The sequence below is a fragment of the Mus musculus genome, chromosome 4, assembly GCF_000001635.26.
Source record: "Mus musculus strain C57BL/6J chromosome 4, GRCm38.p6 C57BL/6J".
NCBI classification, from domain to species: Eukaryota; Metazoa; Chordata; class Mammalia; order Rodentia; family Muridae; genus Mus; species Mus musculus.
In genome coordinates this window covers 30,254,098-30,326,186 of record NC_000070.6, presented here as the reverse complement: position 1 = coordinate 30,326,186, position 72,089 = coordinate 30,254,098, and positions in this window count along the sequence as shown.

The following is a 72,089-nucleotide window of genomic DNA, read 5'->3' as shown; positions in this document are numbered from 1 at the left end:
CAGCAAAATCTTGCTGGCATATGCAATAGTGTCTGGGTTTGGTGGAACAACAATATGAACTAAACAGTACCCGCAGAGCTTGTGTCTCTAGCTGCATATGTAGCAGAAGATAGCCTAGTTGGCCATCATTAGGAAGAGGCTCCTAGGTCTTGCAAACTTTATATACCCCAGTACAGGTGAACGCCAGGGCCAAGAAGTCAGAGTGGGTGGGCAGGGGAGCAGGGTGTGAGAGGGTATAGGGAACTTTCAGGAAAGCATTTGAACTGTAAATAAAAACAATATCTAATAGAATAAAATAATAATAATAATAATGTTCAGGACCCCCAGCCCATGGATAGCACCATGCACAATGGGCATAGCTAGCTTCCTGTCAGTCATTAATTTAGAAAATATCCTAGAGCTAAGCTTTATCGAGACATTTTCTCAATTAGGCTCCCTCTTTTCAGATAACTCTAGTTTGTGTCAAGGTGTCATAAAACATACAAACACAATCAGAATGATTTTTCTTTTAAAGTTTCTTCATTCTTCTCCTATGCAATCTATCTTTTTTAATAATTGGTAATTGCATCACATTATTTTAAATTCAGTCAGTTGTTGAGGAATATCTAGGTTGCTTCCAATTTCTGGCCATTATAGAGAAGCAATAAACATGGTTAAAATTTTTTTTCTGCGTTAGAGTGGAGCATCTTTGGGGTAATTACTCAAAAATGATACAGGTGGATCTTGAGGTAGATAGATTCTCATCTTTCCCAGGAACTGCCACAAGGATTTCTATAGTGGCTGTACAAGGTTGTGCGCCCAACAGCTATGGGTGGCTTTTCCCCTTAGCTAGCTTGATCTGACACTTGTTCTGATCAACAGATCTTAGCCATTCTTACAGGTCTAAAATGAAATTTTGCTCTTCATTTCCCTGAAGACCAAGGGTATTGAACCTTTGTATAATTCTCAGACATTTGGGTTTCTTACTTTTAGAATTAGGTTTAGGTCTGTTCCATTTTTAAATTTGGTTGTTTGTTTTATTGGTATCTACAGTTTTGATTCCATGATACATTTTGAATATTGTATATCCTCTATTGGATGTGGACTTGGTAAAAGTCTTTTCCCATTCTTTATCCTGTCACGTTGTCTGAATGACGGTGTCCTTCACTGTGTAGAGATTCGTGAGGTATTATTTATTAATTGTTGATCTGTGTGCCTGTGCTAATGGTGTTGTGACAATATCATGCCTTTATTTAATTTAATTTAATTTAATTTTATTTTATTTCTATAGCTCTTTAGTACAATTCCAAATTGAGGAGAGTGATACTTCCAGTAATTCATTTAACTATTCAAAATTATTTTAGAAATTCTGGGTTTCTTTTGTCTTTCCACATGAAATTGAAATTGGTCTTTTCAAGATTTGTCAAGAATTGCTTTGGAATTTTGATAGAGATTACATTCAATCTCTAGGTTCATTTTGGAACTGCTCCAACCATGTAAGAAAAGTCTAGGAGCAGTTATCATTGACACCTAGGCCAGGAGTTGATGGGAGAATGTATCAGCATACATCTTTGATGGTATGCACAGGCAGTGCACCAGGATTCTAGGTAGGTTTCACAGAGGAACCAGCCTGAATATAAGGATTTTTATGATATTGCCTGGGGTAAAAAGTTATTGTGCTAGACTGGAGAAGCAATAGCAGCCAAAGAACAAGTGCAGTATTGCTTTCTCACAGAACAGTTTGTTTTCAGACCACATACTGTTTCAATGCCTCTGGCCTCCCTCACGCACACATATCCACCTACAGATATATGCATATGCATAATTAAAAGTAAAACAAAATCCTTTTTAAATGCTGTTTGGCATGTCTAGCCTCTTCCTTTTCCCTTTAGCAGAAGGAGATGGGAATCGTGTCCTAAAAGTAGCACAGGGTAAAGATGAAGAGTCACTCTGCCTCTTTCCTGCCCTGCCAAGCACAATGGACTGGGAAGAGGTGAGGTGTGAAACAAACTGAGCACAGTGATTGAAGACGCGTTTTAAATTGAACTTGTATACTCAAAAGAACATGAACTTTAAGAAAACATATTTTGCAAGTTTCTATTGTTCAGTGTATTACTTGTTTGCAGCAATTTGCCATCATGATTTCCAATATGTGTAGAAAGATAGTGTGTTATGATGTAAGATTTTTATTATACTTCTGGGAAGGAAAAAAAGATTTTTAAATTTATTCATTTTTTTTTTACTTATTCCCTTTACATCCTACTCATTGTCTTCCTCTAGGTCACCCTTCCTACAACCCTTCCCCCATTCCTCATCACATATCCCCTTCTCCTCTGAGCAAGTAGGGGCCCTCCTCGAGTATCTCACCACCCTGGCATTTCAAGTCTCTGTGAGGCTAGATACATTCCCACTGAGTCTATACAAGGCAGCCTAGATAGAAGAAAGCATCACACATACAGGCAACAGCTTTTAGGATAGTCTCTGCTCTGGTTGTTCAAGTTGTACATGGAAACCAAACTGCATTTCTGCTATATATGTGCAGGGGTCTTATGTCCAGCCTGTGTATGTTCTTTGGTGGGTTGTTTCATCTCTGAGAGCACCACGGGTCCAGATTAGTTGATTCAGTTGGTCTTCCTGTGGAATTCCTATCAGATTAGGGTTTTTAATCCTACAACCTATTTTCCATAAGAGTCCCCAAGCTCCATCACTATTTGGCTGTGGGTGTCTGCATCTGTCTGAGTCAGTTGGTGGATGGAGCCTTTCAGAGGACAGTCATGCTAGAATCCTGTCTGCAAGAGAGTATCATTAATAGTGTCAGGGATTGGTGCTTGTTCATATGGGTCTCAAATTGGGCAAGTTATTGGTAAGCCATTTCTCCAGTCTCTGTTCCATCCCTAATCCCTGCATTTCTTCGGGGCAGGATACTTTTTGGGTCAAAAGTTTTGTGACTATATTGGTGTCCCTATCATTCCACTAGAGTTCTTGCCTGTCCACAAAAGACAGCCTCCCCAAGGTCGATATCCCCAATGCTTTGGGTCACAACTGAAGACAAAACATTGATTCTTGGGTACCTCCCCTACCCTATCTCTTCCTGCATATGCCCTCTACTTCCCCACCTTCTGTCAGTTTCAGATTTCCATCCATTCTCCTGGCCATCCAGCTATCACCCTGTCCTTCCCCAAACCTGACCGGAATCCACCCACCCTTCCAGATGATCCCCTCTCCCACCCAATACCCTCCCTCCATCTGCCTTCAATGACCATTCTATTCCAGATTCCAAGTGAGACTCAAGCATCCTTGCTTGTGTCTTCCTTTATGTCTAGCCTCCTTGTGTGTATGAATTGCAGCATGAACATCCTATATTTTATGGCTAAGATCACTTATAAGTGAATACATACCATGCATGTTTTTTTTTTTTTTTGAAACTGTGTTACCTCACTGAGGATGATATTCTCAAGACCCAACCATTTGCCTGCAAAATTCCTGATTTCTTTGTTTTCACAGGTGAATAAAATTCCATTGTGTAGATACACCACATTTTCATTATCATTCTTCAGTTGAAAGACATTGAGATGGTTTCCAGTTTCTGGGAATAAATCTGCTATGAGCATAGTTGAGAAAGTGTCTTTGTAGGATGGTGAAACATGGGCTTTTATGATTTTCTCTTCCTCAGATTATATAGAGTTTAGTTATTGAATAAAATCAGATCAAAGGAACATTTCTGGTCAGATCATTTTATATAATCTTTTATCTCATCAAATAATCTAACTCCATATTAATGGACATGACATAATGTGATATCTGCATGTAAACTCAGACATGTAGATTATTGGTTCATTAATTCATATCTTTAAAGGACTTTTATAAGATGCACTTGCTCTTTATAACTTTGCTTACACAAAGTGGTCAATATTTAAATATCTTGAGGCAAACATTCTATATGTATATGGTCCTGCTCTTAGCTCATGTGTTCCATAAAGTGATACAAGATGGTGGATCTGTGATTTTAGTACCCTGGATTACTTATCCAACCCCCCACCCAGATTACTGATTTACAACCTTAAAAATTTGAAGAAATCCATAGATACCTGCTTTTGAATTTTTGTATAATTAGTGAATCACTTTTCTTTTCTGAAAAAGTACAGAGAAATGTGTTGAAGATTAAAGGTAGTTATGTTTTCTGAATAGGACCAAAGAACAACAACAAAAAAAAAATCTGACAGTCATTTGTTATGAATTCTTTAATCAAGTTTCTAAAGGCACTGAAATTATTGGGAAGAAAACAAACATACCAACAAACCAAAGAAACCTTCTTTCTAATACCAGATATAGGTCAGTACTGGAAATTACCTGTGATTTGACTAAGCTTCATTTTCTTTTTTTCTCCTTGAGTCTCATGGTCGTTTGAAAATTATAAACTGACTATTTGTGGAATTATGTCAACATGCCCAAACTATCCCCAAATTATCACTTTGGTCTGTTTTGCTACCTAATCTGAGCACAACAACTTTGATTGACCTGACCAATATTTGAATCTCCTTTTAGTGAAGGAATTTTCTATTTTATATCAAATATAACTCCTAAAATATCTTGGTATAACTAGTAAATAGTAAACACCAAACATAATTACCTCAAATATTGTTGAGGTATAATAAAACATGGAATAAAGTCATGCTAATTTTGTTTCAGGGTGATAAAGAGTGAAATCTAACTATAATCAAAACATTTAATTTCTGAGGGCATCCTTTGACTGGAAAACTTATACAATAAGTGAAATAAAACCTATTGTTTTTAAAGTAATATTTTTATTGTTAATTATGCATTAAGATTGTTTAAAAATCTTGAAAATCATACGTAAAAATACTATTTTACAATAATTTTGATATTTAGATATATTAAAATTTTTCTCTAAGACATTTCAGTGGAGAATCTATTTTAACATTTCACTTGGCTTTTCTCTGCTCTTTCTAAATGTCCCAGCTCCACCACTTTCATCTACTGTGCAGCTTCGTCCTTAGAACTTAATATTTGGAGCCACAATGATCAGTTTACTTCTAATACATTATTCCCTGCAAGGTAATTTACCTTGAGAATTAAATCTGGCTTCTCAGAAACACAGGTTCTACTGAGCGAGAGAGAACAAAGGAAGAAAGTTAAATTAGAGATGAATACAGTTTTATCAGTTAGCAAAAGACAGACATATGTCCCTGAAAAGTATCTAACTCCTGGTTCTTCTGAGAGTGCCTTGGCAGCTGACCATGGGAGGAGACTTAAGGACAATTGGAGGAGGGGATAGAATGTTAGAGACAGGGACTCCAAATGTAAGAGAAAGGCTTTCTGCTGATTAAAGAGAATGGTTCTTATTTTTCCCTTTTAAGACACATACTTTTTAAAATGAAAAAGACAACAACAACAACAGCAAAACAGAAAGGTAAATAATGCCCAGCTCCTATTACTCACTTATAATCATATTGTGTTTTGATTAATGGCTATAATTTTGCTGCCAGTTTCTGAGAACAAAATTTTGATTATATCAGAAAATAATACATCTTCATTTGTAAGGCATTTCCTGTAGAAAGAAATTAAGTTTCCCTTGATCTGTATCTAGGCATATTTTTCCTCTCTGTGCATAGATAAGGCTCTCTGAGGCACTCATGAATATTTCGGTGGCTCCCATGGGGGTCTGACATTTCACTATTTCCTGCTGTGCTTGAGAAGGAAGCATTTCAAAAAATTAAAAGCACTGATAAGCAAACCCTTCATTAATAAAACAGACTATTAAGTTTGCAGGTCCTGTACTTAAAATTCCCCTATTTTATCTAAAATTAATTTGCAGGTACCATGAACCCTTTTGAAGTCTGAAAAAAAAAAAAAAGGAAGAAAGATGAAGTTAAGGGCAAGATTAAAAATAAGACTTCATCTAGAGTACATCTCTGCTCTACAGATCATTTTTCCTTTATTTAATAATTAATGCCAGCTACACCAGCATGTTTAAATCCTCAACAGATAAGAAATAATTAAGTTAACACCACTCAAAATGATATGTAACATCTCAATCAGTGAGAATTTTTAAGTGGTAACAAGGAGAATGAAGCTATTGGAAGCTGCACTGTAGGACTTTTTTCTTTCCTTGAAAGTCAAAGGCACAATTCCATAGATTCAGGGAAAGGAGCATTTCAATGAAAGCAGTGCATCTGCCAAAGCAAGCCCTGCTGTTGCTGCCACACAGGGTTTTGGTGTTTTAAATTAAACACACACACACACACACACACACACACACACACACACACTCGCAAGGATGTGTATCTAGATGTATCTAGATGTTGAACCTTCCTTCATTCCAACAGCAAACTGACACTAAATTATTTGGATACACTAATTGCTTTTAATAGTTTCTATACCACCTACAAGTTTAAGGAGAACTAGGACACTTGTATAGAGAAGCCAATCAGATCTCATATTCTCACTAGCTCTGGTACTACTCCTCCTTTCTTCCCCTCTCCCTTTTACCCTCCTTTCTCCTCCCTCTTTTTTTCCTGCTCCTTTCATCTGCATCCACAGATTCCCTGCTTCTCTGTCAATTTGCTGTACAGCTGTGTCCACTTTGAAACTCTGGTGAAACATGTCTGCACATTTTATGTAAGCAGACACATACAAACACATACACAGACAGACACACACACAGACAGACACACACAAACACACACTCATACACACACACATACACATACACACACACACACACACACACACACACACACACACACACAGACATATACACACAGGAGTAAAGAATGTACCACACAACCAATCAACCAACCAAAGTCTTCTTGCATTTACAAACCAGAAAATACATTCCTAGTGCTGTTTTAGACTGTGATCTAAGAGTTGGTGTAGACAGCTTTTGTCCTTAAATTGACAACCCCTTTTTAAGAACCATAAACATGACAGGAAAACCATATGTCCACTGCATGTAACACGGGGGAGCGATTGTTGTCTCTTCAGCATGCAAACTGTTATCACTAGCACTCATCACATGGCCTTGATTGAATACTGAATACTTATCAATCCTTATCCCATGCCACATGGATTATTATAAAAGAAAATTAGGTAACCACTCTTTTTATATTTCCAAGAAAGAAGACCTAGGAATTCTGGCCTGGTGGTTGAACTTCTAAGATGATGTGTTTTTTGGTTACACTTTTTGAGGAAGATTTTAATAGCTCCGGTACACCATTTGAGTCCAAGGTGATCTAGGACACGTACATACATAAACCAGTGTCTAAATTTGGGCCCTAGAGAAGTTGGTAAAAGTGCACATCAACCTAAAGTTACCAAACTACATCATAATAATTGTCTGGAGATGTTCAACTATTCTCAATTGAAATTTCCAATCCAGCTTGAGTGACCCTAACAAAACCTTGGACAGTTTCACAGAGTGGGCTGATATGTGAGTGGAAGTCACTGTCATTTATCTATGTTCAAAAGGTAGGACTGAAATGAAGGGATTCAGGCCTTCCCAAGTAGCTAAGAGTCATGTGGTGCTTTATGAAGTCTCCATGGTTGTATCCCAAGCAGTTGGATAGTGGAGGGAAAGAGAATTTAAGAGTTCTGCTGTCTCCCTCACTGTGTCTGCTGGGACCTCAGCTTTAGACTTCCATGATTCAGTCACACCTTCCATAGCAAGTCATAGTGTATACAGATCTAAGGACTCATTTGCCCACTATAATCATAGGACTATGAAGCACACTTTTTACTGTTCTGTTTAAAATCAGCCCAGAGACAGGCAGTAATCTGAATTACCTGTGTTTCTACTTATGCAAAATGCTGACTGTGTACTTGGCCTGACATTGGTGGTATACTTTAGTCCCAGTGCAGAGGCAGAGGCAGAGGCAGAGGCAGAGGCAGAGGCAGAGGCAGAGGCAGAGGCAGAGGCAGAGGCAGAGGCAGAGGCAGAGGCAGAGGCAGAGGCAGAGGCAGAGGCAGAGGCAGAGGCAGAGGCAGAGGCAGAGGCACACACAGAGACACACACAGGCAAGAAAGATGGAGTAGGATTGACAAAATTGACAGAGAGACAGCAAGAGAGAGAGTCACACAGAGAGAGACATAGAGGACAGAGACAGAGAGAGAGAAACAGACTGACACACATACAGAGAGAGAGAGAGAGAGAGAGAGAGAGAGAGAGAGAGAGAGAGAGAGACAGAGACAGAGACAAAGACAGAGAGAGAGAGAATTTTAAGGAACAGGATCACCTGATTTTCTATAGGGTCAAAAACTCCTGAGTGAGGCTGGCATTTCTTTTCAAAGGCCATCTGGAAGCAGGGCTTTTTCTTTCTTGAAAGACTTCTGATTGTTTTCTTGTAAAACCTCAACTGGTTGCATAAAGCCACTTGCATTGAGAAAGAACACATCAGGTTCCCTGTTTCTCTCACCACAACTGTAACAACATCTAAGTTAGTATATTACTAAATATCTGGCACATAGTCTCAGTAAAATGTTCCACAAAATTATTTTGCACATAAAATATTGCAATAAGCCTGTTGTCATGTTTTTTTTTAAATGTTATCTTTAGAAATAAAGTTAATTTTAAGATGTGGTGAGCTGAAGAGAAGGTTCAGTTATTAAAAGGCTAGGTTCACAACTATAAATGCAGAGAATCAAGACAGTAAAAATTAAACCTTCGAGTTCATACTATTTGAGGTAACCTGTACTTAATCTTTTATATACACTCATCACAGAATTTAGTTAGTAAGTTCTGCATAATTAGGATACACCTACTTTAAAAGCACACAGCACACTTGTCTAATTGTTATTAATTCTTTGCACACACCTTAAACTCCTAAGAATTAATGATCCACATGAAGTTATAAATGCCATGTCTCTTTTGCAGTGCCAAAGCTTGGCCTGTCTACTTAAATTCCAATTTAGAGTCTGCTCAATCGCTACTTCTTGGAAATCTTCCATAAATTTTCATGCATAATATGAAGCTTCCTGTCATCATCTATGTTTCCAACATATGGCACATGTCCTTAATGAAACAGGCTAGAGTTATTTAAATTATATATAGTTGTCTGTCTTCTTCACACAGTTGTGAGCTCCTTCTAAGAACGTGCAAAGTACTTGTTTCCTGGTTTAAGTGGACGCCTGCAATTAAGTGTGCCAACATCATTGGGAAACTGAAAGAAATGGAGACTCTCAGGTTTGTGTTGCGCCTTCTAAAATGGTACACTTATTATAAAAAGTTCTTGTATGTGATGTCATAATGTTTATAGTTTAAAAAGCAATAGTTTAGATGGTAGTACTAACAGAATACTAGATGAAGACTTCTGTGTCAATAAAACGATCATTTTTATCTTTGAGAACATCCATTCTCTTTCAGTTTTGAAAAATCTAATCCTCTCCCAGATCTATTCAAATTCCCTTTGTTCCTTCGATTGACCTCCTAAAGTCTTCATATTTTTGGTCACCAATTGGATGTCAATCCTTCATATTGCCAATTTAGACATATGATAAGTCATAACATAAATGTAAGGAAATTAAGTAAACCTCTTCTCCTCTCCCACATATGTGCTACCTAACCTAATATTACCAATCAGACCAAACTATTTGTATGTTGCTGTCTGTGCTTTGCTTACTTTTCCAGGGTCACAGACTAATGCCAGTCACAAGGTGAGACTTCATCTTGCAAACCTTCAATCTCTCAAACATAAGAGTTGTTGAAAAAACTTACTATTTTTGCACTTTTCCATAAAATTCAATTCTTCTCTTGCTTTTCTAGTTGATCTGTGATCATCATATAAGTAGAAATTGGTTCCTGCTGCACAATCTTATCATCACTGTCTAATTGAGAACCTGGTCCCTGACAGTCCCTCAATAAATACTTAGGAAAACAGAACTAATCTTTGTATTTTTGTACAACATCTGATAATCAAAGAATTTACCAGTTTCAAAAGTTTTGCCCCCTCACTCTCAATTAGAAAATGATAAGAGAGAGTTTAATTCTTCAATGTAAGGAACACATATTAAACTTGATACTTTGAAACTGAATTCATTGTGTCCATCACCAGCAAAGATTGTAATTATCAGGAGGAAGGTGCTCAGCAACGGTTAGGATAATTATTTGATGCCAGTGAAATTAGTGGAATGCGATCCTGGCATCAGGGTGATATTTCAGAAACTCCTATATTCAACTAAAATCAAGACCTCTAATCTTCAGTTTCATGCCTAAATCATTTGCCTATTTTTTATTGAAAGGGATCCTTGGCCAGGGTTAAAAAGTGTCTCCTTGAATATGGTCAAAAATGTTCATTTTAATGGTATGAAATATTGGCAGATTTTTATATTTTTCTCAGGTACTTGCAGGGGGCTTAGTTTTAATATAATTTTTCTTACTGTGTTAGGTATTATTTTTGCATAAATAGTTTAGCAGCAGGCTATATATTAAATTCTGAAGGACCTTGTATTTTTAGTATTTCTGAAAATAAACAAAAGCACAGAAAAGAAACAGTGATAAAAAATGACACACTTTCTTAAATGCACAGCTGAAAAAACAGAAGTTTATTAAAGAAAACAAGAGATGCTTTTTAGTGCAGAAAGATAATGGCCCAAATAAACATGAATAGGATTAGCTATTTGCAAAAGCACTCTGGATCTTGTTACTGTTGGTTTCAGCTGTTCTGTGGACATGTTTAATGATAGATTTACTACGGTTCAGCCCATATTTGTAAAATACTTCTAAAGTTAGCACCCAGTACATAGTTTTACTGAGCAGACATTCATGTTGCAATTTGCATTGGGAAATGAATGAGGAATGGCCACAAATGTTCAGGCTGTAAGGAATGAGTAGTCTCACTAAACCACTGGAGTCAGCTCTATCAAATGTCTATCTCTAGGCACTATGAAATGCCCATCACTACTGCTCCTTTGTGCTTAGAGAAATATTTTTAAAAGGCTACCAAATTATCTTGACCTAATTAACTGGTATTCAAACTGCAACAGTATTTTATATGCTCAAAATTATTGTGCACTTGGGTCTGGCTCTTTTCTGCACAGAGTGATCAGTTATTATTTTGCATATACTTAGCACTCATATTTACTAATTTTTGAAACCTACTTGAGCTCACCTTTTCTATTAGAGTTTAAGAGCTTAAAATGTTCCCATAGTATAAATGAAGAAACTGAGGCACAAAGGAAGTTTTGGCACCTACTCATATATTTCTCTACATCCAGCCTGACGTCCTCATGGCAATGATTCACTATTCAGCTAGCCCTGAAAGAACGATATTCATAAATTATAACATTGCTAAATGCATTACATTTCATTTCCATGTGAGTAAAATGACATTTTACAGATATCATCACTGTGTTCATAATCAAGCAAACAATAGTCATTTTGTTTCATTAGCAATTCAGGTTTAAGGTCACAGGATCATTATTTCTTGCTGCAGATTAAGACATAATTTATAAATTTTTTACCTATGAGATATTACAAGGCCTTTGTAACTTTTCTATTGTGATTGGCATCTTTTGCTTCTTAAGTCACAGCTGTTCTTCAGTTGTCAAGGGAAAGCATGGAAATGTGCTAAGATTCAGAGGGATGGGCTCTTCTGAGTTGCCATTCATTTTGATTTGCCATTTGAGCACATTACAGAGGCTCCTGATTACAGTAGTGTTGCCGTAAGTGTCTCACAAAGTCCTATGGAGGTTATGCATATAACAGATCAGAAAGCCAAGGGTTCCTGGGAACTGATGATAAACACTCGATTTCAAGAGAAAGGCAGAGGAGGGTTCCAATGACCTCCTTTGTCCTCTAGCATTTTCATGCTGAAAAGCACTCAGAATTCCTGGCTGCCCTGAAGAGAGGGCTCTAGGATTCATTTGTAAATTTTCCCACTAGGATTGAGATATTCTTCCTTAGAAAAAGTTATAAATCTGTTCTAAATCTGCTATGTGGGTATTTTAGGCCTATAGAACCACATCAATATGTATTTTCTAGGAGATTTTATAATTTGATTCTGATAACTTCTGAAACTTGTTAATTCTCAAGGTCATACTCTATTTTAATTTTGTCCTTCAGGGTGCTAAATAACCCTTCTGGTAGGATGTTATTAACTAAGTAAATGAGCATGTTTTGTGATGATTGATGGAATTGTTAAACAGCACTCATCCCAGGACCAGCCCCATTTGTCATCTTCCCAACTCTCAGGCTCAGCTATTTGGGGTATTATTAGGACAACAAATTCCCAACATATTTAACCAGATTCTCAGGTTTCTTAAATCTCCTTGGAAGTATGAGACTACAAACCAATTTCAAAATCCATTGACATTTTAAATCGTTTTATTTATTGATGATATTTTCAGAATAGCTAAATTCTTCAGCGTATTACAATCTTAATTATACTGGTGATTGATTTTAAATTCTATATAATTTTAACATGTGTAAGGATAAATCATCTGACAAATTTTTTCAAAAAAAAAAAGTTATTTTCAATATTTGACAATTCTTTATTTGGTCGTAGATAATTATACTTTGAAAGAAAGTGTAACATAAAGTCCTCAAGTGTTTGTTTATTTTTCCTGATTTTTCAAATGAGTCAGGTATCTATAATTGGACATCCTTTTCCTGGACTCTCTTGCTTAAATTTCAAAGTAGAAATTCAATAAAAGTTAAGTCTCAATATGTGAATCCATAAACATCTCATATTTACAGAAAACACTCCCATACTTTAAATAGAAAATTAATGAGATTTCAACTCCAGTGATGAAATAATTCCTTTTCGCAAAACAACTTTTAATTTTTTATGAACAAATACTCTTGCAGTGCATAATTCTCGAGAGAATCACCAACCATCATTTTCCTTGTATATATGCTATTGGTGCCATTTGTTTGTTTAGTTTGTTTTGGTTCACCTGATTTATTTTTAATAAGCTTGAATTTGTTGTATTCTTCTGTTGACAGCTGCTCCTCTGCTGTAGTCTGAGCGCTGCGTGGCTCTGTGTGCACCTTAACTTTTAACTGATGCTGTGGTTTGGATTTGCCTAAAACAGTACTGTCCGACTCACCACATGTGTTCGGCAAATCTGATCTGAATTTCATCTTGTTCCATACCACTGCAATTAATTTAAACTTCTAAGGGTTCTGGGGCAACAACGTTTTGTTCGCTAGATGGGTTAGAACAAAGGTTGGGTGGAAGCTATCCACTACAAGCGATATAGAATTTAATTAACCACCAAGTTAAAAGAGAGGGCAGTGCCCAGCAAGCTGACAGAGGAAGTTGTGGATGCTCTGAAGCTGATAAGAAAGAAACTGGTAGTTCTAAATTGAGATCAACGCCAGCATCGCCGTAGGTTTCAGCAGTGACAAACTGTAGTTACAGATTCCAACAGCCCCTGATGAAAAGCTCTTCTCATTCCCTAATACTTTATGGGAGAGCTGCAGCTACTTGGAATATTTTTCAAGCAGAAAGCCATCATCATGACAACAGAGGAGTAAAAGAGGGCAAAAAAAAAAAAAAAATCTTTCTGGTAGGGAAATAAAGACATCTTAAGCTTGACTTCAAAAGCTCTCTACAGCAAACAGTAGCTGTGGAAATAGTGTTTCATCTTTGCCTCTGGGATATTATTAAGCTTTTTTAGTAGCTCTGACTGCGGGAGAAGGGATTACAGAAGATGCTGCTGTGTGGCTGCCTGCCATACAAATATCTGGAAAAGCTGGGATCATGGATTTGTATTCGGGGCTGTGATTAGCAACCCCAAGAAGCTGACCTAGTGATGAATACCACAACACATTCCATCTCGTGCCATACAAACAAAACTATGCAAGAGACTTCCATTTCTTGCTGAAATGTCAATGTATCCTTGGTCCAAGTTTGCAAATCCCACTGAGAGCAGTTCTACCCACACCTGCTAATGGCATGTATAATCCTGCAAGGCCATTAATACTGCTTTAGTTACAGTCATGAAAACATTTCCACGACGAAACCCCACTTCCAAAGGTTAAAGTGCTATTGTATAAAAACCCACAAGCAAATGCAGGATTCTATGTTGTCTTGGTGTGGGAGGGATGCTGTTTCATTAGAGAACAGAGACCTAGAAATCAATAGGAATTAATGCTCAATGTTGCTTTGTCAATTCCATTTACTTCATTTGGCTGCTTGGTATGTTTTATCAATATGGTTGTTCATCTGAATATAAATAATATCTGTTTGGTATGAATAATTTTTGATTTTGCAAAAGAAAAATTCTACTGAGTTCATTTTAAAAATGAGTAACATATGTAGAATGCCTTCAAACACATCTTAAAAGATTTGCAACTGAGACTGAGTGAAATTTTGTTTTTAGAATAAATAATGTCTAAATTACCAACGAAAATAAAATTAATGGTGGCTAATTAATAATTATTATTTACAATTTACAGTTGGACTTTTGTTCTTTTTTTATTTTGTTTTGTTTTGTTTGGTTTGGTTTGGTTTTGTGGTTTGTTTGTTTGTTTGTTTGTTTGGTTTGGTTTTTCGAGACAGGGTTTCTCTGTATAGCCCTGGCTGTCCTGGAACTCACTTTGTAGACCAGTCTGGCCTCGAACTCAGAAATCCACCTGCCTCTGCCTCCCGAGTGCTGGGATTAAAGGCGTGCGCCACCATGCCCGGCTCCAAACTTTTGTTCTTATAAATTAGAATGTGAAGATGAAGCTAAAGAGTAAGATATGTGCATATGCATATTATTAGCAATAGATAAAGCAATGCATTTAGCAGATAAATCTTTCTTCTCAAAGCTGCAAGAACACAGAATGGTGTCCGACAATAGAGACAGAACCACATGGTGTTTCTTAGAAGAGTGGAGTCCTTGAAACAGCATTGATGTTAACTTCATTGGTCTTGAGAAAATCTGGTTCATTACATCATCAATTTGTAGATGCAAATCATTACATTTTTATTAAATACTTTTAACAATTAAATCTCAACTGCACAAGTGTATGTGACCAATTTTTCCCATTCTTTTGAGGACCTATTTGTTGTTTATACCAACTGATGCTATGGCAGTGTGGTTACAGTTTCCCTCAATATTAATTTTCTTCTGTTTGTAAATTTGTAAATTGCAACAAATTTATAATCTCTACAATAACTATGAAGGAATAGTGATTTATAGTAAATTGGAGAATCTATTGAAAGTCTTTAATGTACACTGAAACTGTATGTTTTTAAACAAAACATTACACATATAAAACCTTTTATTTCTCTGTCTTGTGGACTGTACTTAGTCAAAAACACCAATATCTGATGTTATATTTACATGATATTAAATAAAAATTTCAAGATAAAAGTAAAAGTATACTTAATCTATTAATTGAATAGTATGGTATACCTTTTACTAAAATATTGGTTCTACACTATGTAAATTTACTGAAATTGTTATAAAACTTTTAGATTTTAAATTACTTTAGTTTGTCATACAATTTTTGAAAGCATAAAGTTTATTTTTATCAATAAGCTGATTTAGAAGCAAGTTCAATGATGTTTTTAGGATCACTAAAGTAAGTTAAATGCTGCTGCAAAATACATCAATGCATATTAGCTCAAAAAGATAATTAAATGATATTTAATAACGCTAAAACTGTACGAGTATTTTTTAAAAAGTTTAAAGTTGAGGCTTTCTTTTTGACAAGGAACTGTATGAATTCCATCTCTTGATATGAAGCTTTAAATACCAAAGGGTTTTGATGAATAATAAATATATATATAATGAATAAACAGTCTGATGTCTGGAAAGATGCACATAAATATTCAAAGGCGGGAACTCAATGTTGTGTTTATTTTATATTTTGCAGTGGCCTAGTCAACAAAGAGATGAAAACAGAAAAAAAAATATTGCTACACAGATGAGCCTTTCTTAGTTTAACGTACCAATGGAGTGTGTGGACCTGGGCTACTGTATCCCTGAAGGATGTTGTATCTGTCTTGGCATTTTACTCGATACTGTAGGGTTAGAAATGGAGCGGGAAGAACTGTGGGTGTTTCAAAGTGTTATGAAATGGTTCTTTGTGTCAGAAAAACAAAATCGCACACTATTTTTGATTCCACTGTGGTTGATTTGCTCAACGACATTTATGCTCTGCCCAAGCCCTGGCCGGACAGTGCCCGTGCTGCTTGGTCTCCCAGATTCAGAGCGCTCGCCATAGGCAGCCTGGTTCAAGGGATTTCATGTCTGGGATCAAGGCATGGTGCAAGTATTTTATGGCTCTGAACTATAAAACTTCAGAGCAAGGTGCTTATTTGTATGATACACTAGGAAATCCAAGATATATAATCAGAAGTACAGACTCCATCGCGGTTCCCTGTTTGGCTGGGAAGGTCAGAAGTCAGGCTGATGAAATGTAAAAGGCAGAGAGTTAAAGTTTTCCTCCAGCTGTGATCAGATGTTCACAGGATTCCAGCTGAGGTAATCTTTAAAGGAAACATGGCAGAGCTTTGGAAAGCTTTGTGATCACGACCTACCAGTAGCCCATAGGCTCATTGGAGGGGCCAGTACACGCTAGCCTGTGGTCAATTTTTATCCTTCTATTCTTAGATAGTCTAAAATTACAGACCTTAATCTCTGAGGTAGGACTTTAACTCTCACCATGCAGAGGTGCCAAAGCTACAGCACAAGTGATTTTATCTTAAAGTAAGGAAAAATGATTTTCTTTGCTACGTCTTCTGTAATGTTTCAAACTCAATAAGAAACTTCATTTCTTTGATATTATAATCATATTTCCCTTTTCCCTTTTCTCCAGTGCCTGCTGTGTGTCCTCCATCACTGCTTTCTTTCAGATTTATGGCTTCCTTTTCGTTAATTGTTTTGGTGGTGGTGGTAATGGTGGTGGTGGAATGTATATGTGTCTGTGTGTAATTTGTGGAAATAATTGGCATTTTCAGGCAAGTGAACAGAAGATACCTATAAGATAGTTTTCCTGGTTTTATATCATTGGCAGATGTGAATAATCAAACTGTTGTTGATCCTCTATAAACCCAGACAGTTCACATCAGCCTTATCTGCGGCATTCTTTAGGGCATTCCTAAGTAACGGATGTGTTCACACAAAATCAAAAATGTATTTACAACCCTGCTCCACAGACTGTTGAAAGACAAACCTCAATGCACAGGATGTCTGCTACCAAATTCTAATGTTGCTGTTGGAATTTATGCAATATTGTGTGAGTTTGTTTGGGTATGCAGTACCCCAGTGTACAGTAATAGGTTTTCCGCTGAATAAATAAAACAATTAAATATGAAAAATTTAAAAATGAGTAGAAATAAAAACAAATAATCAAAAAAAAAAAAAAAAACTTTACTGGGTCTCAGATGAATAACACCAGCCCATAGAAAGAGGACAAACAGGAAAAAAAACAAAACAAAACAAGGAAAGATAGATGAAATCAGCGCATGCAACTTTTGAATACAGTTTTAAGTGCACACTGACTCTAAGGAGACAACAGCTGCCATGAGCCTTTCTTTTAGGATGAGCTTTCATATCATGTGTTTAAATATTCTGTGGTTGTTTTTGCGTGTGTGTATGTGTGTGTGTGTGTGTGTGTGTGTGTGTGTGTGTCTGTGTCTCTGTGTGTGTCTGTGTGTTGTCAGATGAGCAAATGTGTGTTCACAGTCTAATCGAGCTGGAGCTCTTATGGAAGAGAAGGGAGGCATCCACATACAGCCAGATAAAGGCTGGCAAAATCAAAGTTTAAGCGGCAAATAACACTGTATATGTTAAGCACACATATAACAAATATTTACTCACATATTCATAGGAATATTCATTATTTGAGAACAAAAGTCATTCTAATAAAAATAAAGTCAGATATTGATTTGTAAATGTGATCCCCATCAAAGAAAGATTTTTCTAGAGTTTGGGATGATTTTTCACAGGGTTAGAAATGGAGCAGGAAAAAATTCTTTTAGGATGAAAAACGTTCTTGATAATAACGGTGAAAAAAATAAAATATCCAAGAGTACGGGTAGGACTATGCTCTAGATTTGAGGTAATCTTGAACAGTATAAAAAGGAAAGTAAGATAACACTTGGAATGAAATATTAAGTTATACTTTCACATTAATACAGAAAATGCAAGAAGGATATGATTACAGATGAATATATGCTGACAGAATGAGGTAGATAAATACACATAGAAATAAGTAAAAGGGGAAATGGTAGTTTCTAGTCAAGTATCAACTAATCAATGCAGAAGAAACAGTACAGATACAGAGAATTACATTTTTTATAAGAGTAAAAAAAAACATGTTTCTGGTAAAAATTACCAAAGAGTGTTATTTGTATCCATAAAGACTCGGGATTTAAAACTGTGCAAGGATTAACTGCTATTTTGCAAATTTAAAAATTAACAAAATAACATTACTTCAAATTCAACCCCACCTCTTTCATAACTGACAAAATTGACACATTACCATTACTTCTATTAACATAAGTAATTCCCCTTTCATTTCATGACTTCTTGATGTTGACTAGGTTTAATTTTAATAAATGTCTTCCAAGTAGCAAATTCACTTGAGTTTTATTCACGGAAAAGGGCTGTCTTCAAAAATATCAAGTTAGTTCCTTCCTTGGCAAACATTATTTAAATAGATTATAGGTCAGCCGAGGAGATTTGCACATAGGGCAGCCTAGGAGAGTGCCATGATACAAGCATCCACCCAGGTTGAAAATAAAACCTCTGTGTCTCACAACTTAGGGGATTTCCTTTAAGTCTTCACCAAGTGATAGTATTTTGAGGTAAATGTATTAAAAAATGAACACACAAGTTGCTTTGTTTACCTCCAAAACAGCATGGTAATACATGGACTACAGCTCCTTTTAATGATGGCTACAATTTCATCTGCCCTTGTTGAAATGGCAGGTTTTGATAATTGGGAGCTAAAAATCTATTGCATTGAAGACTAGGGAATCTGGACTGAGAGAAATGATTTAAGCAGAGGCCTTGATGATATTAGGAATGTTTCTCAATACTCCACCTTACCTTTCTTAGCAGAGTTAAAAATCTGGACAGAAATAAAAGTGCCATTTTTTTCTTTTTCTTTTTTTTTCCTAGTCTGCTTTTGAAAGGACCAAATTACAAGAAAGTAAATGTTCAGTTTTCTATGAAATATGAAGTAATATTCACTTGCTGGTATGGTTGGATGATCATTCAATAATAATCTTTCCTATGACAGTAGTTTCCTTTTACTAAATATCAGAAGAAAGTTGTAGAAATCTCACAACACCTTTACAGTAATATATGAGGAAAATCACAGTGGCACAGCCAACTCAAACTACACTGAACAAATCAATAAATCCAATTAGAATGAGAGGACTTTTAAAAATTAATTTGTAGAAACAGTGTATGTTCTGTGTTTGTTCTATATATTTTTTTAAAAATATAAACATTATTACAGAACATCATACCCTACAACGAGCTATAGGAATTCTGACAGACCTGAAACTGTGCATAACCACAGGCTGAAATTTTCCTAGAAATTTAATGTGCTGCTTTAACCTACATGTTGTATAATAAGTAGCCATAAAACTATAACCCACTTTTCAAGTTGTGTTGAAAGTTATTGAACTGTGATAGGATCTAGCAAGATATCTATAGGCCTCTGTTCCAAGGAAAATATAGAATGGGCATTAATTAACCACCAAGCATTTAATATTTTATAATCTAAATCTATTACTGAATAATACAACAAAATGGAAAGCTCTGAAAATACATGTATATGTTGAAGTCCAACAACATAACAGTAAAAGACAAAAAAATAAATACAACTACCATCCACAAAGTTGTGAGATATTTTTAACAGTGAAAATGATATTGATTAATGGTAATTAAAAATTTGCGATTTAATTTATAGTCACAAATAGAGTAGGATAGAAATGCCAAAGTTGTCTTTTAGAGAAACTAATTAGAAATTATACATACACATTTGAAAACTCTATAAATCTTTTTATTAGTCAGAGATTTCAAGTTAAAATAGCTAGCAGCTACTATGGTTTACAATCTAATCAGCAAAAAAATTAAAATCATTTTTGTGTGCTGTACCTAGCTCATCCTCACACTCGGCTCTGAGAGGGTGGATGTGTACAGCCTTCTGGAAAGCAATTTGTCAGCACATGCCAAAAACTGTAAAAAGGTCACAGACTTTCATACAGTAATTTCCCTTTTGGAATTCTATTCCTAGGAACTAATAAAAAAATCTAGGCAACTGTTTTACTACAAACATTAAAGTCATGACACACTTATAAAAGCAAAATATATTGTAAGCAAGTCACATGATATTTGGAGTTAGATAATAATTAACCATGCTATAGTGGACAAAAAGCATTTGGAGTAGGACCAAACATATAGTTTAAGCAGTAGAAAATAAAAATTAGAAAATCTGGGTCAATCTATTCAGTAAAGCATATAGATTGGATATGAAGAAAGATATCAAATACAAAGGTATAGAAGTTTTTATATATGGATAACTTTTGCATCAGGTAACTTTAATATATTTCTATTTCTCTGTGAGTCTAAGATTATTTGTCATAAGCATGCCAATTTTGGAATATATTTAAATAAAATCATGTTAAAATTAATGTATTTTCATAGTTAATTATTTCATTATATCTATTTATTTATGTTCTGTGTTTGTTCAATATTTTCTTTTAAAAAATATAAACATTATTACAGAAAGTCATACCCTACAACAAGCTATCGGAATTCTGACAGACCTGAAACTGTGCATAACCACAGGCTGAAATTTTGGAAGAGAAGGAGAGACAGAGTGGCAGAGACACATAGAGTCAGAGTGGCAGAGAAACATAGAGACAGAGTGGCAGAGACACATAGAGACAGAGTGGCAGAGACACAGAGACAGAGAAAGAGGCGCAGAGAGACAGAGCAAAAGACAGAAACAGAGGTGTGTATGTCTGTGTGTGTGTGTGTGTGTGTGTGTGTGTGTACCTGCTAATACTCATGCCAGGGCACACATGTGATTATGTGGAAAACAGAAATAACTTATAGAAGCCAATCCCTTCTTCTATTGTGTGGGACCCAGGGATTGAACTCAGACATCAGGCTTAGCAGCAATCCACCTTATGGGTCTTTGTCTCACTTTTTAAACTGAGATCAAATTCACAGACATAGGTACAGTTTTCTTTTTTTAACATAAGTCAAAAATTCCATATAATATTACATATCATTGTATTTGAAACTACCTTTGTACATAAGACACTATTAACCAAGAACTATTGTTTCATCTAAAATCCTGGAATAATGATAGCAAAATGCTTTGCATCACAGCACTCTCCGTGAAACTGGTAATTATTTGTGTTATTTCCTCTCATATATTTTGCTTGTATGAAGCATAAGTGACAGTTAGGTTCCAAGACATTATTGTTATAAACTTTTGTCATTTTCACTTGTTCTTCCCAATTAAAAATAATAAAATTTTAATTTATCACTAGCAGAATACCTCCACTGCCATTAGTATAGCCCTTATAAATACATGTCATATAGTGCAAAATGGGACTGTATACAAACCAATAATTAAGCCAACTTATTTATTTCACCTATACCTAAATAAAGTGGTATCACCTCTTTACTCTCCTTAGGTATTCATTGAATCTCAAATTCTGTTTGTGTTCCTACAGCAGCTACAATAGCAGCTCCTCCTCCTCCTCCTCCTCCTCCTCCTCCTCCTCCTCCTCCTCCTCCTCCTCTTTCTTTTCCTTCTCCCCTTCCTCTACCTTCAGTTTATTTTTCTCCTTTTCTTCCTTCCTCTCCTCTTCCAGTTCTGTTTTCATCATTTATAAACCTTTGTCTGTATGGAGTCCAAATGTTGAAGTAAGAGGACTCTGCACCTCTTTTGCACACAGACAGTGCCATTTGTACACCTAAAACCATAGCTCATAAATTGATTAACAACTAATCACAGAAAGTAGAAAAAGGTAGTATTCTATAAATCCTTCCCTGTAAACAGAGACAATACGTGCCCATGAGCATATAAAAGTGTCATAAAAAAAAAGTAGAAGAGTCAACAAATTACAATATATACTAGACCAAGGCGGTGTGCAATACTCACATCTGTTCTCCATTAAAAGGAAGATATCTAACACTTCAGCAATGACAGCAACCATTGGCCTGACATCAGACCACCTGATGTGTATGCTAAAGGACCAACTGGCTAAGATTTCTTGAGTGCCATTGGAGAAGAGGGTCAGCTCAATCTCAGTGCTGGCTACTGCTATGGCCAAAGGATGGACCAAATAACCTTGGCATTTTTTCATCCCTCTGGACTTGGTCCTGCACTTCACTAATCCAACTCAGTTCAGCCTGAGGCCCAGCTCAACATCCCAGCCTTGCAGTCCTCCCAGCTTCACTCTCTTTCTCCAGTTTCTCTTATTAATGATATTAATATCTCATAAATTGCCGTGACTTTTTCAGTCTCTATTAACTCCCAACTTCTGTCTATAGTTTGCCTTTTTTTTTAATCTTTTTAATTGGTCTGCAGTCCCATTTGCAGTAATTTTACCTGAATAAAGATACATACAAAAACACATTTACTACGTCATGTGTGACCTGTGATATAACAGTCAATACTAATAATTAAGACAAAACAAAATTACCTGTGTTTACCAAGTCTGGAAATCAAGAAAAATGAAGAATAGTTAGATAGTTATAGCCCATTAAAGCATAGCTTTGAATTTGTTATTTATTTGTCAGTAAAATATGAGTTAAAAGTTAAACATTTATATTAAACACACACACACATTTATATATGTGTGTATATATATTTAAATCTGGTTTTTGCCTGAAAGAAAAATGAAGAATTTGTCAGTTTGTGTCAGTCATATTTTATTTATTATAATGATATCAGTCCTAGACACTTAAAAAAAATCATAGTTCACTCTTCTTTACAAATGAATAAAATCCCATGGTATATGAGGCACTTTTTCATTCACCAATCTGTGGATGATCTCCTAAAGATATTCAATTTCTTGCCTGTTACGAGAAATAAATGAAGATGTGCAGATATTTCTAGGGTATGGTGAATTAGTCTTTGAGTATATACCATGGTAAGGTACAGCTAGATGATAGAATGGTCGGTCAGCTCTGAGTGTCTGGAGAAACCTCCACTCTAACTGCACTAATGTACATTCCCATCATCAGTAGGCATGTGTCATTTTCTCCACACCAATGCCTGGATTTGATATTTATGTGTCAGAAGACATTCTGATTGGGGGGGAATATAAATCTCCATGCAGTGTTAATTTGAATTTGTCTAATAATTAAGTGTGCTAAATTTATGTTTGTCTTTTCAAATGCACAATGGTCATTTGTTGTTCTTTTAAAAGTATCTCTTTAAACATTTTTACATTATTTATGAATATGATGTCCTTTACAACTTCTATATCTTAATAGCTGTTCTTCTGCAGAGTTGCCAAAATATTTCTTACAATATGTAAGCTGTCACTTCACTCTGTTGATTATATTCCTTGATGATCAGAGTTATTTGCACTCATGTGCAACAAATTCTTCAGATTTAGTCATAAATATTAGTATGTCACTGTGTGTATACCTTAAGAGGAACTGTCTAAGAAGAACAAACATGAAAGCCCTGTTCTTTAGAGGTTTAACTTTGAAATACAAATCCAAACTTTTATTGATAACAATATAGCAAAGTCTTTAAATTCTTTACATTTGGCTTTTGTTCATGAAACAATTGTGATCTTTTGATTTACAAAAAAGTCAGCTACAAATAAAACAGCTAAGATGCATTATGCAATTCTAATTAATCATCCTCAGGACATGCAATGACATAGTGCAGGGGCTGAAGAATCAGGTGAGGAGGTTATGCCCTTTAGCCTTCTGATGCATTACTCTCTTATGAAAGTCATTTGAAAACCAGAAAACTCTCTTTAAAACTAAGGAGAATCTCTTGACTTAAACATTCACTGATGTGTTCCAAATGAAAGGAAATATTCTTTCTATAACACTTACATAGTTCTTTTCTCAAAAAAATATAGTAATAATGAAAAATACTATTACTACTACTGTTACTACTGCTACTAAAATAATAATGAAATTAACCTGTGTATGCAAAAGTCTAAAACTGAGGTAGAAGCAGGAAGGTAAATTAAAGTGTAAATAATGTCTTTGTGAATCGTGATAAGAGAAAAACATGACACCTTAATACTCCAATACCCTAGTTTTCTACATGCACTGCACTTAGTTCGCAATTTCATGGCAAAACCAGAGTAAAATTTGACTTTAAACACAGATAAGATTTATAAAGTCAACAAGGATCATAATAATGTTTTCAGTAATTGATAAACACAGAGTTTTAGGATAATATCCACAGAACAACTTTAAAGATGCTTTGAGATTGTTTAAAATATTTAAAAATAGTTTCAGAATAGGTTTTTTTTTTTTTTTTTGGTCACAAAATGAAGCTATCAGAACTCCTTATTGTTGGTTTATAGGTTATTGAATTGTGGGACAAGGGATAGCTTGGGAATCCCAAACAATCCAGGGTATTGACAAATATGTAGGTTACTTTCCATAACTAAGGCTCCATTGTGACAATACTTCACAATCCATATGAAATGAAAAAGGTAAGATGGTGTCTACATAGAACCTTCACATTCATGTTCTAGTGTGTTTTACATAGGGAGGTACTCAGTAGACTACCAAAAAAGAAACATAAGTGCTAATAAAGCCACAAAATCTTTGTGGTTTAAAACATGGAAGGCCATTGATGAAGGTGTAGCCTCAGTTGCAATTAACGGCCCAGGACTGAAGGGGTCATGCAGTGTTTTGGAGATGTCAGTACCATGAGATGACCACCAAGAGCAGCAGCAGCAATGGAGCACAGACATCTGGAGCCTAGAGGACGATGCATGTGTTACAAAGGGCATGGCTGGAGAAGTGACCTTGGAGGAGCCCAGAAGATCATGAGTTGGATTCCAGACATTGGATGGTTGGAGATTGATTTTTGCTTTTGATTGTGACTGTGCCCTGATATTTTCCCTCTTGAAGGAAGAAACTATTTTAGTGGAGCTCACAGTTAAGAGACTTTAATTGTAAAAAGACTTTGGATTTTAAAAGAGATGGATATTTTAAAGAGATTGAAATTTTAAAAATATGTAAAGACATTTAAAGTTATTTAGACCTTGGGGATGAATAAGAATGTAAGGGTTGAGGCTTACTAGTGATGTGTTTGTCTGTCAAGTTGACAAGGGGTCAATTGTACTGGCTAGTTTTGTGTCAACTTGACACAGCTGGAGTTATCACAGAGAAAGGAGCTTCAGTTGAGGAAATGCCTCCATGAGATCCAACTGTAAGGCATTTTCTTAATTAGATATCAAGGGGAAAAGGTCCCTTGTGGGTAGGACCATCTCTGGGCTGGTAGTCTTGGTTCTATAAGAGAGCAGGCTGAGCAAGCCAGAAGAAGCAAGCCAGTAAAGAACATCCCTCCATGGCCTCTGCATCAGCTCCTGCTTTCTTACCCGCTTGAGTTCCAGTCCTGACTTCCTTGGTGATGAACAGCAGTATGGAACTGCCCAAAAACAAACAAACAAACAAACAAACAAAACTTATGGCAATAGCCACTTAATGTCTGATTTTATTTCAGACCTATGCTGTTAGCTAAAACCCATACATGATACTGCTTGGGTGATGAAGAATCAGATACTAGATAGCCTGGAGAACTATAGTAAATCCAAAACTACAAACAAAAGTACCACAAGAAAACCCACAGGGTCAACTAACCTGAGCTCACAGAGGGCTCACAGAGACTGAAATTACAACTAGGGAGCCTGTACAAGTCTAACCTAGGACCTCTGTCTGCATATACATTAAAGTTGCTTTACTTTGTCTTCTTGAGGCCCTTGGTCCTATAAAGGCTCTATGCCCCAGTGTAGGGGAATGCCAGGGCCAGGAAACAGGAGTGGGTGGGTTGGTGAGCAGGGCTAGGGGGACAGGAGATGGGGGGGGGGCGGGCTTGGAGGGGAAACCAGGAAAGGGGATAACATTTGAAATGTAAATAAAGAAAATATCCAATAAAGTAAAAAAACAAAACAAAAACAAACAAACAAACAAACAAAACCACCTTTGTCTTCTTGTGGGACTTCTAAAAGTGAGAACAGGGCCTGTCTCTAACATTTTTGCCTGCTCCTAGGACCCTCTTCCTCCCTACTAGATTGTCTCATATATCCTTAATAGAAGGGAAAGTACTAAGTCTCATTGCAATTTGCTGTGACATGTTTGGTTGATATCCTTGGGAAACTTGCATTTTCTGAAAACAAATGAAGGAGTATACATGATTATAGTGGAGGGAGAGTCAAGGTAAGGGACTAGTAGGGCAGAAAAGAAGAAACAAAGCCGGGCATGGTGGTGCATGCCTTTAATCCCAGCACTTCGGAGGCAGCAGAGGCAGGCAGATTTCTGAGTTCGAGGCCAGCCTGGTCTACAGAGTGAGTTCCAGGACAGCCAGAACTACACAGAGAAACCTGTCTTGGAAAAAAGAAGAAGAAGAAGAAGAAGAAGAAGAAGGAGGAGGAGGAGGAGGAGGAGGAGGAGGAGGAGGAGGAGAAGAAAAAGAAGAAACTGGTCAGGATGTAATATATAAGAGAAGAATACATTTTTAAAAATTAAAAATAATGTTTAAATGACTTCTAATGATATCCTGCTATACTCATAGATAAGTGCCTTATTTAGCCATCACCAAGGAAGCTCCCTCTTCAAGAGGTACATATACAAAGCCCACCAATGGCTACACATACAAAGAACATGGGCATATATTGCAGAGAACAAGGGAAAGAGAGAGAGAGAGAGAGAGAGAGAGAGAGAGAGAGAGAGAGAGAGAGAGAGAGAGAGAGAGAGAGCAGGAGAGCAAGTCCTACAACCTCAAATAGGATGTCTCTATCATATGTCTTCCCTCAGAGTTCAGGGAACTCTAAAGTTGTGGTGGCAAAAAGGATTTAAGAACAAAAGAATATCCAGAAAACAAGGCCTTGTAAATCAACTGAGCAAAGCTCAAATGAACTCACAGAGATTCAATCTGCAAGCAGAGAGCTGACACAGATATGCACCAGGTCCTCTGTGTATATATTATAGCATCCAGTTTGCTATACTTATGGAATGCCTGACTATGTGAATGAGTGGGTCTCTGACTCTTGTGCCTTCTCTTGGGGGTCATTTCCTTCTGTTGGTTTGCCTTGTCCATCTTCAATGTGATGGGTTATTTTATTTTATTTTGTTATGTTTTGTTCTTATCTCTCAGAAGCCTACCTTCTTTCTAATGACAGCAAGGGAGGAGATCCATATGGGACAGGAGGTGGGGATTAATTGGGAAGTATAGAGAAAGAGGGATTTGTAATCAAGATATAATACAAATTAACAAATTCTCTTCATGGATACAAATCAATCAGCTGTGAAATTTTCTTTGTATTTTTGTTTTTAGTGTTCATGTAACATAATACATGAAGTTTATATTTGTTAAAAATAGGTATTTATATCTTACAGTTATAGGTGCTGGGAATTTAAAGATTAAATGGCCAGAATTAAAACAAACAAATAAACAAACAAACAAACAAACACCCCCCCCCACACACACACACATCTGATACTGCATACTGCATTGTTCCACTGGATGTAGTAAAGGTCAAACAAGCTCCAAGAAAGAAGTGCCAGAGATGACAAAAGAGAACATGTAATGCGTATGCTGTCTTAAGATACCCACTCTCATAAAATTAATAATAGTAAACTCATAAAATGGAAATGTAAGTTTTAAAGTCTTAATACCTCACAAGACTTCCAACTTGTAAAATCAAGATTAAAGGGGACAACACTCAAACTACAACACCCTCCTTCTCAGGGAGTTAGCTATTTGAATACTTTGAAAGAATGTAATAACGAATCCTGCATTATATCACTTGTCATATAAATGCCCTTTTTCCATAAGAGCTCAAAGCTGGTGGCTGGATACTAGGGCTCAGTCATTTACCTCTCAGTGAGTACATTCCAATGTCAGGTCTTGTCAATATATTCTGATGGGTTTTCCAGAAATAATATTATAGCTACACTAGAAATGGTGTAGGTTTGTAGTTTAATGCTTGGTTTTAAACTTCCTTTGCTCTGCATGACTGTGAACATTTGTTTTCTACCCACATTCTTTGTGCTAGTTGTTTGATTAAAGAACTTTGTTTTCAAGTGGGAGTGAGCTGAATAGCTTACTTTTAAAGAGACTATCCACTCTGGCAATGAGGGAGCTGCCTCTCTCCTGCTCTCTTCAGCCCTTCTTTTGGGTAGAATCTTGAAACTGGACTATGCTTATGAAAACTTCACCAGAACCACATGCAGATAATGTATATGTAGTACAAGCAATCATAGAATTTAAGTTCAGTGTATGGAGTATATTCAGATAACCTCTTGTGTCCTTAGTGTTGTTAATCCAATAATTTAAAAATAGGAAGAAAGTCAAGGATAGTTTTGAAAAAACAACATCAGGCAAGACAAATTCTAAATCTTTGCAACAGCTAGAAAGAGAGAGAGAGAGTGAAGAAAAAAAGAACTTGCTTTTGTTCAGTAGTAGAAGTCAAAGAGCAGTTACATGGCACTAGGAAGGTAGGTTTGGTACCCACTAATAAGGGGATATTAGCCAAACAAACAAACAAAACAAAAGTACAGAATACCCAAAGTACATCTCACAGTATTCACAAAGGTCAACAAGCTAAAGTGCTCAAGTGAGGACACCTCATTCCCACTTGGGAGGGAGAAGAAAGCAACCACAAGTTGGGAGGGAGAGACCAGGGAGGGAAAGTGTACAGGGAGGGGGAGTAGGAGAGGGGATCTGTTATTTGGTGAGGGAAAAGGACTGAAGCCCTAAGGTCTAGCAGAAAGAGTAGAAACAGGCAAAACAGGAGATAGGAGGTTGGGGGGAACCTCCAAAATGCACCAGAGACCTAGAAGGTGAGAGACTCTCAAAACTCAAAGGTGGGACCTTAGATGAAATGCCCAACAGTACAGAGAGGGAACATATAGTCTACCTCCAGCAGGAAGACAGGGCATCAAATGATAGGGTGTGTGTGTGGGGGTGTATCCCACAGTCAAAACTCTGACCCATAATTGTTTCTGTCTGAAAGAATTACAGGGATAGAAATGGAGAGGAGCCTGAGGATAAAAAGGTCCAGCGACAGATCCAAAGTGAGATCCAGCTCATGGCGAGGTCCCAACGTCTGACACTATTACTGAGACTATGGAGTACTCACAAAAAGGGACCTAGTATGACTGCGCTCCAGAAGACCTAACTAACAACTAAAGAAGTCAGATGCAGATATTTGCACCCAACCAATGGACAGAAGCAGCTGACCCCTGTTGTTGAATTAGGGAAAGGTTGAAAGAATCTGTAAGAGAACCAATAGTCTCAATTAATTGGGACCTCTGAGATCTCTCAAACAATGGACCACCAAATGGGCAGCATGTGATATGATGTCCAGCTGATATGAGGTCTCCAACACACATACAGCATTGGACTGCTTGTTCTGTGTTTATTCAGAGATGATATACCTAACCCTCAAGAGATGGAAGGACCCAGGGTGTTTAGAGGTGGGGTGGAGGGTGGAGACAGGGGAATGGGGAGGAGGTATGGGATATGGAACACACAGAGGGAGGATGGGGGTGGGAATAAAATCTGTAGTGTAAAAAAGTTCATTAATTAATTTAAAAAAGAGGAAGAAGAGGAAGAGGAAGAGGAAGAGGAAGAGGAGGAAGAAGAAGAAGAAGAGGAAGAAGAAGAAGAAGAAGAAGGAGGAGGAGGAGGAGGAGGAGGAGGAGGAGGAGGAGGAGGGGGAGGAGGAGGAGGAGGAGGAGGAGAAGGAGAAGGAGAAGGAGAAGGAGAAGGAGAAGGAGAAGGAGAAGGAGAAGGAGAAGGAGAAGGAGAAGGAGAAGGAGAAGGAGAAGGAGAAGGAGAAGGAGAAGGAGAAGGAGAAGAAGAAGAAGAAGAAGAAGAAGAAGAAGAAGAAGAAGAAGAAGAAGAAGAAGAAGAAGAAGAAGAAGAAGAAGAAGAAGAAGAAAGCTCCGAGTACCAGGAAAAGTGTGCTTAGACATTTTGCAAATAACTGAAAGAAAAAAAAAAAAAAAGAAAGAAAGGAAAAGGAAAGTTTACACATCTTCAGTTAGAACCAAAAACATCTAGTAGGTTTAGTCAGGCCTCCAGAGTGAAGGATGCCCTGAAAGTCTAGACAGTGATGGAGGGACTTCTGGGAACTAGGGCATTATATTTTCAAGTGATATTCTTCCAATCAGCATAGCATGACTTTACATGAATCAGCTTTCAGATAGGGTGGTCTGCTTCTCAGGAGACTGACAGACTCAGCCCGATTACCTCTCAAGTGTGGGCACAATTGTATGGAACTTATCAGAATGTCATGAATCGACTCAAGACCACAAGTGGAATTCTGTTTCTATTCTTTTGGCTAGAAGGAAATAGAATGTTCCCAATTATCCTCAGTATATCCCTGGTACCTCTAATGTTGCTTGCAGTATTTTAAATTCTAAAGAGAGGTAAAACTGAAATTTCTCTTTCTAGTGTTATGAGGGGTGGAAGAGGTGGCATTGAAGTAGTTCAGGAGAGAAGCATCCATTCACAGTGGCTTTTGGCCAGTAGAACTTAGGACTTATCCTGGTTCTGGGAAAAGACCTAAGTGGTATCTTCTATTCTTGAACCTTCTCAAGTTTCTATCTAATGTTATCCTCATTGTGTGGCACTAGTAAATGTGGGAAGAACACACTGACCATCTGGAAAGCCTAAGCACTATATAAAGTTTAAAATCATGCATCTGTGTGAAAATCCAGTAGGCCTAAGTAATGAAGATATGCTCTCCATTTTCACTAAAATATGTTTTTAATGGAAAGGTGAAATAGAAGTGCAACTTAATACAACAATTTAAGTGACCAATGCATGATGTGTATTTATCTTTGTTTGTTTGTTTGTTTGTTTGTTTGTTTGTTTGTTTGTTTGTTTATACCTCCTGACTGGGTAAACTATTTTCATCTTGCTAAATGTAATAAGAATAAATTTTCTTGTAGAATTGTTTACTGGGTTTACATAAAGAAGTTGGGGGAAATTAAATCAAGAAGTATCAGAAGTTCGACATCAATCAATTAATCACCAAGATAAGGCAAGGTAAAGTCTACTATGATTACCATCAAGTAATATAAAGGAATATAAAAGAATGAGGTAACAAGATTTATATAACTCAAATGGGTCATTTAAAGATCGATACTCAGTTGCTTAAGTGATAATTGCATGAAGAGTAAGGCCAGGACATGAAATATGTTAGGATCAATTTGAGAATGATGTATACTATTTCAGTTGTAAATATTATAGTACATATACAGTTGAATGACACACTGTTCTAATGGTAAGTATAAGATCTGAACTATTTTAAAAATCATTGAACTTCTGTGTTTGAAAATTTTTGAGTTATCTGCCATGGTCTATAAGGAAATAATAGAAAAGTCTAATTCCAAATATTGTGTGCATCGTAGTTTTAGGAATGATTTTTTTTAAACTACAAAGTTCAATAAATTTAATTAACTCTCCTCTGCCTCTAAGCAATTATTTAATTTTACAAAATTGCATTTATCCTTCACCTAGAACACCATATAAAATGCCATAATCTTTCAAGATGATAAATTTACGTTTGGCAATGAGTAAAGGGGTTCTTATCATGTCCCAGAATCACCACTGAAAATTTCTGGTGAATGTTACAATGGGGTCATGGTGAATTATGTGGTTGACACAGAGAGGCTAGAGTAGTCATAAACCCTCTTTGATCAAAGCATCTCAAGTCTATATATATTCTCAACAAGGAATAAAAGAAGACTTTCGATGTAAAGGAATCTCTGCAAATACTGAAGTCCAAAACACTCAGGCAGAGTTTGTCCTGTTCATATAATTGTGGCTTTCTGCTTCTACTTCTGTCGGTGTAAGTAGATTTACCAACTTCTCTCCCATTTTCATTTCTGCTTCACAAATTTCCAGGTTATAAGGGTGTCTTCTGCAAAAAATCAGCACATTTCCATAGGAATCCACAACTGTAAGACCAGGAAGACACAGCTACATCCAATAGCCTCTGTAGCACTGCTATGACATAGTTTCTAACACAGTTGAACTCAATATATCTATAAAATTGACCTCACTAAAATTGGACTTTATACACAGCAATACATAACTTAACCCAGTTAGTAAATATAACATTTTTAAAAAACAATAGCAATGTTAATAATATTTTATGATAATTAATTCTCTCTTACTAAACAAAGAGCAAAATTAAATATGAATTATGCCTTTTAGGTAAATGCATAATACATAATCTGACATTTTATTCTATTTGCATTTCAAAACAATTTTAAAGTAAAATTTATTACTAAACAAAGGAAATAGTTTGCCTAATATAGTATGATAGTATGAAAACCACTTATCTATGTTCTCATCTGTATTCATTCACACACATTCCTGTTACCATATTGAAACCATGGTCATTTATGAGTTACATTGGTAATGGCATTTTCATGTACTTATTTTCAAAGACATCAGTTTTGTGCAAGTAAAACTTCCACAATCTAGTTTTCACTCAACCTATAATATTCATTTATATTGATCTTTTCTTGCTCATTTTCTCAGACATTAATGTATTTGTTAAAAACATTCTTGTCTGGATTATTAATTTAATTTCCCTGAACTATGAGTGATTTTCTTTATCTCTCCATTATAGATCAGAATTCTGCTACTACTATTTTAGCTTCTTTGAAATAATTTGAAGTCTTAAAGCTATCATTTCCTACTATAGTTCTTCATTGCTCCATCTGCCATATTTCATAGAATATATTTGTTATAAGATTTTAAGTTTTCTATTTCTCTGAGGAAAGTAAGCTTATGCAGTGCTGATTTATTTTCTAAGTTTTCCTTAAAATAAAAAAGTAAATTATTTAGTGTATTATAAATAATAGTGTTGTCTGTGCAACACCAGAAGTGTGTGCCATCTTTTTCCTTTGTCTTATTCCATCTCTCTTACACCCATATGTACATATGTGTGCACAGATATCATTTCTATTTTATTCTACTTTTTTGTTTGTTTGTTTTTTGTTTTCTGAGAAAGGGTTTCACTGTGTAGCCCTGGCTATCCTGGAACTCACTTTGTAGACCAGGTTGTCCTGGTACTCAGAAATCCACCTGCCTCTGCCTCCGGAGTGCTGGGATTAAAGGTGTGCGTCACCGGCTATTATTCTACTTTTAATTCCAGAGGATAACAGGTAATATAATGAGTAACATGATATTTCTTTCTTTAACTGTTTTATAGTTTAACCTAGCAAAAGAAAACTTACTCAGATACTAAAAAGTTTTAATGACTTTTATTATTCTGCTTTTATGATATTTTATGCTTATGATCTTCATTAATTGTTTTCTGTGTTCTATAGTAATAATAAACTTTAGTCTCTAACAAATAACAAGAGCAGTATATATTGGAAAATGACAAATCATTTAGTAATTTCTTTTTTTCTTTTTCTTTTTTCTTTTTGCATTTTTATTGGATATTTTCTTTATTTACATTTCAAATGTTATCCCCTTTCCCAGTTTTCCTCCCTCCAGGAAATACCCTATCACATCCTCCCTCCCCCTGCTTCTATGACAGTGTTCCTCCACCTACCCACCCACTCCTTCCTCTCTTCCCTTGATTCCCCTACATTGGGGCATCTATCTAACCTTCATAAGAACAAGGACCTCTCCTTCCACTGATGCAGGACAAGGCCATCCTCTACTACATATGCAGCTTGAGCCGTGTGTATGCATTTGTTGATGGTTTAGTCCCTGGGAGCTCTGAATTTAGTAATTTATTTACAAACGGGTAGAGTTTATTTTTGAAAGTTTTGAATATATATTTGAATTATTTTTATTATATATATATAATCCCTAACCATAATCTTGGAGTAAGCATATAATTACAGCTATAAATTATCCACTTACATCAGAGACACTACTCAATATTCTAAGTGGAGGGCATGTGAGGAAAAATACCCAAGGCTGACTAAATACGTATGCACTGGTCCAAATATGTATGGTCACATATAAAAGGCATACCCTCACATATATATATATATAAATACTTCCAGTGAACACAAACACACACACACACACACACACACACACACACACACACTAATATAATGGTTAGCATTTTATTAACTGATTAACAAATGTATATTATGGATTATGTTCTTGGGGATTTTGTGGCAACTTTTTTTGAGGCAAAATTGCCCTAGGTTCAAGTTGGCCTTAGGCTCCATCCTTTTGTCTCAGTCTCCATGGTGCAAGAATTCACAGGGTTGCATCAACATACTGAGACAGAATGATTTTTAAATAGAAAAATTCTATATCTTAGACTGTTAGTCACTTTATTAGAGCCTGGAAGATATATACATTTGTAAGATTTCATTATTTCTGTTTAAAATAATATTTTATTCATCCTTTGTGGAAACTCAAGTTAAATATATAGCTTATATACTTTACGAATATTTTAATTACTAATACATGAATAAAAAATCACACTTAGAGGGCCCTGGATCTATTCTTAATTTATTATAGCTACCTTTTCATATGTGTACAGATTGCCACATTCCTAGTGAAAAGATTTGTTACTTTTTCTGATTTTCAGAGAATACCCCTTTTGTGATCTTCCAAAAAACAACATATAGTGTTAACATAAATTCTATAAAAGATCACTGAAGGCTAAAATATATTCTCTTATTTTGTTTAATTTATTACTACTGCTATTTTTGTTGCTGCTTGTAGCATGTAGTTTCTACTACCCTGCTTTAAGCTCTGAGCTAACCATGTTACCAGAGCCTGTCTAGGGTTCCTTGGATCCATGGATGAAAGATACACACACACACTCACACACACACTTATTTTTGATATGCTTTTAGCTCAATAGCCGAACTCTTTTATGCCTCCCTACACTATTCTATCCTTCTCTTTACTCCCAACTCAAGACCTTGTAATCTTTCCTTAGCTTAGTTGCTTAGTTACTTTTGGTTCTAGCTCAATATCTCCAAATTTGCCTTCAACTTAGTTGCCTAATTATCTTCTCCTTGCTCAGCATTCTAAATCTGTCCTCATATTAGTTTCATTTCTAATCTCCCACCTGCTATACCAGGCCTAGTCAGGTAAATAGCCAATGTCCATTCCACCAGAGATTTCATGTGGCTGGTGGCTCTATCTCCCTCTGAAACATGATGAATCTCTTTCCTCTTAGCCTGCTTGTGGGGACCTGGAAGTCCTACCTCTTCTGCCCAACCTACCATTAACCACTAGCAATCTTTATTGATCAATCAAGAACCAATTGGGAAACAAGACCTTCAGTGTTCATAAGCAGATTCCTGATCAAAGTATCAAAACCACTTCCAACATCGCTTGTCTGTACTATGTGTATGTGTGTGTCTTAGTAAGGATTTTACTGCTGTGAACAGACAATATGACCAAGGAAAGTCTTATAAAGCACAACATTTAAGTGGAGAGGTTCAGTTCATAATCATCAAGGCAGGAGCATGGCAGCATCTAGGTAGGCCTGGTGCAGGCAGAGCTGAGAGTTCTACATAGTTTACTAGTAGAAGAATGAACTCTAGAAAAGTAGGACTAGGGTATTAAATCCTACTCCCACAGTGACACAACTTCTTTAAGAAAAACACACCTCCAAATAGTAATATTCCCTGGGCTGAGCATCTATAAATCATGACAATGTGGGTGTGGACACACATGCATGGCAGTTTTAATCCCCCAATAGGCCCAGTGATTGAACTCAAGGTTGTCAGAAAGGCAAGAACCTTTACCCATTGATCCACCGAGCTGGATCTAGGACATATTTTCAAGAATATAGTTTGCTTCACAAAATATACGTAAGACCCTTGACAATAAGAAATTTGAAGAGTCATTGTATTGTTTCTGTACCAATCCACATTTACTGGAAAGTGATTATCAAGAGTATGACAAATATTAACACTGAAAAATATATTTCTAAAGTATCCAAAGTCTTTGTAGCTTTGGCAAATACCAGTGGGATATGCTGAAGATATAGAAGCATGGAGAAGTTAAGTTGAAGATCAACCTGCATGACAATGCCTACCAGAAAGGAAAAAAATCTGATGAAAAATCCAGACAATTATTTAATGAAAGAGAAATCCATAATATCTTCTGAAAATAAACCAATAATTATTCCAAAAGACCAATAAATATACGTTTTTAGGCTTCATGAACATAAGTACACAACAGAGTGACAGCTGCTGTTTGTCCTTTGACATGTAGTAAAACAAATTCACATTATGTGCGAGAACACTGTTGGCACTCAAATCTATAGAAACATGACATGCAAATTGGAAAGTAAAAGGTGCATAGCACAACACAGTCAGGATTCTAAGAATATATTATGTCTACTCATGACTTTTTATAGTTTTCTGTTATTATATATCAAGTGCAAGCTCTTTCAGTGTCAGATAAGTAAGAGGAAAGCTGTCAAATATTTAGGGAAAAGGAGACTTTCTGACAACACAATCTTTACCTATAATTTTCTAGGGACCTGAATCTCTTGCATTCATATGGAATTATTCACACCTTTAGATTAAACAAAACACACACACAGACACACACACACACACACACACACATGCACACACCACATAATTTAATTAACAAGTTTCTCATCTATCCCAGCAATAATTACATGTATATGAATATATATGCAATAATATTGTGTACATTGTGTAATATGGTATCCATTGTGTAAATGTACCATCTTTTCTGTAACTACTTCTCTGTTGAAGGACATCTGGGTTTTATATCATTCAAAACACAAAAGTTATGTGGAAATTTCTATTATATGAATTTCTTAACCCATGCCCCCCCCCCCATGTACCAGTCTTCCTCAGCTATGGACTCTGATACCTTGCAAGTTATTATGATGATTTTCCTAACAGAATTTGTGTATGAACAAAGCACTTACATAAATCTGTAAATATTATAGCGCTAACGAATAGGCCTCTGATTGGAATTAAGTTTCATTGAACAAGAATGAACTCATAATGGGTACTGTAAACTTGACCAAGACCTCCCAACTGGGGGAAGTGTTTTCATATATCCTATAAGCTAACATGCTGTTATTATTTTGCTAAATGGATGTACAATCAAATGGCTGTCTAAATACTACTAATATAGTGCCTATATATTACATCACCAATGATGTTTTATTTTTAAAATGCCTGTAGAATGCTTAGCCCTAATTGGTGAATCTATGGCACACTAATTTTCCCAAGTTCAGAAAATATAACATCTGAAAATAATAGGCAAATATATATTTATATATCTCCAGATGTCTGAGAGTACTGTCAGGAAACAGTGACTTCTAGATATGACAGATGTATGGTTCAAAGCAGTTTCACATGTGGATGTCCCTATACTCATGCATTATCTCTTATTGAACTGAATACCTTATAACAAAACAAAGATAAGTAGTTGGGAAGTAATCAGAGATGGACAGTAATCTGAATGGAATTGAGGGATATGATCAAGCTGTATTGTATACATGTATGAATTTCTCAGAGAATAAATAAGAGCATACTTATTTTAAAAAATTAATCAAACCATATAGATATTTGTTATCTGGGAGTATCTAAGTCTTTATTTGTGGAAGAGACTCATCAAAATAAAAACAGACTGTACAAACAAGAGCAGAACAAAAATGAAAAAAATGACCCTTCCAAACTGAACAATGAAAAACTCAAGAAGCCTTCATCCTACACAAAGATACGGAGTCAAGGAAGGAAAGCAGAGAATTAGAGAGGTACTCTGCCTCAGGGAATATCACACCAATTAGTTGGCCAGTGGCAAATGCCAATCCCTGAAAACGTACATACAGGTGACAGTAAATGGACCAACCTGAAAACATACATACAAGTAACACTGTATGGACCAAACAGACTATGTTTAGAATATATATGTAGCCACAACTTTGAGTACTTTCCTGAAGGGCTTGCTGGCACCTGGGACCCAGAACACTCAACAAACCTAAACTGTACCCAATCCTCTCCATATTACATCCCATAATTCTAGCTGCATTTCCCAAGCCCACATCTGCACTAGGGACACCAGGTAAAACTCCACTCTATGCCCTCCAACTTGCATTAAAGCATACCCAACAGCTGTAACTGGCCTGCATCATCTGGGATTCATATTCCAGCCTACAACTTCAACAGAAGACATCTGATTTCCTGGAGGCCAAGGCAGTTTTATAGACCCCAGAGAAAACTTTGGGACCCCAAACCCTAGAGGTCATGCAGGGAATAAAGATTTAGCAAAGATATACTACTATAACTGAAGACTTGCTAGTCACCAGAAGCCCAGGACATAAGAACGAAGAAAACAAAATACAGAAACCAAGGGAAAAATAAAAAAAATCACCCTATGACAAAAATAAATTCAGAAATAAGATCTATAACCTATAATAACCACAATCCCAGATGATAAGAGACAGTTGTACGGATATAAATCAACAATAGCTAGGCAATATAGCACTACCAGACCCAGGTATCCTGCTTCAGCTTACCCTAAATACAGATTCAGCACAAAAATGATCTTAAAGCTGTTATTATGAAGATGATAAAGGCCTTTAAAAGGGAAATGAATAAATCCCTTAAAGAATAAATCTCTTAAAAAGTTCCTGACACAAAATATTCTGAAAAATCTGGGACACGATGAAAAGATGAAACAAGAATAACAGGAACAGCCAGGCAGTGGTGGCCCACACCTTTAATCTTAGCAGTTGCAAGGCAGAGGCAGGTGGATTTCTGAGTTCAAGGCCATCCTGGTCTATGTAGTGAGTTCCAGGACAGCCAGGGCTACACAGAGAAACCCTGTCTCAAATAAATAAATAAATAAATAAATAAATAAATAAATAAATAAATAAATAAAATAAAATAAAAAATAAAAAGAATAACAGGAATAGAAGAATGAAAAGAATCTCAGCTCAGAGTCCCAGAATAAATATCTTCAACAAAATCATAGAAGAAAATTTCTCTATCCTAAAGAAAGAGATGCCTATAAATATACAAGAAGCCTGCAGAACACCAAATAGATTGAATCAGAAAAGAAAAACTATCCCTAACAGCATAATAATCCAAATACTAAATGTACCGACAAAGAAAGAATAGTGAAAGATACAAGGGTAAAAGGTTAAGTAAACAATAAAGGTAGACCTATTAAAATTTTTAAAATTATACCCCACTTCTTATCTGAGACTCCGAAAGCCAGAAGAGCCTGGGCAGCACAGACTACTACACTCAGCAAAATTTTCAATCACATAGATGGAGGAAATAAGATATTTCATGACAAAAGCAAATTTAAACACTATCATTTTACAAATCCAGAACAACAGAAGATACTAAAAGAATAATTCCATCCTAACAGGTTAAATACACCCAAGGAAACATAGGAAATAAATAATTTCAAAGTAGCAGAACCAAAAGAAAGGAAAGACACCTACACACACAAACAAACAACTACTGCCGCTGCAATATGGGCAATGGATGGACTTTAAATAGATAAAATAATTGATAATGATAATGATGATGATGATGAAATGTTCAACATCCTTAACTTTCAGGGAAATGTAAATAAAAGCAATCCTGAGATTCCATCATATAGTCATCAAAATGCCAATGCTCAAAAACCCAAGTGACATTTCAGGCTGGCGAGGATGTGGACCCAGTAAACCAGTCCTCCATTTCTGGTGGGAGTGCAAACTGGCACAGCCACATTGGAAATCAATTTGACAGTTTTTCAGAAAAATTGGAATCCCTCTTAGATAAGACCCAACTATATCACTCCTGGCCATATACCTAAAGGATGCTCAACCATACTACAAGGACACTTGCTCAAGCATGTTCATAACAGTTTCATTCATAATAGTAAGAAATTGAGAAAACAATAGAAGAATGGATAATAATAAAAAAAAAAACCTGTGGCACATTTAAACAATGGAATACTATTTTGTCGTTTAAAACAAAGACATCATGAAATTTGCAGGCAAATGTATGGAACTAGAAAAGAGCAACCTGGGTGTGGTAACCCAGATCCAGAAAGACAAACATGGTATGTTCTTATGTATGTAGGGATATTAGGCATAAAGAAAAACATAAGTGTGCTATAATCCACAGACCCAAAGAAGCTAAATAACAAGGAGGGCTCAAAGGGGCATGTATGAATTTCACTATGAAGGAAAAATAGAATAGACAACATGGGTAGACAGGGGGTGGGGATTAGATGGAGATGGGGATGAATATGGTAACAGGAGCAATCGGGTGAAGGAGAGACAAAGAAAGAGAGTACTGTGAAAGATAACTGGAATGGGGAAACATGTCTGGGGTGAGCTAGAAACCTAGGGCAATGTAACCTCCAAGGATAATATGAAGGTGACCTTAAGCAAGACTCCTAGAAATGGGGGATACAGTGTCTGAACCGGCTATCTCCTGTAACCAGGCAAGACTTCCAATGGAGAGACTTGGATGCCAAATAAGCCACAAAGCCTTCTACATACAAAATGTCCTGCCTACCAGAGGTTCTGGGGTAAAGATGAAGCAGAAATTAAAGGACTGGCCAAGCAATGACTGGTCCATCTTGAGATTCATGCCATAGAGGGAGCTCAACTCTGACATTGCTCATGATTTCTGCTATACTCGTAGATAGGAGCCTAACTGACATTGACTGATTGAAACTAATACAGAGACTCACAGCCAAACATTAGGCAGAGCTTGGGGATTCCTGTGTAAGAATCCCCAAGAGAGGAAGGATTGGAAGTAGTTAGTGAGAGGGACCAAGGACACTACCAGAAAACCTACAGACTCAACTAACCTGAACCTTTAGGGAATCATAGAGACTGCACCACAGCCAAGCATGGAGCATCCTGCAGCTGACCTAGGCCTTCTATATATATGTAACAATTGTACCTCTTGCTCTTCATTAGGGACTCCTAACAGCATGTGTAGAGGCTGTCTCTGACTTTGTTGCCTGCCAGTGGGACCCTTAACTCCTACTGGAGGGTCTTATTTAATCTCAATAGGAAAACATAATGCTTTGTTTTACTGCACCTTGAAATAACAGGGCTGGTTGATATCTAAAAAAGATCTGCTGTTTTTTGATGAGAAGCTGAGGAATGGGTGTGGGGGACGGGAGATATGGGAAAAGATTTGGAGGAAGATGAAACTAAGGTTCAGATGTAAGGTAATTAATTAATTAATTAATTAACTAAAATATAATAGCATGGCAACAAAAATATATGTGTGTATATTTCATATATTTATTTATATTTATGTTTATGTTTATATTTATATGTAACCCAATCACAAAAGAACACACATGGTATGTACTCACTGATCAGTGGATATTAGCCCAGAAGTTCAGAATATCCAAGATACAATTCACAGACCACATGAAATTCAAGAAGAAGGAAGATCACAGTGTTGATACTCAGTCCTTCTTAGAATGGGGATCAAAATACCCATGGGAGGAGATACAGAGATAAATTTTGGAGCATAAACTGAAGGAAAAGTCATACAGTTACTGTCTCACCTGGGACCCATCCCATATACAGTTACCAAACCCTGATACTACTGTGGATACCAAGAAGTGAATGCTCACAGGAGCCTGATTTAGCAGACTCCTGAGAGACTCTGCCAGTGCCTGACAAATACAGAAGTGGATGCACACAGCCACCTATTGGACTGAGCATAGGGCCCCCAATGGGGCAGCTAGAGAAAGTACCCAAGGAGCTGAAGGGGTTTGTAGCACCATAGGAGGAACAACAATATGACCAACCACTACCCCCCAGAGCTCCCAGGGACTAAACCACCAACCAAAGAGTACACAAGGAGGAGCTCAAATTCATGTAAGATGTAAACATACTGTATTGCTATTATAATGTTGCTAGAAATGTAAAATAGTTTAAATACTACTGACAACATAAAACAATTTTCTGAAAAAAATACTACAATATAACCTAGAAATTCTGCTTCTGGAGCCTTACTCAAAATAATTAGATTTATGTTCTCCAATGTCTATTAGCTTTCATATTTACTGCATTATTTTCAAAATCACCAATATATGGAATATATTCTCATAAAGAGAATTGATAAAGTATGTCATATAGACGTCTAACAATGCAAACCCCAAGTCCAGACAGCTTTACAGAAGAATTCTATCAGATCATTAAAAAAGAAAACCAGTGCTCTGAAATATTAAGTAGAATGGGAGTAAGTGTTCCCAGACTCATTATATAGATCCAGTATAGTGTTGATACCAAAAATGAATAAAAGGACAAGAAAATAAAAATACATAATCAATGAATGTAGCTCTAAAAATCTTCACTAAAATTTCCATAAACGAAATTTAATAATGCATTTAAAATATTTGTAGATTTCCAATTCACAACTGAAATGTGAGGATAATTTTGCATAACCAAAATGACAGCAGAGTAGAGAATTGAGGCCAATGGCAAAGCTTGAACAATTTCTTCAAAAAAACAGAAATTTGTTTCCACGTATATTCTCACTTTGAGCAGTGTCATTGCTAAAAGTGATCTACAAATTCAATAAAATTACAGTAATAAATCTTTACAGAAACAATAATAAAAAGTTAAAATTGAACTGGAATCTAAACAAATGAAACAAAAGAAAAAACGATCCAGGAGGTATCACAAGTCTGACTCCAAAACAATCATCAGAACTATAATTGGAAAAACAGTACCTTAGGAGTTTGTTGAGCATATAAGCATGTATGTAAACTAGCGTATTAGATACTGAGGCAGGGGGTTTTCCATTAGTTTGAGGCAGCCTGTGACAAATAGGGAGACCCCATAATCTACAAAAACAATCACAGTTTCCAAATCCAGCGCAGTGCCAGCACCAAAATAATATGCAGATTAATGGAACGGGGTCAGTGCCATAGATATAACTTTGTAGAGATACAGCCACATTGTTGTTGACAAAGTTGTAAAAGCATCATATAGAAAAATGATATGTTTAAATAGTCTAGGTAAACCCAGGTATCCTATGTATAGATAGTATATTCTTATCCCATAAAACGTCAAATAAAAGTATACCAAAGACTTCATTATGTGATCTAAAGTTTAGAAACTACCATAGAAAACTACAATATATATATTTATACACAAGCATATATTTATACATATAAATGAAATGGGTCTCATTAAGAATATACTCTTCTGAATAGGACTTTACCAGCTCAGGAAATAATAACAATGTCTGAAAAATTGGGCTATCTGTACATTAAACAAATCGAAAATGAACAGACAGCCAACAGAACAAGACAAAATCTATTCCATTATACTTCGTAAAATGGAAAACTAACCAGAATATAAAAAGAATTAAAAAATAAGAAACATCCATGAGAGTAAATAATCTCATATTTTTGTGGAAATACACATTTTAAAATGCTTTAAAGTTTTAAATTAAAGTTCTATTCCCTTCAGTTTTCCTTTCCATATCTAACGTGTGATACATTTTTCATTCCATCCCTCCCATATACTATACTGCCCACCAACTCTCTCGTTGATACCCACTTTTTGTTTATTATTATTGTTAAATTCATATATATATATATATATGTATATATACACACACACACAATCAATTGAGTTAATCAATTGAGTCCATTTTGCTGTTTGTGTGTACACGGTATCAGGGCTCACTATTTTTTATTAGATAGCTAGAAGGGAGCTCATCTCTGGGAGTGGCTATTTCTCCTTTCATAGTTACTTGCATTCCCAGTAGCAGTGAACAATGAGGGTTCCAGAAACGGAGGATTCCCAACAACATACTAGCTAGGATTTGTTTTGCAGTTTTTATTGATCCTAGTCACTCTGACATGGATGAGATGAAATCTGAAAATTGTTTGATTACATTTTTTAATTGGTAAGGATGATGAAAACCTTCTGGAGTTATTCTTTAACAAGTTATTTTCTTCTCTTCATAAACTCCATTTATAGGCACAAATCAATTCTTTTAATTGGATCATTTGTGTCCAGGTCTCTGTTTTCATTTTTGTTTTAAGGTTTAGTATATTGTGTATGTATGTATGTATGTATGTATGTATGTATGTATGTATGCATTTAATCATTTATTCATTTAGTTAGTTCTTCAGATAATCCTCTCTCGGTATTTAGCTGACATAGAATCTTTCCCCACCAGAGATTTCTCTTCACTTGCTTTATTAGTTCTTTATGAGTTTTCAGTTCTTGAGTGTCACCTATTCCTTGGTAAATGGAGAGCCGTTCAGAAAGTCCTTCACTATAGCTATACATCTACACTTTCCCCTAGAAATTTTAGTATTTCAAGTTTTTAAATTGGAGTTTTTCCTACACTTAGATCTAATTTAGGTGCAGGTTCATAGATAAATGCAGGTCTATTTTCAATGTTCTGGTGTTGGCATACAGTTTCCCCATCACTATTTCTTAAGCTGTCTCTTTTCAACATATGTATTTGCCTGCCAAGTACAAAATGGGTACTGTTATGAAAAGGCAGTTTTGTATTCTTTATCAGATTCCGGAGGATTACTCTTCTGTGTTTGTGCCAGTACTATACTGCTTTCATGGCAATAGCACTATAGTATATGATGATTTAAGGGGGTTCCATTTTTGTGTTTTTGTTTTGTTCTGTTTTGTTTTGCTCAGGATTGATTTGGTTGTCTAGGGTTTATTCCCTATATATTTTAGAGTACTTTTTGTGAAGAATTATGCAGTTATTTAAATTGGAATTGCATCAATTCTGCAAATTACATTAGATAGGATGACAGTTTCAATTTTCAAAATGTTACTTATCCTCATCCATAAACATAGGATGTTATGAAAGTAACTTTTATTTGCTTGATGTAATTGTCTTCTCAGAGACTTACTGCTCAATGAGCTCACCCTTTATAATTCTCTCTGAGCTCTGGTGGTCTGATGCAACTCAGCTCTTCTGGCTGAAACTCCTCTCCAAGCTGACTGATTCAAAATGATTTCTTTCATCTCCTGCCGGAATTGTTCTGCTTGGCTTTAAACTAACTCTGGCAGTCTGTTCTAATCTTCTGGTTCCTTCTCATTCTCTGGCTTGCTGTGTCTTTATCTGTAACCTGTCTCTGTAAAACTTCCCCTGTAAAACTTTACCTGAACTGCAGTGAACTGTACTGAACTACACTGACCTGAACTGCCCTCATCAAACCAACTTACTAACGAACTCAATTCCATTGCACTGCACTCACTACACTGATTCGCAACTGACTCACTCTCCCTATTAAACTAGTGAATCTGCTCTTTTCTATGCTGTTTTCTTGAGTTAGACACACCCTATCTCTGACTTACTCAGTTAAATCTTTCTCTGATTCATCACTTTGTATGCCCCTCAATTAGGTATTACTTTTAAATATGTCCTCTTACTTCATTGTTTTCCATTAAAAGTGTATACTAAAAGCAAGTCTGTATTCCAGCCAGATCATACTGTTATCTAGCATGTGTCTGCGTTATTATTGGATCATAGTTTTGATGTAATCCCTTGCCAAAGCAGTTGTGCATTAAATTCCCCTACATCTTCCCCATTTCTGCTTAAACTAAAAATTATACACACTTTTATTTTTACAACAGAAAAAAAATTATCAATCCAACATATTTAACAGTCTGGATATCCTTATAAAGATCTGTTGATGTCATGATCCTATTCCCATAATCTCAGGCCTGATCACCTTTCCTTAAGCAAATGTCAACTTCAGCTACAAGGTTTTCAGTCTGCAAGTATGATGAATGGTTTGCTGAGCTTTCCTCCAGTGGAGGGTGGGGGTATTAAGTCTTCTGCCTTGCCTCCATTGCTTTCCTTTTGCATTTATTCCTTCCTTGAATTGTGCCTTTCATGAGAAAGCTACTCTTACTTGAATCCGATCTTTATCAATTTTGAGGAAACCCAGACTCTTTCATCACCTGTGGAAATATAAGTAAAATGTCTTTCCCAACATAACACATGTCCTAACTTGCTTTCTCATTTTAAAACATGTTTAAAGTATAAAAGTTGATCTAATTCATCAGTTTTTTGGTTGTTTTTTTTTTTTTATAATCCAATGTCTCCCAGCCTATCTTATTTTACCTCTCTCTTTATTAAGGTACTAATATGAATTTCTTTATGAATCTACATATAAACTAGACACCTAAGTATTCACATTCCATACCTGGCTTCACAGTAGCAAACCAGGCTTCTTACCCATTTAAACACAGAAGCAATCAAGTCATATTATATAAGATATCTGTATACAATGTCTCCAATGCCCAATTTAGTTTTCTTTAGATGTTCTGTGGATTGATGACAGGAAATGCCTGTTTTTTGTATTTTGTTGCCAAGGTACAGTGTGAGATAACCTCTTAGTAGATACACTGTAGTCATAAGGTTTTTTATTTCTGTTACAATTTCCTCCTTTGTTATGGGTCTGTCTATTTTGTTGTTCTCTTACTAGTTTAACTTTAGTAGTATAAAAGAAGCCAGAAATTCATCCATTTCTTCTAGATGTTCCATGTAAATAGAACTTATATTTTTAAAGTATTCTTTATAATATCCAATATTTCTTTGGTGTCTGTATTAGTTTCCCTGCTCCGTTCTTATTCTATTAATTTAGGTTATCACTTTCTGTCTTTGGTTGGTTGGGCCAAGGTTCTGTCATTCCTGTTTTTCTTCTTAAGGAACTAGCTCGTATAGTGATGAAGTATTGATAATATTTTCTTTCTTTCTAATTCATTAATTACATTTGTAGATTTTATTATTCTTGCCAAGTGGTTCTTTGAGGTTGGATTTTTTCTTATTTTTCTAAGTTTTCAGCTGTATCATTAAGTCATTTATTTCTGCCATTTCTGATGTTCTTTTTAAATGTAGGCAAATAGGACTATAAAGTTTCCTCATAAAACTGATTTTAATGTCTACCAGAAATGGTGTGTGTGTGTGTGTGTGTGTGTGTGTGTGTGTGTGTGTGTGTTTTGTTTTCATTCAGTTCCAGCAATATATTTATTTATTTCTTGATTTCTTCATTGACCTATTCATCATTCAGTAATGAGTTGCTTAATGTCCATGTGTTTAAACTTTTACTGGTGTTTTGTTTGCTATAAATTTTAAGTACTATTGCCTAACGGTTGAAGAGCATGCATGAAATTATCTTAAAATTTTCTGTATTAAGGCTTGTTTTGTGTTCCAGCATGTGGTCTATTTTACAGAAGTTTCCATGTGCTGCTGAGTATAATGTATAGTCTCTAGCATTTGTTTGGGATTTTCTGTAGTTTGTTAGGTGGATTTTTTAAAATTTATTTGTTTTTTTTTTTTGACATTACAATATAATTATAACAAATCTCCCTTCACTCTTCTCTATCCAAATCTTCCCACATGCCCCTCCTTGTTCTTTTTCAAATTCATATCCTCTTTTACCTTTAATTATAAATACATGAATACACACACATACACACACACACACACACACACACACACACACACACACACACACACACACACACAGCTAATATAATCTCAGTCTGTATCATGATTGTCTTAGTTAGGGTTTTACTGCTGTGAACAGGCCAAGGCAGTTCCTACAAGGACAACATTAACTGAGGCTGGCTTACAGGTTTCCAGATTCAGTCCATTATCATCAAGGTGGAAGCACAGCAGCATCCAGGCAGACATGGTACAGGAGGAGCTGAGAGTTCTACATCTTCATCTGAAGGCTGCTAGGGAAATACTTACTCCTAGGCACTAGGACAAGGGTATTAAAGCCCATGCTCATAGTGGCACACCTACTCCAACAAGACTACACTTCTTAATGGTGCCACTGCCTGGGCAAAGCATATACAAACCATCAAAATGATATTCCTGTGTGTCCTTTTAGGACTGGTCATTTTGATAATCTATTGTTCCCTTCCATAGAAAAGACTATTTCTCCCATGCCAGGTGTTACTTAGTTAGCTCTCATTTTCTGTGTAGAGTTGAGGCATTTGGGTCTTTCCTTGATACATGCTGCAGTTGCAATACCTTCTGTGTTGTCCTTGTCCAGTTTACATTTGGGCACCTATGTTAGTGATGTATTAGCTTATAACATAACTAGGTGACCCAATCTTATAGAGAACTCCCTGATTCTTTGGGTCTTATCATCTTGCCATCTCCTCCTCTGCAATGTTTCCTAAGACTTAGCTGAGGTAGCATTGTATACGTGTATCTATTGGTACTGGGCTGCAGAACTCTGCTTTGATTGGTTGTAGTGTTTTGTAACGGTCACTCTTGTTGCACAGAGAATGTTCTTCGGTAAGGAATGAGAACTATGTTTTCTGTGGATATAAGTAAAAAAAGTTTATATTTTTGTGAAATTATGTGGGATTAGTAAAGAGGTAGTTGTAGGTCTTTGTGGGGCAAGTGCCACCGCTGGGGGATGAGGAGGTGGGAATATTGAGTGAATTCAGAAATCCCAGTAATTCTCATATATGAGAATGGTAGGCATTTCATCTACTCCTGACCTAGTTCCTGTCCTGGTGCATGTGACAATAGCACCCCACATGAGGATCATGACAACTAGTGATAAAGCAAAGAGCACAGAGTTCTTCATGCTCATGAGGTATCTAGATGGGTTGGCTATGAGGGTTTAACCTATAAACTTCATTTCTTGCAAAAGGCATTTAATCTCTGGTCTGCTCTGAGTAAGTTGTATGCACCATTTTCATAAGAAAACAGTTTAGACACGGAAGGATTGTTTCTCTCATCAAGAAGCCTTCTCATCATATACAGCCTCGCTACGACTTCTGCAGAAGACCCCTCAGCACTACTGACATTCACCTCTGAGCTAAGTTAGATATCCCTCTGCCTGATCGCAGGCTCTTAGCCCCCAGCTTTCCCCCTGTTTCTGACTCCTCTTTGCTCCCAGCAGCACCTGTGTGTCCGAGTGTTCAGGAATCCCAGCTTCGACTCCACCTTGAGTAGTTTCTCACCCCAACCAGGCTGTAGCCCTGTTTTAGGCTGCGTACCACCTTTGCCCACCCCCAACCCCCACCCTGCCAAGCGGGTATCAGTATTCAGGGAGCCTGGTACCAGCATGGCAGAGAGGATGGAATGTTGCCTAAATAACATCCCTGTTTCTTCTGCCTAGCAGCGTTCACACACCCTAGCAGTAAGGTGGAAAGCAGTGGACCCACATCTGGCGAAGAACGTGGGGGCTACCCAGCTGATGCATAGGACAGCTGGCAGCCCAGAGATCTCTCAGATCCACGAATGTATTAATATTGAATAGCTGGCTAAGTTTCCAGTAATAGGCATGTTTTCCCTTTTGTTGAACAGGTTTTATGTCTACTTAGAAAGCTTCGGTTACTGCCAAAGTAAACATGCCTCTGCTGTACTCTTAATATTATTATGCATGTTGTTGTAGTTCATAGGCATTGTAACAGTAGGACTGTTGGTTGCTGCAACTTTTGGAAGTCTGCGAGGTGCCTTCTATTACGGTGAAAGCTAGTATTCAGCAAAGAAATGTTTAGATCAGTTCTCTCTCAGGGCCGCTGGGAATCATTACTGTAGTACATTTGATACAAGATGTCATTTAATTATGTGGTTTCTCTAATTTTTGTCTAATTGGCCAGCATATGAGAAAAATTGGGCTGTTGAAGTGCCTATAATTATTGGGTTGTGTTTATCTGTGTTTTTAATGACAATAGAAACATTTAGGAACTTGGTTGAACAAGGAACCTTTACATATACATGGTTAATATTGGAACATTTTTCTAGATTAAATTATGTCCTGAATATGATGGAATGGTCTACTTTGTCTCTTCTGATTGGTTTTAGTATGAAATCAATCAGATTCTGTGTTGGCAATGTCTGATTTCTGATATATTTTACTGTGAATAATTTTGTCCAGTCTTTTAATTTGAAGTCTTACCTATATTTGAAACCAAGAGGAATTTTATATAGACAACAGAAAATTGAATTTTGTTTTGAATCTACTCAACTAGATGTGTCTTTTGATTGAAGAGTTAAGGCCACTAATATTTGGAATTAATATTGAAAAGTGTGCATAGATTGCCATTGATTTTTGCTCTCAGTTGTGACCAGCATTTTTCTACCTAGAATCCCATGGGTTTTGCTTATATCTGCCTTCAAAGTATTGCTTCCAGAATTCTGCTTAGTGAATTTTTTAGGCAGTTTGGACCATGTGAAACTTTTCATTTTCCTTCAACCATGTTACATAGCTTTGCTGGGTAAAAGAGTCTAGGTTACAAAACTTGTCTTTTTATTTTTAGGTGTTACTTCAGGCTCTTCTGCCTTTCAGAGTTGCTATTGAAAAATAAGAAGTTATCTTACTAGGTTGTATTTTTTTGTGACTGGTGTCTGGCTGCTTTCAATGTCTTTATTTTGTTTTATTTTTATTTATATCTAGCATTTTAAGTATGATATGCAATGGATTGATTATACTTTTGTACAGTTTATATGTAGTCCTGTGAGCTTCTTATTTGTGAATGGTGCATATTTCCTTGGTTTGAGAAAGTTTTTAAATATCACATTGTTAAAGTTCTAGCCTATACAAATGTTTTGGGATTCCTCTTCCTCATCTATGTTTACAATGGGAAGAAATAGTTTTTTTGATGATCTACATTTCCTGAATGATCCTTTCCTATGCCTTTAAAATGTTTTCTTATGCTGGGCATGGTGGCGCACGCCTTTAATCCCAGCACTCGGGAGGCAGAGGCAGGCAGATTTCTGGGTTTGAGGCCAGCCTGGTCTACAGAGTGAGTTCCAGGACAGCCAGGGCTACACAGAGAAACCCTGTCTCGAAAAAAAAAAAAAGGTTTCATATATTTTGCTCTTTTTTTTTTACTAGATTCTTCACTTTGAGTCCTGATGATCTATCTTCTGCTTCATTTGTCAAATTTTCAAATTCTAATAGTGAAATATTCTTTTTAAATTTTTAATTATTAATTATTTGTTTACATCTCAAATGCTGCCCTTCCTCTCAGAGTTCCTCACCCCCTCTCCTTCAACTCTGAGAAGGTGTCCCCCCCACCCCCACCCCCCAGGTATCCCATTTTCTAAGGCATAAAGTCTCTAAGGATTAGGTACATTCTGTTCCACTGTGACCAGACAAGGCAGTCAGTTCTCTGCTACATTTGTGCTGGGGTATCAAAGGAGCCCTTGTTCTGGGAGCTACCCTGGGTCCATATTATTTAACATTGTTGTTGGTCTTCCTATGGGATTGGCAAACTTTCAGTTCCTTCAGTCCTTCCCTTAACTCTTCCATAGGGGTCCCAGACCTCAGTTTTATCCTTGGCTGTAAGTACCTACATTTGTCTCATTCAGCTGCTAGTAGAGTCTTTCAGAGGACAGCGATACTAGGCACCAGTCTCCACATATAACATAGCATCAGTAGTAGTGTCAGGGTTTGGTGCCTGCCTACAGTTGGATCTCAAGTTAAGCTGGCCACTGGTCAGTCATTCTTTCAGTCTCTGCTTCATTTTTATTCCTGCATTTCTTTTATACAGAAACAATTCTGGGTCAAAAATTTAAAGGAGGGATGGTGTCCAAGTTCCTTCTTCCCACTGACATCAAAATACTAAAACCTGGATATTTCAGCTAAGGTCACTCACACTGAGCACACTGAGTCTCTGGTGCCTCTCATATTTCGCATCTCTGGAACTTTCTAGAAGTGCCCTGTGACGCTGCATATTTCTATTATTTCTCTTGACCCTCTGGGCTTCAAGGACAGAGTACTACAATTTTCATTATCACCTTTTTATTTCAATTTGTGTTGTCTCCATTGTTCCTAACTCTTTATGAATTCAGTTTTCAAATCTTGAATTATTTGTAATATAATTATTTGTAATTATATTATAATTTCATTCAGTCATATATTTGTATCTTCTTTGACATCCCTCAAGGGTTTACTTTCATCATATTGACATTCAGCTAAATGTTCAATCATAATTCTTTATATAACTTTAAATGATTTGATAAATTTTATTATGGATCTCTGAAAGACTGTGTCCTTGGAGTCATGTGTGCATCTCACTAGAGAAAACTTATACAGGACCAGAGAGTTTAAAGGGAGACATAATGTTTTGTCCATTCACATTGATTTCATTTTTATGTAATTTGATTTTAGATGGACTTCTTTCTTTAGTCATTCAATTGATGTGATAATCTGGTATACTTTAGACACGGCCAGTGAAGAGTTATCATCTGAGCTACAGTATATACAGTTAGAAGGTAAGCTAATTAATTGGACCAGGAAAAACGGCTTCTAAACCACAGGTTTGAAAACAGGCCTATATGTGTCCATGTGGCACCAGGCAGATGGAAGGATGAAGAGCAAAGGGGAGGTTCACTAGTTAAAGGTGTCTCAAATGTCAAACCTCACCAGTCAAATAGGACAGCTTCGAAAGTGATTGAGCTGGAACTAGGGCTGTGGCTATGGAAATAGCTACTGACAGGGAAGAATGGGTGCGGAGGAGAAGAATGGCCAAAGGATAAATTGAATTACTCTAAAACTGTCTCAGGAAAAAAGATAATATGACCCTCTGTCTGGCACTGGGCTTCTGAGTCCGCAGATGGCACCAGGTTTGAGGAAAGGAAGGCAAAAGGAACATTGACTTAAGAAAAGTAAGTTTGTGATCCAGACATTTTTCAAATGACTAAGTACAAATGCACAATGAGTCTATGGCAAGAATTTCGATATCTTTAGCCATCCAGGAAGTACAAATCAAAACTAAGTTGTCTTGTCGGAGTGCATATCATCAGGAAAGAAAATACTAAAACCTGGCAAACATGCAGGAGCCAAGGGCAGGGCAGGAACTCTTAGACACTGATGCTGTGAATGTACATTCATGCAGACACCTATACTGCTTCTCTGTCTATACACAAGAGAATCATATTCAGCTTATTACAGAGATGCCTACAAGACCTCAGTTATCATGCCATTATTTGTAATAACCAAGGTATAGAATCAGATGAACAGATAGAATAGATAGAATAATATTCAAACATTAGAGACATAAAAAACAAACAAACTGTAATTTCTTGAAATGAATGGAACTAAGATAATACTGAAAGAAATAAGCCAATAAAAGAAGACAGCCAGAGTGTGCTTTCCTTCGCATGTTGAGTACACTGGGGACGTTAACAGCATGGAGGGTATAAAGAGAGTAGGCACTGAGTTTGAGCAATGATAAGAGAGTGGACTGGGAAGGAGCCGCATTATGTTTCTGTGTGAACACACCATAAAGTCCATTAATTTATTAAAGGAATATATGCTAGAACAACTTTACCTTGTGATTTTGCTCATACAATGGATTTCTTCCCCACCTTCAGAAAGAAGGATATTCTACCATGAAACAACATGTATAAATAGGGTAGAGTAAGCCAGTCTTAAACAAATACAGTCCAGTCTCCTTCAGATGAAGCACTGAGTTGGGTCAGACTTAAGACACAGGAAATGGAGTACAGTTTACCAGAAGCTACAGAGAGGGATATGGGAAGTACTTACTTAGTCGTCATAAGTTTTCAGAAGAATTTGATGAGTAGCTTCCAGAAATCTGTTTTAGAATATTATATTCTATTTTATACTTTGTTATGAAAGTGAATCTCATATACATGCCTCTTTCATTTTACAAAATAAACTGGTCATGGTTGCATACAGTAATTTTATTTTATTTTTTATTTTTTTGATTCCTAGTGAATGAGGACTACTTTAAAAGTAAATTTAAAGAACACTTCTATTAGGGCCAAGACTTGCAAACTAATAATATCCCTATTTTTCTTCCTAGAAATTCATCTTTTCAATCTTTAGAATTTAAACCCACCCATGTATATTAAACCCGTGCATGTATAATAGATGCACAGTTTAAATTCATAAGTATCATCTATTTTATTAAATAAATAATGACAAGAAAGAAAACAAATATTTTATCTCCATAATGCAACATTATACACAGAATTATAGCTTAAATATTAAATCACTTCCTATACATCTTTGGCTAGCTGACTTTGTATGTTTTGACAACAACCACCATGACCTAGTATACTGACAAAATGGTTGTCCTTGTATCCATTTTCATCTTGTTTTTAGATTGCAGCTTCACAGACTCCTATCAAGGTCAGCTAGAAGTTTCTCTGAAAACTTCTTAGCAAGTTAATGAACCCCTTCCTAAAAAATAAAGCACAAGAATCCTTGAGGGTTTAGAAAATCAGTTGGAAGGAACTAAATGTGAAAAGCATTTTATGTGTGAAGCAGTCACTCTTTATCCTAAATTAACAGCAGCTCTGGATTACAGCAATTGTGGTGATCTCAAATCAGGGCTGCCCTAAAGGCAATGCTTATTTGCTTACAATTTTGTCTTTAAATTCAAAAACAGGGGGGGAAAAAAAACAGAAACGAAGAAACAAGGTATGACTTAGGCTCTACACTCAACCTATTTAATTATTGTCTTTAAAGTCTTTTGTTGTCCAGTGCCAAATGGCCAGCCCTTATATGGACTGTACATGTTATATTTACAAACATGTATGTATGTGCATATATGTATGCATTAACTATTAGTAAAAATAAGGATGGAATGGACACTAAGCAGAGTGAGGAGAGATACATAGGAAATACTGGGGTGAGGAGAGGGAAGGAAGAAATGTAATTAAATTGTAATCTCAAAAGTTTCCACAAATGTTAAAATGCTCATTGGGGGATGACTTTCTTTCTTTTCATTTTTTTATAGTTACCAGGTACAATCCCATCCATATGCGGTCACAGATTTCTCCGACTCGTGCCATAGTTTCCGAATCCCTGGCACTTCCTCCCATGTCCTGGTCCCTCTGCTGCTAAACACTGTTTTGAGGAAGCCTCTGTCTCCATTTTTTTTTTCCTCTTTCCATGCTAACTATAAGCATATTGAACTCATTGCTTTATATAGAGTGTCAATGTCATTCAAATGAAGTAAAACCATCATTTTAAAGTATTTTTAAACATAACAACATGTGAGTGCCAGCAATCAAGCTGCATTGATTTATACATTTATGCATTTTGAGGTATCAAATGAGAATCATGTAGGTTTGATTAGAGACACAAATACCCTTGTACTGAGTTCTGGAACGAATGAGAATGAGGTGCTCTTCTGCCCTAACAAGCTCTCTCCCTCTTTCCTTCCTTCCTCTTCCTCCCTCCTTTCTTCCTCCCTCCCCTTTTCCCTCCCTCCTTCCCTTTTCTCTGAAACCTTTATATGCACCGTTTATACACATAAACATGTATACAAAATGAGTGTGGCACACACATAGGGAAGAGAGAGAGAGAGAGAGAGAGAGAGAGAGAGAGAGAGAGAGAGAGATATCTTTTGAATAAATGACAGATTTTAAATAAGCATGGAGAACAGAAGGAAAAAATTATGGACCCTAATTCTGAAACCCCCAAACACTAGCAATACTGTTTTATCCTTAACAGCATCCTGCATGTTCGAATTCACTTACTTTAATCTTTCCAAAATGCGATTTACAACTTGGCTTTTCTCTTTTAATTGATAAACAGCTACTCATGCAAAACAATGAAGTGTTCAAAAAGCCTTTATATTACCAGAAACAAAATAAATAAACATGGCCAAACCAATGTGTGGCCATAAATCCTGTCATAGGAATGTCTATGTTGATATTAGTGAAAACTATATTGTATTTGAGTTTAGACTTTTATTCCAGCTTATTTTAATTTCACAATAGCCTGAATAATGACAGCACAGTTCAATTGGAGAACAAAGGTTTTGCTTTTATTTTATAATTACTAAGACATGTAAAATATTTATTCAGCTTAGAAAAGAAGTAACAGCATTTGCCAGCTGGTTTGCTTACATAGCCACAGACTCTCTTCTTGCCAGCTTGAGTTTTCACACATTACAAAGAGAAGGAAAACTGAAGTTAACATTTTACATGCATGAGCATTTTTCTATGTGTAAAGTTGAAGCTGTCCAAACTCAAGAGGAAACTCAAGTCATTGACTCTAAGATTTAAAAATACACTTTACTATTAGAAAAATACTTGGTTTTTTTGGGTTTTTTTTTTTTTTGTTTTTTTAACCAGGAATACCTGAATACATGCTCTTTGGCTATATTAGTGTTAAAGAACATAATTATTTTTTCTGAAGTCTCTTTGAGAACTAATTGAATTGTGTATCTTTTCTTAATGTTATATGGTATAAATATAAAACATTATTTCATGAGGATGTTATTTAAAGGGAGAAATGTCTATTAAATAAGACAATGTTAATCTTTTGTGGATCATTTTTTCTTTGTGTTCATTTATTTGTCTACATGTTTGCTTTTTTAAAAAAAGAAAATTAGATATTTTCTTTATTTACTTTTCAAATTTTATCCCCTTTCCTGGTTTCCCCTCTGAAAACCCTCTATCCCCTCCCTCTCCCCCTGCTCAGCAACCCACCCACTCCCACTCCCCTGTCCTGGCATTTCCCTATACTGGGGCTTTGAGCCTTCACAGCACCAAGGGCCTCTCTTTCCTCTGATGCCCGACAAGGCCATCCTCTGTTAAAAATGCAGCTGGAGCCCTGGGTCCCTCCATGTGTTCTCTTTCCACTGTCAGTGTTCAGACGGAGGTCCTTAACAAGCTTGCCAACTACTCAAACACTAAGACAAAGTCCTTGTTCTAAATACATTTTACTTCATATGTATCTGTTTTATTTTCAAACATATTTCATTTTTTTCATTGTTTCTAGAGTTATTAGTGAGAAAAAGTTTTGGAGAAGCTTGAATTCTGTTTAAATCTTGTTATAACATTTATTTATTTAATGTGGGATGCATGCTTGCTGTAATGCAAACCCAGAAGTCCAATAACAATGGTATAGAAAACATCCTCTTTTTCTACTGTACAGGTCCTGTAGACCAAACTCAGGTAGGCAGGTTTGTAGGCACCTAGTCATCTGCTTTCTTCAGTCTGAATTCTAAGTGTTTATAAAACTGCACATAGGTTATTCTAATTTTTAGCATTAGATTTGACTGTGAATGTTGAAAAACAAATTAAGGTGGTACAAATTAAGTAGAAACTTATTTTATAAATAAAAGCTTTGATAGGCAATTCGTATGTGATTTGCGTGAGTATTGTAGCACAATCTATTGTGTGGTCTCCTTTGTTTTACTAGACTTGCAGTCTCAAAACCTAGTTTGATCTCATGGTTCAATATAGGTAAATCATATCCAGATACTAAGTCTTCGATGTAACACACACACACACACACACACACACACACACACACACACACACACAAGTACTGCAAAAATGAATAAGTTATGAAACATGTGTGCCTTTTATTTAAGGACTGATTAGAAGCTCTTCATGTCATTTACAGTAATATCCTACCCTAGGATTTAATCAAGTGTCCTTGCCTCATTGCAAAGGAGATGAAAACCGAGTGCACATCAGTTTTAAAACTCAGGTTGAGCCTTATTACTCCATAGTGAGAGGAATATGAATTTGGAGAAAGCACACCAATTTCTGCCAAAGGAGCCAAACTTTTGCTCTCCTAAGAAATAAATATAAATAAGGCACAGTTTACATGGCCAGAATTTCCCCCAACCATGATAATTGTGCATTTGTAGGGAGCTTGTAGCTATTATTATGACAGAATTATTATCTGCAGCTATGGCAGTTTTCAAAATGGTTATCATGGCTTCCTGCTGATCGTGGCTCATCGGAATCTGCTGTGTGAAAAGTTCTGACATGTCCTTCTGTTGCAGATATGTGCTGGAATAGCTCATGAATAGCTATATTGAGCAGAAGTTGATGAAGATGCTTCTAGCGACAGGGAGCTTTCCCACCAGCATTGTAGACACAGAAGGAGAGATGGATGTTGTGAGAGGGAAGGTGTGAAGTCTTCCTTCCTGCTGTGGCCTTTCTGGAGTGTACCCAGCATGAGCCCAGGGCCTGCCAACCATACACTGTGACTCCCTAGTCCCACTACATAATGTTATACAAACAGTCTTCACTCAAACCTTGTTTTTCCATCAACCTACAAGCTACTCTTCTCTGATTTTTTTGGCATTTTTCTTAAGAATTAATTCAACTGAAAATGCATGTTTATATTATTTGTTCGTTGAGAATTTCACACATGTATACAATGTACTTTGATCAAATGTATCTTTCACTGTCTTTCCAACTTCATTTTAGTTCTCTCTGATTCCACACCCTCTTTTCATAGCCCACTGAGTACAATCAATGCCCATGTGTGCATGACTGTAGGGCCACCCACTGAAGCATGAGCAACCTAACTGGCCTCTTCTTCCCTGAAGAAAACTGATTTTCCCTACCCAGCAACCTTCAACTGCCAAAGCTCCTAAGCTATGGATAGAACTTACTGTTTCCTTTCCCTCCCTGATTCCTGATTCTTTCTTCTCTCTCCCTGTCCCTCTCTGCCTCTCTCTCTCTCCCCCTCCCTCTCCAATTCCCCCTCCCGCTCTCTGCCTGCCTCCATCACTCCTTTCCTTCATCTCTTTCCCTCCCTCCATACTTCCCTTCCTACTTCCTTTTTTTTTTTTTTTTTTTTTTGCTTTTTGGTTCTTTATTGTGAATAGTAACTAATCAGACAATGGTGTATATTATTTTTGGCTTTTAACTGTGGAAAAAAATATTTGTGAATGCGGCCTTTAAATTAATTCTACATCTTTCCCATTATCTCTTTGAACTGGAAGTTTGTACTCCTTTTCTCATTAGGTGGATAGACTGAGGAAATAAGCAAAGCTCCTGAGAAGCACCCTGACCTCACTGTCAGTAACCTTAAGGTCAGGATAAAGGTAAAGGGTCTAAGAATAGGTGATCTCTAAAACCAGGAGATTCACAGTCTACAGAATTAACTTAAAGGATAAGAGACAGAATTTTCTCCCAGCTAGAGTGACACTCCCCCAAGATTTCAATAGAGATGTATCTGCCTTGCTTTCTAAGTACAATGCTTGGTGAAGAAGGACTCCGGAGAAGGCTGAACTGGATGTCTTGGGAGCAGTGGGAGTGGAGGCTGAAACCTCTGCATACTCTGAGAGTCTAGATTGAAATCAGTGAGAAAAGCTTGGTGCAACTATAAACTATGGGGTGAGTTCTGAGCATAGGTCAAAGAGCAAAGCTTCCTGGGACTCCATGGCTCTGGTCACCTCTGCTTGATGATCTATTCAGATTAATGATTGAGGCTTTCCTGTTATATCCAGAAGACAATTTTACAACAGTCATGTTCCGCCCCTCCTCCAAAATTTCTGGCCCTTATTTTCCTATTTTCTTTGAGTCTTAAGTGTAGAGTATGTGTGGAAAATATATAAATTAGACTTACATTCCCCAAGTCCAGCTGTTCTCTGCAATTTTCCTAGAAATAACTTTTTTTTGTAAGGGTCTTTGTTTTCTCCAAAAGATTCTTCATTGATAAGGAATGTTTCCATTTACTTTCTCTATGATAAAGACACCAGGATCTTTTAAAAGCAACTTGGAGAGGATTTGATCTATTTGGCTGATACTTCCAGGTAACATCAAGGGAAGTCAAGACAGGAATTGAAGTAGAAGCCATGTGGAAAGACTGTTTGCTGTCATGCTCCCAGGGGTGGTGCTGCTGCCAGTAAACTTGGACTTCTCACTTAAAGCATTAATCAAGAAAATGCCATATGCACTAGCATACAGGCCAACATGACAGAGGGATTTTCTCAATTAAAGTGCCTATTCACATATAACTAATGACAAAAACTAATAGGATAATGGGTGATAGCCACTCTTATATGCAGATATAGGCATTTATAATCATTTAAGAATTACAATGACATATGCAATAGTGTCTGCTTTTGGTGGCTGATTATGGGATAGATCCCTGGGTGGAGTAATCTCTGGATGGCCCATCCTTTTGTCTTAGCTCCAAACTTTGTCTCTGTAATTCCTTCCATGGGTATTTTGTTCCCTATTCTAAGGAGGAATGAAGTATCCACACATTAGTCTTCCTTCCTCTTGATTTTCTTGTGTTTTGCAAATTGTATCTTGGGTATTCTAAGTTTCTGGGCTAATATCCACTTATCAGTGAGTACATATTGTGTGAGTTCCTTTGTGATTGGGTTAACTCACTCAGGATGATTTCCTCCAGCTCTATCCATTTGCCCAAGAATTTCATAAATTCATTGTTTTTAATTGCTGAGTAGTACTCCATTGTGTAAACGTACCACATTTTCTGTATCCATTCCTCTGTTGAGGGACACACAGACACTATTGCATATTCCAGCAAGATTTTGCTGAAAGGACCTTGATATAGCTGTCTCTGGTGAGGCTATACCAGTGCCTGGCAAATACAGAAGTGGATGCTCACAGTCATCTATTGGATGGAACACAGTTTCAATGGAGGAGCTAGAGAAAGTACCCAAGGAGCTGAAGGGGTCTGCAACCCTATAGGTGGAACAACAATATGAACTAACCTGTAACCCCAGAGCTCATGTCTCTTGCTGCATATGTAGCAGAAGATGGCCTAGTTGGCCATCATTGGGTTCTATAGGGTGCTATAAAACAAAAACTTATTTCTTAAATTGGATTTGTTTGTTTGCTTTTGTTTTTTAATGTTTGTAGTCACTTTTTTCTTCCCTCACAATCTTATACCTCACACACATAAGTAAAAGATGCTATAAGCATATACATATTCACCAGATGACTGACATTTTCAGCTTGACTTTGGTTATCTCAGTATTTTTGTGTCCTGTAATAACACATCTGAAACTAAAATATTTACCAATAAAAGGCATTGATTTTTTTTTCTTTTCCATTCCCAAACTGGAAAGAACAAAAGAACGAAACAAGAGATCTTATTCTTTGATGAAGACATTTCTACCCTTCCAAGATAATATTGTTCAGTAGAAGGAATAGTGTCTCCACGCCTGGGAAAGCTGGAAAGAGCAATCAGCTGAACACACTTAAGTACTTCTTTCATAGTAACATCAATCCCCTTCATGAAAGTGATCACCTTACACCTTAACAACCTCTTTAAAACTTTTGTGGATAAGGCTTTATTGCTAAATACACTGTACACTTTGGTCATAGGCATGGCTAAAGAAAGCTATTACTGGCCTGAAAGCTTTCTTCAATTCATAGAGCCAAAAGGTATCATGAAGACTACCGGAGAAGAAACGTTATTAACATCTTTACTCATCTTGGGCCCTGAAAGCGACAATAATGGCTTGCTTGGCAAGATATACCACTGGGCGCAATAGTGGCAGGAGACTTGTGGGGATAACCAACAATTTTATTATTAGATTTAAATTCCACTTCACAGGAATGAATTTATGCCTGATACTATATACTTGTCCAAGAACTATATTTATGGATAAGTCATAGGCCCAAGGGAAGAATTGTCTCCTGTTACTTTTCTAAATAAACATTACATCGTTTCCTTCTGAATCCATATATTACCATAGATGTCATTACCTCAGCAGATAAGTTTTTTATTGCAGTAGGTGACTGATAACTTCAAGACTCACTACTATTCCAAGTGCAGAAAATTAAAAAATAAAACATTGTGCAAAACTAAGGCATAAATAATACATTTATATCATCCAATGCCCATATGATTCAAGAAACAAAGCTGAGAATAGCCTGGATAGATGTCTAAGAGGACCTAGAAGAAATAGTGTCACTGGAATATGACAAGGACATTGAACTCATGAATTTACAGCAGTTGTGGCTGCCTGTTGCTCAGGACGTATGCAAAATTAAGCCAACGAACATTTCAGCAAAAATAGAGGTTTCATGAAGTCCCCTGGGAAAGAAAAGCAACTTGTTTTTCAGGACATGGCTCCAAGTAGCTTTCTCATGTATGATCCTACATTCATGTACATGAGCAACTCTAAGTGGAATTGAGTGCTTATGAATAGAAAAAAAATGAAGATATTTTTTTAAAAAGCAGTTGCCAAAGAGATGTGTGTGATTTGATGGAAGCTGGATTATGGTTAAAATGCATTAGAAACATATGTAGAATCATCATAACAAAATATCAAAATAAAATTAAACAAAAAGTTCTTGTCTTTATCTGAATATTAGCCACCATATACTTGGCTCAGCAATTATTTAATCACTAAGTCTCAATTAGCTATATAGGTCATATATTCATTACTTTTATAGGTCACATATTCTTAGTGGTTATCTAGTTAACATTCAGTGTTACACATATTTCAAAAGGTTTTGCTTTAGTCAGTCAGAAATAACTTTTGTCCACTAGATAGAAGTGGGAAGTTACACTACAATATGGAATGCCTCCTCTAATCTGGTTGCCTTGTCTCATGAAACATGCCATTTTTTCTTTTCACTGATCTCTTCCCCTGGCTGGATCTCACAATGATATTAATGCCTCATGGTGTCCATCTACAATCTCCACACCATGGTTCTCAAGATCTAGTGGATTAATTGTCTGGCCCTGCACTTTTGGACATGTCAAGTATAGGTCTATCACCTTCCCCTTGTAGCTTTTCTTGACACCACATGAAGAAACACAGCAATTGCTCTTAATCCCATAGAGATTATTTGAAGTTTTCTGAATAGGGGGCAGGAGAAACATCTCAATAACTAAGATAACCTGCTGCTCTTGTAGAGAATACAGAGTTTCATTCCTGACACTCATCCAAGCGAGGCAGATTACAGCTGACTATGACTCCAACACCAGAAGATCTGGTGCCCTCTTTTGGCCTCCATAAGGCACTTTCACTTCATTCATGTGCATATAACACTGACATCCCCCTCCCATGTACATATAATTATTTAAGAAAAATAAAAGAGAAAATAAATTTTCTATTGAAATAAATTTTATGATTGTCTGACACAGCAAATAAATCTCTGGTATAGTCTTGAAGACCTACAGACTGTAAATTAAAGTATTTCCTTAGATGATGGCTATGAATACCTACTCATAGCCCCGAATAATACAAATAGAAATACTTCAGAAATACTAATATGTAGTTTCATATATAAATAAATTTTACTTTATAATTTTGAAACATGAAAATACAAAAAGATAATGACAAAAATATTTTTCACAATCTAGCCCCTCAGGTCATGACAGTTTGTGTTATATAACACAATCTATATTCACTGTTGAAAATCAGATTATATTTTCAGAATTTTTTCTATCTCAAATATAGGTTTGGTCAAATTCAATTATATGGAAATGTCATAATTTATCTGATTTCTTAAAAAAGGAGAGATTTAGATTGCTTTGTGCTTTGAATTTGCAGAGCAAAATATTTATTTTAAATGCTAAAAGTCAATGTTTGCTTAGCTCTGTGGGAGAAAACAAACAAGGGAGTAGCTATCACAAATACTGTCTTTATGTGGGGTGAGAAGCCAAATAACTTGAAGCGGTTTCTGGTTAAAACATGGTGATATTTAGAGAGACTAGAAATGCAGGAAGTAAAATTAAAAGTTAACTTCCTATCTCTATTGCTTATATAATTAATGTTTCATTAAGTAATAACTATTATTATTTAAATCAACTTATCCTATATGCAATGAAAATGGTCAAATTTATCTATCAATTGTTATATGCATGTACACACACACACACACACATAAATCCATGAACACATGCATTCCTTTGTGTCTCATATTAAATCCCAGTACATTTATAAAAGAAGATTTTGTACTCTAGTTCTGTCCTTGTCAGCAGTACTTGCATTCACAAAGTGAAACCCTTAAAAGCAATGACTTCATTCAAAGGGCTCCTTCACAGTCTCTGACAAGCAGATTGCTACTGGGCTCTAACGGATGATTCTGGATGAAGGCCATTTCTTCCATCTACACAGTGCCAGGGCCTGATTGTCTACAGCAAGTTCCAGACAGGAACAACGCAATGTTCCAAGGCAGACAAAAGAAGATGGATTTGTAAATGGGAAAAAAATGAATAATTTAAAACATCAAATATCTTTTTTTTTTCCCCTAAGAATGTATTCAACCTTTTTGGTGAGCAAATAATTTAGGCTTGTTTGTAGATACAATCAATGCTGTGTGTTTCACATCACTTGATTCCCATGAGGCTATTAGACAGTATGGCATTTGATAAGTGAAGCAGACAAAACACATTGGGGAAAAAATTCTCAAGTAGATTGCTTTAGGTATTATTAGCATCATGTTTAACTTTAACCGAATAACTGAAACACAGGGATATCTTCATGGAAGTGGAAAACGTTATTGAGAGCTTGTGCCTATGTGACAGACCTTCATGTGGAAAATAGTATATCTTGCTTTATAGGATATTTCATGGATACAAACATTTAAGTGAAAACTTCTTGTAATTTGCTGTGGGTATGAGGAAGTATTGATGTGAAAGATAGAGTTTTATACCCAATATAGACAACTGTAGATTATTAGAAAGTACAATATCATGTAGGCAGATGAGTCAAAGGTATTTTTCATTATTTCTTGAATTAAACACACATGCACACACACACACACACACACACACACACACACACACACACACACACACACTCACAAAACCTAAGAGATCATCACTCATAACAGAAGGACAAAATATCATTTGGAAAGAAAAGCCAAAACTTTAAACCTACAATTTTTCCTGCTTACAAGATGTGCTGGCACAGGAACCTAGCATAATCATCTTCACGGAGGCTTTATCCAGCAACTGATGGAAACAGATGCAGAGATCCACAGCCTAACATTAGGTAAAGTTTGAGAAATCCTGCAGAAGAGGGAGAAGAAGGTCTGAAGTAGCCAGAGCAGTCAAGGACACCGCAAGAAATTCCACAGTATCAACTAACCTGGGCCCACACGAGCTCAGAGAAACTGAAACACCAAAAAAGGAGCATTTATGGGACTGACCTATAAGCTACAGTTATGTAGCTTGTTCTTCATTTTGGGCTCTTAATAGCAGGACAAGGGCTGCCTCTGGCTTTGTTGGTTGCCTGTATGATTCATCTCCCCTAGTGGGATGCCTCATGTAACTTCAGTAGAAGAAGATGCACCTAGGCAAACTGCATCTGATATGTAAGAGCTGGTGATATTCATGGGAAGCCTCCATGAATAGAAAGAGAAAAGGAGTGAATTGGGGGATGTAGTGGGGGGAAATGGGGAGGAGAGAAGAGATCCTGTGGTCTGGATGTAAAGTGACTTTCTTACTTACTTAATTAAAAAGAGTAATATTTCCACATTAAAAAGGAAAAGTCAATATATTGCTTATATTTCCAATGAGTATGAGCAGATTGAATTCAGCATGGAAGATATGAAAAATGTGCCCAGACACTGAGAAGAGCCTATGGAAAGGCTCTGAGTTGCCCATGGTTTAAAAGTAGGCTGAATGGACATGGTCCCTCATGTGAATTTTAAAGAACCAGGCAGCTGAGTGCAGGAAATTCTGTGAGTAGGAAGGAACATAGATGGCCTGGCTCAATTCATGCTTGCAAAGTCAGTTCAAGTATCGCCTTTTTCAGAAGTGCTTGCTGACAGGAGCCTGATATAGCTGTCTGCCAGAGCCTTACAAATACAGAGGCAAATGCACATAGCCAACCGTTGGACTGAGCATGGGACCCCAGTGGAGGAGTTAGAGAAAGGACTGAGGGAGCTGAAGGGTTTTGCAACCCAATAGGAAGAACAACAATGTCAACCAACCAGACCCCCCCAGAGCTCCCAGGGACTACATCACGAACCAAAGAGTGATCATGAATGACCCATGGCTCCAGCTGCATATGTAGCAGTGGATGGCCTTGTTTGGCATCAATGGGAAGAGAGGCCCTTGGTCCTGTGAAGGCTCCATGGCCCAGTATAAGGGAAAGCCAGGGCAGGGAGTGGGGAGTGGGTGGGCGGTTGGGAGACCACCCTCATAGAAGCAGGGTAAGGGGGGGTGGGATATTGGGTTTCTGGAGGGGAAACCTGCAAAGGGGATAATATTTGAAATGTAAATAAAGAAAATATCCAATATAAACAAAAGGAAAAGAAAATGAGCTCAAATGCTCATCAATTGGTGAAGAAATAAACAAATTATAGATTAAAAATCTTGCCATGACAGGTTTAATTTTTTATGTGAATATCATCTGAAATTTCTATAAAATACTTTAAAAATTATATTGATCAGTTCGAGCTTAACAGTGAACAGACTTTATACCCTTAGCTTAACACTGTGCCAAAATGATTTACATTTGTTGAATTATGAATTAGTATATAGTATATTTCCTCAAAAATGCAATGAGATAAATTATGCGACTCATTTGATAAGTTTGTATTTTTCTGTCATTAAGTAATTGTTTTATATCATCTGATTAATTTAGTTGAGAAAAATGGACTGCATATGAAGTTACTAGGTAGTTGTTAAGATAGATGGTGCTGTGCATCATCAGAGGTTGACTACCCAAAGTAAATTTCTTTTTCCTCTGAATTTTATTTTATTTTTTACAACACACTTTAATTTCTTTTTTATTAGATATTTTCTTCATTTACATTTTAAATGCTATCCCAAAAGTCCCCTATACCTTCCCCCCACCCTGCTCCCCTCCCCACCCACTCTGACTTTTTGGCCCTGGCATTCCCCTGTACTGGGGCATATAAAGTTTGCAAGACCTAGGGGCCTCTCTTCCCAATGATGGCCGACTAGGCCACCTTCTGCTACATATGCAGCTAGAGACACGAGCTCTGGGGTACTGGTTAGTTCATATTGTCGTTCCACCTATAAGATTGCAGACCCCTTCAACTTCTTGGGTACTTTCTCTAGCTCCTCCATTGGGGGCCCTGTGTTTTATCCAATAGATGACCGTGAGCATCCACTTCTGTATTTGCCAGGCACTTTCATAGCTTCACCAGAGACAGCTATATCAGGGTCCTTTCAGCAAAATTTGCTGGCACATGCAATAGCGTCTGGGTTTGGTGGCTGATTATGGGATGGATCCCTGGTGAAAAGGTATTTGCTGTGTTCTGTTCAGTTCCTTGCTGAGGTACTATCAGGAGGAGAGTTAGACTGCTCTGTTCATACTAGCTGTGTGCTCTCAAGAATCAAATAAACAAACAAACAAACAACAGCACACACACACACAAAATGAAAAGAAAACAAAGCATTGATTTCAGTTTTTAGAAGTTTTCTGGGTTAAAACCTCCAGATCTCTTTTGACTGAATATCTATAACAAAGTAGTAGAAGAGAATAATTGGGTTATTGTTAAACCTTCTAGAAGCAAATGCTGTCTATAAAACTTATTCAAGGCCAGTATTTCACTTTTTCCCATTTGCATCTGTTCATATAGAAAAGAAAAGAGATATGAAGAGTATTCAAAATAAGAAGAAGGGAAATAAATTCTAATGACAATGGGAATAGACTAATTTGTCTTTTTGGAACCCATTTTGGGATGCAGATGAACACAGAGATGAAAATGTCAAAGTCTTGTAGTTAACAAGCATAGGGATAGAACTTAGTTCCAAGAATCTTCATTAATATAAATTGGTATATTAGATTTTAGAATTGGGATACAAGATATAGAATCTTGATCTGAAAATTAGAACTGCCTTGGAATTAATTATAATGTTATATTTGCTGATAGATAGATGGATGGATTAAAAATATTTTAAAAAGTCACAGACTTTTATAAAATTAATCTGTTCTCTGAAAAATCTCTCAAAATCAAATTTCTATAAAAAGGTTGAGTAACAACTTTAATAACAATTTTTCTACTCTTCCTCATATAAGATATTTATATAAAATTAACTATAATTAGAAAAATAGTTAAGGGTCTATTTTGAAAGCATGAAAACACTTTTTTAAATTTATTTTTTATTAGGTATTTTCCTCATTTACATTTTCAATGCTATCCCAAAAGTCCCCCATACCCACCCCCCATCCCCTACCCACCCACTCCCCCTTTTTGGCCCTGGCGTTCCCCTGTACTGGGGCATATAAAGTTTTCAAGTCCAATGGGCCTCTCTTTGCAGTGATGGCCGACTAGGCCATCTTTTGATACATATGGAGCTAGAGACAAGAGCTCCGGGGTACTGGTTAGTTCATATTGTTGTTCCACCTATAGGGTTGCAGTTCCCTTTAGCTCCTTGGGTACTTTCTCTAGCTCCTCCATTGGGGGCCCTGTGATCCATCCAATAGCTGACTGTGATCATCCACTTCTGTGTTTGCTAGGCCCCAGCATAGTCTCACAAGAGACAGCTATATCAGGGTCCTTTCAGCAAAATCTTGCTAGTGTATGCAGTGGTGTCAGCGTTTAGAAGCTGATTATGGGATGGATCCCTGCATATGGCAATCACTACATGGTCCATCCTTTTGTCACAGGTCCAAATTTTGTCTCTGTAACTCCTTCCATGGGTGTTTTGTTCCCATTTCTAAGAAGGGCAAAGTGACCACACTTTGGTCTTCGTTCTTCTTGAATTTCATGCGTTTAGCAAATTGTATCTTATATCTTGGGTATCCTAAGTTTGAAAACACTTTTAAAAAGAAAAATATGTGTAATATTTAGTGATCATAGTTAAATGGTAATGAAAGCTATTTGGAAGAGTAGGAGTGGCATAATTCTTTCTGTTCACAGGAGAGCTGTTGTTGTTACCTTGTGTTTATGGCACATAAGAGACAATGCAATGCAGAATGCATTTGTGTTGATGTTCAAATATTTTCTGCACATTTAGGTAATATTTATTTATGTTCTTTCATATAATTTTTGTCCTGCATTGTTTTTATTTATTCTCATCTCAATATGTCTTAATCAACATTCAGTTGGCGTGTAAGATTTCTTGCTTTATGAATTACTAACCTATTCTGTTCTCTAATCTAGAAATGACTCCTTTCTGGGCCACCATGACATTTCATCCTGAATTCTTTTTTTGTGTCTGACGAGCCTACTTTCTGCAAATAATAATGACAATAATAGTTGATTCTATTATAAATTTCTAATTTAAATAAATTTGTGTAGATTTATAGATTATATATTCTTTCCTCTGTCTCTGTCTCTGTCTCTGTCTCTGTCTCTGTCTCTGTCTCTGTTTCTGTCTTCCTCAACCCATTTTTATTCTGCAGCACTATCTCCTCTGAACTCATTTTCTATCCCAGGCTCTCCACTGGCTTTATGTGTCCTCCTTCCTCAGCCCCTCTGAGAACCAGTGTTGGAATTGTAGGTAGTACCATCTTGCTTGGCAGCACTTGTCACCATTGTGATGCAGCCCTAGATGATCCATTCTGTTCCCATCGTAACAAAACTGACAGGAAATCTGTGCCCATGCTTAATTACATAATTATTTAATGATGTCTCTGTGAATTTTATATATAGTATAAAAATCAGGAAAAGCCTAAGTCCTAAGTTATGCACACACTATATGATAAAAGTTTCCCCTAAGTGCCTTCTGTGATGGATAAGGGCTTACACACTTCCTACACTAGATGCAGCTTTCTGTATCTCCATGTTCTTGCAACATTTCACATTATCCATCAACCTAAGTGCTTACAATCTCCATTTATGTTTATATGTCATTTTACTTGTTTTCTATACATTAGTGAGTTTGAACCTGTGTATGTATGTTTATTTATACATTATTATTTTAACTGTTTTTTATTTCATGCTATATTTTATGTTTTGTTGGTTTTCTATCATTTTTCTGGTTTTATGTATTTTAGACATGATAAATTGGTGAGTGGAGGATGTTGCTATTTACCAAGGTTTACCGTTGTATAAAGTATTAAAACCTTCATATTGTACAGTTAATATATGTATAAAAACTTACACTTTGCTTTGACAGTATATTTTGAAAGGTCTCTCCCATTTTTAGTTCATAGTTTTATTCCACTCAGATCTTCAATTGATCTACTGTCTACTTAACCATATTGTTTTATGAAAAAGAAATATATTTATAAAGTGTGTCAATACACCATCACATCAGGTAACATGCTACTTTTACATCCTAAAGTGATTAATACCCAGTTTAGGGAATGGAATTGAATATTATACTCCTATAGCCTTAAAGAATACTCATATTTCTCTCAGATACTACATTAAGACCCATCTTCTTTTCCTGAAGTATATGCCTATATAAAAATTTATTTAATTTGTATCCCCTTGATCTCCTTTTGTTGTCGAATTGCTCTGGCTAGGAATTAAGAAGTCAAAATATCACTGTTTGCAGATGATATGATAGTATATATAAGTGACCCTAAAAATTCCACCAAAGAACTCCTAAACCTGATAAACAGCTTCAGTGAAGTAGCTGCATATAAAATTAACTCAATCAAGTCAATGGCCTTACTCTACACAAAGAATAAACAGGCTGAGAAAGAAATTAGGGAAACAACACCCTTCTCAATAGTCACAAATCATATAAAAATATCTTGGCATGACTCTAACTAAGGAAGTGAAAGATCTGTATGATAAGAACTTCAAGTCTCTGAAGAAAGAAATTAAAGAAGATCTCAGAAGATGGAAAGATCTCTCATGCTCATGGATTGGCAGGATCAACATTGTAAAAATGGCTATCTTGCCAAAAGCAATCTACAGATTCAATGCAATCCCCATCAAAATTCCAACTCAATTCTTCAACGAATTAGAAAGAGCAATCTGCAAATTCATCTGGAATAACAAAAAACCTAGGATAGCAAAAACTCTTCTCAAGGATAAAAGAACCTCTGGTGGAATCACCATGCCTTACCTAAAGCTGTACTACAGAGCAATTGTGATAAAAACTGCATCGTACTGATATAATGACAGACAAGTAGACCAATGGAATAGAATTGAAGACCCAGAAATGAACCCACACACCTATGGTCACTTGATCTTCGACAAGGGAGCTAAAACCATCAAGTGGAAAAAAGACAGCATTTTCAACAAATGGTGCTGGCACAACTGGTTGTTAACATGCAGAAGAATGCGAATCGATCCATTCCTATCTCCTTTTACTAAGGTCAAATCTAAGTGGATCAAGGAACTTCACATAAAACCAGAGACACTGAAACTTATAGAGGAGAAAGTGGGGAAAATCCTTGAAGATATGGGCACAGGGGAAAAATTCCTGAATAGAACAGCAATGGCTTGTGCTGTAAGATCGAGAATTGACAAATGGGACCTCATGAAACTGCAAAGCTTCTGTAAGGCAAAAAACACTGTCAATAAGACAAAAAGGCCACCAACAGATTGGGAAAAGATCTTTACCTATCCTAAATCAGATAGGGGACTAATATCCAATATATATAAATAACTCAAGAAGGTGGACTCCAGAAAATCCAATAACCCCATTATAAAATGGGGCTCAGAGCTAAACAACGAATTCTCACCTGAGGAATACCTAATGGCTGAGAAGCACCTGAAAAAAATGCTCAGCATCCTTAATCATCAGAGAAATGCATTTCAAAATAACCCTGAGATTCCATCTCACACCAGTCAGAATGGCTAAGATCAAAAATTCAGGTGACAGTAGATGCTGGCGAGGATGTGGAGAAAGAGGAACACTCCTCCATTGTTCGTATGATTGCAAGCTTGTTCAACCACTCTGGAAATCAGTCTGGCGGTTCCTTAGAAAATTGGACGTAGTACTACCGGAGGATCCAGCAATACCTCTCCTGGGCATATATCCAGACGATGTCCCAACTGCTAAGAAGGTCACATGTTCCACTATGTTCATAGCAGCCTTATTTATAATAGCCAGAAGCTGGAAAGAACCCAGATGCCCCTCAACAGAGGAATGGATACAGAAAATGTGGTACATCTACACAATGGAGTACTACTCAGCTATTAAAAATAATGAATTTATGAAATTCCTAGCCAAATGGATGGACCTGGAGGGCATCATCCTGAGTGAGGTAACCCAATCACAAAGGAACTCACACAATATGTACTCACTGATAAGTGGATATTAGCCCCAAACCTAGGATACCCAAGATATAAGATACAATTTGCTAAACACATGAAACTCAAGGAGAATGAAGACTGAAGTGTGGACACTATGCCCCTCCTTAGAATTGGGAACAAAACACCCATGGAAGGAGTTACAGGGA